Source organism: Prunus avium, chromosome 1 (genome assembly GCF_965620075.1).
Source record: "Prunus avium chromosome 1, drPruAviu1.hap1.1, whole genome shotgun sequence".
Classification (NCBI taxonomy): domain Eukaryota; kingdom Viridiplantae; phylum Streptophyta; class Magnoliopsida; order Rosales; family Rosaceae; genus Prunus; species Prunus avium.
The window spans coordinates 34,262,598-34,334,686 of record NC_142284.1 but is presented as its reverse complement, the minus strand read 5'-3'; the positions used below and the strand labels follow the sequence as shown (position 1 = coordinate 34,334,686).

The following is a 72,089-nucleotide window of genomic DNA, read 5'->3' as shown; positions in this document are numbered from 1 at the left end:
TTAACACGGGGTTTCCTGCTTTTGGGTGCGGTGCGGTTGTGCGCGGGCGTGCCAGCACGGTTTACCGTGCGTTGATGTTTTGGTGAGCATTGGATGGGTGAATGGTGCGCCTATTTGATCTGTCTTCTTGGTCAAACGATTGTAGCCGAGAGAGGAACTGGTCTCGGCTGTTAGGTTCACGGCCTGAACTACAAGGCCGTTGAGTGGTGGTGTTGGTGGTGGGTTTTGGGCGGTGCTCCGGCGCGCTGCTCAGGGAGCGACGGTCGTGTGATATATGGGGTGAGTGAGCGAACAAACAGAGATAGTGCTCCGGCGCCTTGAAATTCAAGGGTCGTATGATATATTGATGAATGGATTCTGCTTACAACCTAACACTACTCCTAGGAAAGCAAGTAAAGATATTGAAAGTGCATTACAGAAGAAAATAAGTTGCTCCGTGGGAGGCTTGTTTTGGTGTTTGAACCCTTTGAAAGTAGCTCGAGTCTTGTATTTATAGGAAGAGTCCCTGGATGAGTAATCGAGGCTGAATTTACGCATAGTGGAGTCTGATTAGCGCAAGTGGGCAATCCAATCGACATTTGGGATCGTGAAGCATGGTGATGAGACCCCAGAAATCCTGGTGAATCTCGGCCGCCGCGCTCAATCGTGGGTTTTGAACCTCTGGCCGTGGAGACGCATTTATTGCCTGGATAGCTGGTGAACCAACATCTCAAGCTGTCAGAATCTTTGTGAGAATGTCCACGTCTAATCACTCTGATCTTCATCACCAAATCCTGACTTCAGTCACTTCCCACCTTCCCTCATGCATTAAATGCTACTTTGTGGCCAATGGGTTTTGCTGTATTAAACAGGCACTACTTCATTAAATGAAGCCTGGGACCCTGCTGTCACGTGATGATTTGCCTTTAATGCCTTGGCCGCAAATTTGTTCGGCCTTGGCCTCGGTCTATGCTTGAGGCCGGGATGATCGTGCCTTAGCATTTCCTTCTTTTATTTTTAAGAAGGCGAAGTACCCTGGCGAAACGCTGCGTTTCAGCCTCTGCAAACAAGTGCCAGGGCCGAGATAAAGGGCTCCCTCGGCCTGCTCATGGCCGTGATTTATTAGGTACAAACAGCGCACATGAAGTACTTAGAAATTATGTTGAGAACTTTAAGGAGAAGACAATTGTATGCAAAGTTTTGCAAGTGTATATTCTGGTTGGACAGAGTGATTTTCTTGGGGCATGTGATTTCTACATAAGGTATTTATGTGGATCCCCAGAAGGTGGAAGTAGTGGTAAACTGGTCGCGACCAACTAATGTCACGGAGGTACGAAGTTTTCTTGGGTTAGCTGATTATTATTGTCGTTTTGTGGAGGGTTTCTCCACCACAGTGACACCTCTCACTCGTTTGACAAGAAAAGGAGTTAAGTTTGAATGGACGGATGAATGTGAAGAAAGCTTCATTGAACTCAAAACCAGGTCGACAACTGCTCCGGTATTGACACTTCCTGATGATCGTGGAAACTTTGTTATTTACTGTGATGCATCACGACAGGGGTTAGGTTGTGTGTTGATGCAACACAGAAAGGTAATCGCTTATGCTTCTAGGCAACTCAAGAAGCATGAGTTGAATTACCCCACTCATGATTTGGAGCTTGCTGTAGTGGTGTTCGCCCTAAAGATTTGGCGACATTATCTATACGGGGAAATGTGTCAAATTTTTACGGATCACAAAAGTTTAAAGTATTTGTTCACCCAAAAGGAACTGAACTTGAGACAGAGAAGGTGGTTAGAATTGATAAAGGACTATGATTGCACCATTGAACATCATCCTGGGAGAGCTAATGTTGTGGCTGATGCTCTTAGTAGGAAGTCATCTGGATCCTTAGCTCATCTCCGAGGGAAGTATTTTCCATTGTTAGTTGAGTTGAGGAAGTTAAGAGTTGGGTTAACTTTGGATAATCAGGGAGCTTTGCTTGCTACTCTCCATGTAAGACCGGTGTTAGTTGAACGAATTATCAAAGCCCAAATGCAGGATCCGTTAATCTACACGTTAAGGTTAGAAGTCGAGAATGGTACAAGAACAGATTATTCAGTGAGGAATGATGGAGCCTTGATGGTAGGAACAAGATTGTATGTACCTGGGGATGAAGCACTAAAGAGGGAAATTCTTGAGGAGGCCCACTGCCCGACCTTCGCCATACCCCGAGGGAGCATTATTGGTGGCCTTTTATGAAGAAGGAAATAGCAGAGTATGTTAGTAAGTGTTTGATTTGTCAGCAAGTCAAGACAGAACGGCAGAAACCATCGTTGCTGCAACCACTTCCGATTCCTGAGTGGAAGTGGGAGCACATTACTATGGACTTTGTGTTCAAGCTTCCTCAGACATGGAACAATCATGATAGAGTTTGGGTCTATGTTGCACCGACACGCCAAACTACTGGAGTGTCGGAGTGTCCGACACGCCGACACGCCGACACGCCTCCGACACGGCTCCGACACGCCTCCGACACGGTCAACGGCTGGGACACGGTCAAGACACGCCGCCGACACGGTCAAGACACGGCTCCGACACGGTCAAGACACGGCAGGGACCATATTGAAATTTTGAAAATAAAAGTTGGGGTCTAAACGTGATTTTTGAAACTTTGGTGGACTGATTTGAAATATTTTTAAAAATATGGGTTAAAAATGGAAAATAATTTTTTTAAACCTAAATGAATCTCATCTCACTCACATTTTCAGCCTTCAGTTCATATACGCAGCAACTCTTTTCCTGCGCAGCTCCTCCTCTTCTCCAGCTTTTGCAAAGGTAAGTATCTTTTTAATTTTTTTTCCCTTTGTTTTCAAATTCTTTTATTTATGTTCTCTATCTCTATTTTCTTTTCTTATATCCCTCTTCACAGTAGTGGAAGAGTTAGATTTGGTGGTGAGGTGAAGATTATTTCTTCTGTTTTTTTTGAAGAGAAACACAACAAGAATGACGATTCTTTCTTGCAAATCGTGACCAAGAAGGACGATTCCTTCTTGCAAACTCAGGTTAGGCTTCACAAATTTTTAATTTTGTTTCTCTGTTTTGATGTGTTTTAATTTTTAATTTAGTTGTTGGAGAATGCGGGTGTGCTTGAAATTGCAAACCTTTCACTTGATGAACCGGAATTAGAGGGCGTGTTGTTTTCTAATAACAACAATGAAGACATAGATGATTGAAGAAGATTGAGAGTTAGATCATTTATGTTTTATTTTGTGGTGTATTAATTATTATGTATGGATGATGAACATGAGTTATTTATTTTGTTTTATGGAATTATGTGATATTGAAATATTGAGAATTAATTATTATTTTAAGATTTTCGATGTCGCCGTGTCGCCGTGTCCTACTTTTTTGAGATTTTCCGTGTCGCCGTATCGCCGTGTCGGGTTCCCGTGTCGCCGTACCCGTGTCCGTGCAACATAGGTTTGGGTAATAGCGGATCGACTCACCAAGTACACCCATTTTCTGCCGGTGAAAGCGACTTATACTTTGAATAAACTTGCCAAAAATTTTATTGCTGAAATTGTGAGATTGCATGGGGTACCAGTATCTATTGTGTTAGACAGAGATCCTCGGTTTACGTCTTGTTTTTGGACAAAGTTACATGAAGCTTTTGGGACTCAATTGCAGTTCAGTACTGCATTTCATCCCCAGACTGATGGACAGTCGGAGAGAACGATTCAAACCTTGGAAGATATGTTAAGAGCTTGTGCGCTACAGTTTCGAGGGGATTGGGATGATAAAATGCCTCTCACGGAGTTTGCATATAATAATAGTGTAGGGGCTTTTTCATTCCGGCAGCTACTGACGGGCCTAGGCTGCTGTAAAGAGCCAAATGTGTGAAATTGCCCCTAGGTCTGAGTTCAAGAATCAGACCCCAAGAATGCTTCGAAAGGGTAACTGAGCCTAAGGAAGCACCTTGGTTACCTTCACCAACGAAACTAACAGTTGCTTACAGATAAATACTTAGCTTGGCATGAGAGGCTTGGTGGCATGGAAGCAAAGCAGTCATGAGTTTAGCATTAAAGAGAGAGATGGCTATGATTTCCTATGAGAAGCAAGGGATTAAAGTAAGGGGAGAAGGAATTTCGAAAGGATTAGTTGATGGGAGAGAGAGAGAGGAGGGAGAATGGGTGTGTTGAGTGATTTTCCGGTAGCCTGACGAAAGCTATGTCAGATTTTCGAATAGCTTGCCAGAAGAGAAAATGGGAAGATATGGAGGAATAGAGCACGAAATTGTAGAGCTTCAGGGATGAGAGATAATGTTTGCTCTCTAGATGCGGGTTGTTTTGATGGGTAGGAGATGACCCTTTTGATGGGCTATTTTTATTAAGATGATGGGCCATTTGTATTAGTATCATGGGCCAATTTTCTAAAGTAGTGGGCTAACATTTTTTCTCCTTTATGCTTACCCACATATTTGGGATCAAGAAATGGTCTCGAGTTTGGGGCTCCCAAGCAGCCTGAAACTTCCATTTCCCAGCTCATCAATGGGCCTTATGAATGCTCGTAACCGTCCATACCACAAGCCACTCAGCAATAAAGGTTTTCTGCTTGGTATTGCGTGTCTATTGGTGTGCTTGAATTTTATCGCCTTTAGCATGGGCTCGTAGAGCCATTGCATTTTATAAGCTCATCTCAATTCTTAGCATGACAGATTATTTATTTGGCATGACATGTGGACTGTGGCTCATGTGAGCCTGTATGACGAACTTTGTGTGTGACGAACTGGGTCTCTTCTTAATAAGGTGTCGCACTGGGCCGGGGATTCATTTGGGCCCAACCCTGGATTTTTTTGGGCCTCAACATTAGCCCCCTTAATTATTAGGGCCATGGATAGGTGCTGGAATGGGCCGAATAATTAAACCCTTCCCAAAAAATAAAAAATTCTTTATTGCAAGGAGACTTCTTCTCTTCCTGCGTGCAGAAAGGCGGCGTGTCATGATAAGCCCCAGAAGTTATTCACGGTTTCCCAAATTCCAACTTCCTCCTGTTTGTGCCTAATAAATCACGGCCATGAACTGGCCGAAGGAGCCCCTTTTCTCGGCCCAAGCACTTCCTCGAGAAGCTAAAGCGCAGCGTTTCGCCAAGATGTTTGGCCCTCCTGAAGACAAAAGGAAAGTTGATAAGGCATGATCATCTCGGCCTCGATAATAAGCCGAGGTCCAGGCCGAGAAAAATCACGGCCAGAGATATCAGAATCAAATCATCACGTGATAGCAGGGTCCCATGCTTCATTTAATGAAGTAATGCCTCTATTTATTGCAGCAAACCCACTGGCCACGAATAAGCATTTAATGCATGAGGGAAGGTGGGAAGTGACTGAAGTCAGGGTTTGACGACAGGAAACAGAGTGATTAGACGTGGACATTCTCACAAGAATTCTTGCAGCTTGAGAGAGTAGGTCACCAGCCATCAGAGCAATAAATGCGTCTCCACAGCCAGAGGCGCAGAACCCACGATCAGGGCGGCGGCCGAGATTTACCAAGATTTATGGAGTCACACCACCATGCTTCACGATCCCAAATGTCGATTGGAGTACCCACTTGATCTAATCAGACTCCACTATGCAGGATTTCAGCCTCGATTACTCCTCCAGGAACTCTTCCTATAAATACAAGGCTCAAGACTACTTTCAAGAGGTTCAAACACCAAACCAAAGCCTCCCACGAAGCAACTTATATTTTCCTGTAATGCACTTTCAATATCTTTACTTGTTTTCCTAGGAGTAGTGTTAGACTGTAAGGAAAATTCATTCATCAATATATCATACGACCCTTGATTTTCAAGGCGCCGGAGCATCATCCTTGTTATTCGCTCATTCACCCCATATATCATACGGCCGTCGCTCCCCGAGCAGCGCATCGGAGCACTGCCCAAAACCCACCAACACCATCACTAAACGGCCTTGTAGCTCAGGCCGTGAACCTAACAGCCGAGATTAGTTCCTCTCTCGGCTACAATCGTTTGATTAGAAGACGAGTCCAAACAGGCGCACCACTTAACCATTTTATCCACATCAACCATCTCGACGCACGGTAGACCGTGCTGGCACGCCCGCGCACAATCGCACCGCACCCAAAAGCTGGAAGCCGCGTGTCAACGCATATCCCCTTGGCCTGGAAACCCAGGCCGTGAGATCTGCGCGGTAGACACTTTTGGCACGCCCGGTGGGACTCTTGTCAAAACTTATGGTGGAAACTAGGGCACAGGCAAAGCTCAAAAACAAAGCAGTCGAAATGACTTCTGAGACTCCTGAGTCCACCTCACCAATCACTATCACCTAGACCGAGCATACGGTCGGGATCTCGGCTAGCGCTCCAGTAATGACGGATCGTACGGCCGAGTCCATGCAGGAACGGGCTGGAGTGGAGGAGCTAATGTCCAAGCAGTCCATCCAGAAATCGACCGGACCCCTCTTCCCCGGAACTATCGATTGCCAGAATTCATGCTATTCTCCGGGGATGGGCAGACCTCCTCCATTGAACACATAGGCCGTTTCACGGCCCAGTGTGGAGAGGCCGATTCGGACGCCCAGAAGCTCCGTTTATTTGTCCATTCTTTGATCGGCGCAGCATTTTCATGTTTCATAAACCTTCCGCCGAACTCAGTAAGGGATTGGTCTGATATGGAAAGGATATTCCACGAACATTTCTATCAGACCAACCGAGAAATAACGGTCGCCGAGCTGGCAAGGATGAGCCAGGCGTTAGACGAATCACCTCGCGACTACCTACAACGATTCAAAATATGTAGGAGCTGGTGCCACACGAACCTAGCCTCAAAAGGGACCTACTACAGGAATCCCATCGTCAGCTACGCCGAAGCAGACGGCTCCGTAGAGGCCAAGTGTGATGAGGTAGAGATGAGTTCGGCCGAAGTTAACATAGACAAACCCTTCGTCTGCAAAGGGCTTGTCAAAACCGACAATAGCCGCACAAAAATGCCGGACGCCAAGTTCGCAATGCGGGAAACAAAGGCCTATACTTTTGACCTAACAAGGGCCGAGGCTATCTTCAATCTGCTACTAGCCGAGAAAAAGGTCAAATTGTCTTTCGGCCATAAAATCCCGAAACCCGACGAGCTCAAAGGGAAGACGTTTTGCAAATACCACAGTTCTTGGTCCCACAACACCAACAACTGCGTTGTCTTGCGAGATGTCATCCAGAAGTTGAAAGACGAAAAGAAGCTCCAGTTTCCGGAGAAGGCGGCCATGCAGGTTGACTCCAAGACGTTCCCTCCACCCGTCGTCAACATGGTCGACGCCCAACTCCCCACTGGGTATAGGGAAATTCGTCGGGCGGCGAAAGGAAAGGGGCCACTGGCCAAATTAGAGCCATTGCTGTGCGAGTGTTGCAAGCATGATATCGGTCAGCCCAGGCCGCAGGAGAACAAGACGAAGGCCGCCGAGCCATCCCAACCAGCCATGAAGAAGTTTAGCGGTCAGTACGACCGTCGGCCTGCCAGCAGGGCGGTTTTCGACCGACTGGGGGCCCAAACCCACGGTACCTCGATGAGCCCCAAGGACGAGGTCGCCCCAAGGCCAGTAAAAACTTTCAAACCACCGGTCATACGAGATGACCGCTGGTTCCATGCACGGCCTGGGGGCAAGGCCGAGCCACTGACAAAAACCCAACTGAGGAGAATGCAGAGACAAGTTTAGTAGGCCAGAATGCAGGCAACCGAGGCCGAAGATTCCAAGCGCCAAAAGAAAATGGCAGCTGCAGACGGGACACCAACCACTCCAATCGTCCCCTCGGCGGCAAAAGCGGCCAGTACCAAGCCTCCAAGGACGTGGCGCCCTAGGCAAGACGAGAGTCCCCGTGGAACGGCGGCCATTTCGTTTCAGCCGAAGGCCGCGGCCCTGGAAAGAACAGACGAGGATATCATCGACATCTACCGTGGAAGGGACCCCCCTTTTTCGGGCAACGGTCTGTCCTTTCTCATGGAATTCCATAAAGACCACTCGGCCACGGACCTATACGGCATGACCCCTGAGAGCGGCGAAATCGTGGAGTTGGCCCTCAAGAACACAAAGGCAGAAGGGCTCCTCATCACCAGCAGTTCTGACTCGGCCATTAAGGCCGTATACCAGGCAAACAGGGAAGCCAGAGCGAGAGGTCTGCCAAGTTACCAATCCGACCTTGGCGGATCAGAGGCTAAAGCCCCCTTCAGCACGGGCGATTTAGAATACCTCCGCCAGTACTTTACTGTGACTCCGGCGGATACTGTTTTTGGCTTGACGACCGAAGAAAAGGCCCGGGTAAGCCGCTTAGACGATTACTTAGCGGCCAGGGACGCACTGGCAAATGATAAACGGGCCCTCAAGGAAGAGGTCGAGGCCTCGGACCCCCCTGAGATCAAAGCATCCACAGCTGGTACCCCGGGGACCGCAAGGCCTATGATCGAGGGTTTCGGTGATCCTCTCTTTGGACATGAGGCCGAAGACGATCCCACCTTAGGAATCTCCGACGAAGAATATGAGGGGATCCTCGGAATGGTTGAGGAAAAAGTTCTCGCCAAAGACGGCTGTGTGGCCGAAGAGGAAGCTGGAAGGGGAAACCCGCAGGAGCCTAAGGAGGTCGACATTAACATGGTCCTGGTACTACCATCCGAGTTTTCAGCCCCAGGAGGACAGACCAACGGCCTGGATGATGACGTGGCCGAGGAGCAGCTTGATCAGAGGCCAAAGACAAAGGAAGAGTTATTGGTCGTGGCATTTAACGAAGTAATACCTAGAGACGAGCCGAACAAATACCGACACCTTAAGCCATTATACATCTCGGCTCATATAGAGGGTGTGCCCGTATCCAAGGTTTTCGTTGACTGCGGGGCAACGGTCAACATCCTCATTCCTTGATGAGGAAGCTGGACAAGTCAAAGGAGGACCTCATCCCCAGCGACGTGGTCATGAGCAGCTTTGTCGGCGATAAGACTAAAACCATCGGCGTGTTGCCGTTAAAGATTACCGTGGCCGACCAGACAAGAGTCGCGGCCTTCTACGTAGTCGAGTCCAGCGTCGACTACAACATATTGCTTGGCCGTGATTGGATCCACCAATCTGGGTGTATACCTTCTTCCCTCTTCCAGCTGTTATTCTTTTGGGACGGCCAGAAGGTGTCTATACACCCGCCCGACGAAAAACCTTTTGAGGCCAACGCCGTACAAGCTCGGATTTACGACGACGACGTTGGATGGGTTGTCCTCATCGGCCACGATGCAAGCGGCCGACCAACCAGAACGACCGCCCATAAGGTACTGGAGTTAGGCGCTGAGAATGTTCGACAGGATTCGGCGCGCGAAGTATTGATCGACCTCACCAGCCTTTAGATGACAGATAAAGCCACTAAAGAAGAAGGGGCAGCGGCCGTGACTGACCTGCTAGAAAGACTGCTGGAGCATTGGGCGGAGGAATCCTTACGGCCGAACTCACCAATCAACCTGATCGAATTCCTCCACGAATCAGAGGAGACGGACGTATTAACTGTTGACGACCTGGAAACGGCGCCCGCCGAAATGGAGGATGACTACCCTGAAGTCCAGGACCCTTTGATAGAAATAAATGTAGGGTCAGAGGCCGAACCACGACCTCTTTTTGTAAGCCATCTTTTGGATCCTAAGTTAGCGGACGAGGTTATCGACTTGCTCCATGAATATAAGGATTGTTTTGCTTGGGATTATCATGAGATGCCTGGGTTGCCAAGAAGTTTGGTCGAGCATGAATTAAGAATCAAGGAGGGGTTCAAGCCTTTCCAGTAGCCGCCAAGGCGTTTCTCGACCGAAGTCCAGCTTAGGGTCAAGGAGGAAATTGAACGGCTCCTTAAAGCCGGCTTCATCCGAACGGCCCGGTACGTTGAGTGGTTGGCCAACATTGTACCAGTTTTAAAGAGGACCGGGGTCTTGAGGGTTTGCACCGATTACCGAAATCTGAACCTCGTAACCCCCAAGGATGAATAACCCATGCCTATGTCAGACCTCCTGGTAGACGGAGCCGCAAAGCACGAACTCCTGTCTTTCATGGATGGCCATGCAGGTTAGAACCAAATTTTCGTGGCTGAAGAGGATGTCCACAAAACGGCGTTTAGGTGTCCAGGAGCAATCGGAACCTATGAATGGGTAGTCATGCCGTTCGGCCTAAAGAATGTCGGTGCAACATACCAACGAGCTATGAACCTAATTTTCCACGACCTTATAGGCCAGACCGTGGAAGTCTACATTGACGACGTTGTTGTAAAGTCCCCGTCCAAAGCCGACCACGTAGGACATCTCCGACAAGCTTTCGACCGAATGAAGCACACGGCCTAAAAATGAACCCCAAGAAATGTGCATTCGGCGTCACCGCCGGGAATTTCCTCGGTTTCTTGGCTCACCAAAGAGGAATCGAGGTAGATAAAAATAAAGCTACGGCCATTATGGCGGCCCCTCAGCCGAGAACCAAGAAGGAGCTCCAATCCTTCCTCGGCAAGGTCAACTTTTTACAGCGGTTCATATCCAACTTGGCAGGAAAAATCTGGCCGTTGACTCCTCTGCTCAAACTAAAGGACACGGAACAGTTCGTATGGGGAGCAGAACATCAAGCCGCCCTCGATGACATCAAGAAGTATCTGTCTCAACCACCAGTCCTTATGCCGCCGAAAAGAGGGATACCTTTGAGGCTTTACATTTCGGCTTCAGAAGGTTCTATCGGCTGCCTGTTGGCTCAAAACAACGAATCTGAACGAGAGCAAGCAGTGCACTATCTAAGCCGCACCCTCAACACGGCCGAACTAAACTATTCGCCGATCGAGAAGTTGCGGCATTATATGCTTCCTTCGGTCGTCTAGATCATCTTCAAGACCGATCTTATCAAATACATGCTCACTCAGCTGATTATACACGGCCGAATTGGGAAGTGGACGATGGCATTGTCGGAATTTACCTTTCAATATGTGGCTCAGAAATCGGTCAAAGGTCAGGCATTGGCCGATTTCCTGGCTCATCACCCGACCCAGGGGCAGGAGGGAGAGTTGGAGGTCGAGATCGGCATGGCCCGCATGGAAAAGAACTACTGGACCATGTACTTCGATGGCTCCAATACCGAGGCCAAGTCAGGGGCCGGAGTAGTGATCGAATCCCCTCAAGGGCAGAGATGGCAGTTCGCTTTCCAACTCGACTTCAAGTGCACCAATAACCAGGCCGAATACGAAGCACTCATCATCGGTCTTGAAATCCTGAAAGAAATGAAGGCAACCCGTGTTCTAGTCTACAGTGACTCTCAGTTGGTAATTAATCAGTTGACCGGGGAATACCAGTGCACGAGCGAGAATCTCACTATGTATTATGTAACGGCCCTCAATACGGCCGACGCATTTTCTAGGATTTCCTTTGTTCACGTACCACGCGCCGAAAACCATGAGGCCAACGAGATGGCCCAGGTGGCGTCAGGCGTGAACATCCCGGACACTGAACACGATCGCGTAATAAGAATCCAGAGGCGTACCCTGCCGACTTTGGCCGAACGGGGAATGGCAACGCAAGTATCTTCGGCCGAGATTACCGACGAGGTCAACACGGCCGAAGCCGACTGGCGCTACCCCATAGTAAAATATCTGCGTGACCCTTCCGGCAGCCATGAGAGGACTACACGTTTCCGGGCTCGGTGTTATTTGATTTATCAGAACGAGCTGTATCGAAAGGGATCGGACGGCTCATTACTCTTATGTCCCAACGCCGAAGACATCAAGGTCATCGTGACCGAATCTCACGAGGGGATTTGCGGTGCCCATCAATCTGGTGTCAAGATGAGATGGCTGGTTCAGAGGCACGGTTATTACTGGCCGACCATTTTAAAGGACTACATAGAATATGCGAAAGGATGTATCAATTGTCAAATCTACGGCCCCATACAAAGAGTACCGGCCGAAGCCCTCCACCCGGTTACCAAACCATGGCCGTTCAGAGGATGGGCTGTGGATATCATTGGCAAAATCCATCCGGCCGCATCCAACCACCATGAATGGATTTTGGTGGTGACCGACTATTTCACTAAATGGGTCGAGGCCGAGTCCTATCGGTCAATTTCCAGCGCACAGGTGGTCAAATTCTTTGAGAATCACATCGTCCACAGGTTCGGTATCCCAAAAACTATCACGGCCGATAACGGCCCAGTTTTCGCGTTGGCCGAGACTCGGGAATACACCGAAAGGTTGGGGATCAAATTGGTCCACTCAACACCTTACTACCCTCAGTCTAATGGACAGGCCGAGGCAAGTAACAAGGTAATCAAGGGCATCCTTGAGAAAATGGTTGAGGAAAAACCTGGGGCGTGGCACGACTTACTCCCCAAAGCTCTTTGGGCTTACCGGATCTCAAAGCGGTCGGCCACGGGCACATCTCCTTACGCCTTAACCTACGGTCACGATGCCATCGTTCCAATGGAATTAAAGGTTCGGTCTCTCCGTGTGGCTGAACAGCCTGGACAAGAAGGGAAGGATTATGCGCAGGCCATGGCTCATGAGTTGGAAGATTTGGAGCAATCCAGACTCGATGCTTATAACCTAATGCAGGCACAGAAGCAGATTGCGGCAAGGGCTTACAACAAAAAGGTCAAGCAAAAAACCTTCGCCGAAGGCAACCTAGTTTGGCAAGCCGTGCTCCCTATCGGGACAAAGGACCCTCGGTTCGGCAAATTTTCGCCCAATTGGGAAGGGCCGTTCATTATCGAACGAATTCTTGGCCGAGGGGCATTTCAGTTAAATGACATGGATGGAGAGTGGCACAACTTACCGATCAACGGCCAGTATTTGAAGAGATACGCCCCGTCATTATGGGAGACGGCCGTGAAAGAGTTATAAAGATTCACAAATGACAAAAGTGGAGTATGCAACACGGCGAAGACGGACCAAAAAATCATACTTCATTTTATTCATTTAGTTTAAAAGGGGGGACACGTTTACAAGGAAACAGCCAAGTCATGGCCGAGTACAAACACACATAAGAAAAATCACATCCTAAATCTACGTACAACGGCTTCATGGTCTTCTTGCTAGACAATCAGACGTTCCTCCCCGAAACAGTACCTTCGCCAACTATAGCATCACCAACTGCAGCCAACCTAAAATCCAAGGCTTCACTCGGGCCAGAGGAAGGGCCGCCCCTCAGGACACAGGTGCGGCCGGGTAAGCCTAAGGCCGTCATTACGACCAGAGGTCGGGCCGACACTTTGGATATGAGTGCAGCCGGGCGTGGCCAGGGCCGTCACTCTGGTCATGTTAAGGGCCGTCACTCCGGCCATGATAAGCGGCCATCACTCTGGCCATGGTAAGCGGCCGTCATTCTGGCCATATTAAGGGTCGTCACTCCGGCCATGATAAGGGCCGTCACTCCTGCCGTAGATACGACCACGGCACTCAGCCGGATGAATACGGCCATATTAGAGTCATGATACCAGGCCTTCCCATCTTCATCAGTCGCTTTGCAGTTTGTCCTCGGCCTCACAGGGAAGGAGGTCATCTTCCTCCAGGGATGAGAAGAAATCTCGGCCGCATCTTGTTTCTGGCCCACGATGACTTTCTAGGATGAAAGACGGTTGGTGGACAGCAGGGGAAGGAGAGCCATTTGGACCAGGCCAAACTGCCAGGTCACGAGGGTCAGCAAATATGGCTCCCCGGTTTTAGAAAGACAGCAATGGGGGTCATTGGAGCGGATTAAAATAAAGAAAAAGGGGAGAGCCAACAAGAGGCTCAAGACTGTTTTGAGGCGAGGATAGAGGTCAATAAGCAATGGGGAAGCTTCAGAACTAAAGAGAGAAGGCTAAGAAAATTGGCAAGGTTAGGGTGAATTTTTTAGAAGCGTGAACTCAAGGATTTTAGAAGTGTGAAGAAGAAGCGAAGGAGTTTGGATTGTTATACTAGCACTAGCATTCAAGACGGAGAGGTGTGGTTCTCGTAAGACGAAACGGCCTGACAACGCATTTAGGGCGCGCAAGGATATGACAGAAGCCTGGGGATGACGTTTCGATTGACGAGGCAAAATAATGACTCACGCGAATTAGAAAGCACGATGACGTGTCGAAAGCCCAGAGACCGTCGTTTTGTTTGACAAGGCAAAGCGACGCTTCGCATAAGCCTGGATAATGATGGCCTAGGCAATGATGGCCTGCACGACGTGCTTAAGCATTAAATGCGTCGATTGATCGGCGCATTTAATACCCCAGTTGTCAATCACTTTGGAAGGAATGCTAAGGGTCCATCCCTTGGAATCCATTCGGCCCCTACCTACGCTGAGACCGAAGGATCCAGGGATGTGGGGGCAATGTTTGTGCCTAATAAATCACGGCCATGAACTGGCCGAAGGAGCCCCTTTTCTCGGCCCAAGCACTTCCTCGAGAAGCTAAAGCGCAGCGTTTTGCCAAGATGTTTGGCCCTCCTAAAGACAAAAGGAAAGTTGCTAAGGCACGATCATCTCGGCCTCGATAATAAGCCGAGGCCGAGGCTGAGCAAAATCACGGCCAGAGATATCAGAATCAAATCATCACGTGATAGCAGGGTCCCATGCTTCATTTAATGAAATAATGCCTCTGTTTATTGCAACAAACCCATTGGCCACGAATAAGCATTTAATGCATGAGGGAAGGTGGGAAGTGACTGAAGTCAGGGTTTGGCGACAGAAAACAGAGTGATTAGACGTGGACATTCTCACAAGAATTCTTGCAGTTTGAGAGAGTAGGTCACCAGCCATCAGAGCAATAAATGCGTCTCCACGGCCAGAGGCGCAGAACCCACGATCAGGGCGGCGGCCGAGATTTACCAAGATTTATGTGGTCACACCACCATGCTTCACGATCCCAAATGTCGATTGGACTACCCACTTGCTCTAATCAGACTCCACTATGCAGGATTTCAGCATCGATTACTCCTCCAGGAACTCTTCCTATAAATACAAGGCTCAAGACTACTTTCAAGAGGTTCAAACACCAAACCAAAGCCTCCCATGGAGCAACTTATATTTTCCTGTAATGCACTTTCAATATCTTTACTTGTTTTCCTAGGAGTAGTGTTAGACTGTAAGGAAAATTCATTCATCAATATATCATACGACCCTTGATTTTCAAGGCGCCGGAGCATCATCCTTGTTATTCGCTCATTCACCCCATATATCATTCGGTCGTCGCTCCCCGAGCAGCGCACTGGAGCACCGCCCAAAACCCACCAACACCATCACTAAACGGCCTTGTAGCTCAGGCCGAGAACCTAACAGCCGAGATTAGTTCCTCTCTCAGCTACAATCGTTTGATTAGAAGACGAGTCCAAACAGGCGCACCACTTAACCATTCTATCCACATCAACCATCTCGACGCACGGTAGACCGTGCTGGCACGCCCGCGCACAACCGCACCGCATCCAAAAGCAGGAAGCCGCGTGTCAACGCATATTCCCTCGGCCCGGAAACCCAGGCCGTGAGATCTACGCGGTAGACACCTCCTTCCTCACTTTTGTTTTATTTCTTTCTTCTTTTCCTCCCTCTTCTTTTACACGCACCAGAGCAAACTTCCCCTCCTCATTTTCTTTTCCTTCTCTTTCCTTCCTCCCATGAACTCAAAGCGAGAGAGTCTCCCCTGTAAATTGCTCATTTCCCAAAAATTTTACCTGTCAAATAAACATATATATATATATATATATATATATATCCCAACTACCAGCATGCATTCAATTTTCATCCAGACAAACCAACTACAATTAAACAGCCTCAGGCGTCTCGTAAACCAATAAAATGTTCTTCCAACAGAAACAGATTCAAAGATAGAACATCAATAAATTCATAGATTTCAAAATAACTTAACTTAACAACTTTTCAATCACTTGGTCTCGTGGCTGCACCTGGTAACTCTAGGTTGCCTACGTACCCTTAACAAGGGATCAAGCCACATGTAGTTCTTTCAGTGTGATAGCAAAAAAATTCTAGTTCCCATGTTAGTGATATGCTCACCATTACTCACAAGCTCTAAAGTATTTTCCTCTTAATGTCAATAACAATTCTAATTCCCGTGCAATCTTAATGTCAATAACAACAACTTAACTGAACCATATATTTTCCTGCTTTACTTATAAAATAACTCATTGCTTAGGAGATTGATTGTGAATTGTTTAAAATCCTTAAAACTTAGAAAACTCTCCACCTGGACGTACCCCCATCCATATTCCGTCAATTCCAATAACTTTCCGTCAATTCCAAGTATCCTATCTGTTACATCCTCGCAGGCCTCGGGAACACCAAGTCAACCTGAGCTGCAATCCTCGCAGGCCTCGGAAACACAAAGTAAACCCGAGCCGCAATCCTCGCAGACCTCGGAAACACAAAGTTAACCCGAGCTGCAAACCTCGCACCACACGGTTTAGGCGTCCCCGAAACTCATGGGGCATTATCAGAAATAACAAAATTGTTTCAAGGCAATTGGGGGGGTACTCCTGAGGTGGGTTTGAAAGTCATATTCTGGAGCTTATCTTGATATTCCTCTTGTTTCACAAGCCTTACTTAAATTCTCTTCTCGACTTTACAAAAACCAGTTCTCAACTACCTTGAAATTTACACTACACATTGCTGAACACTAGTGTCCACAATTCACCATTTACAACTACTGAATATATGTATTAATATAGACATACACTTACATATTTAATTAGTTATTAGTCACGTCGAATTCCAATTAACAAACCATTCTGATACTATGATAATAACCTTAATAACAATAAATAATCAGGTGGATTGATAAGTCCATAAAATGTCATATTTATGTACTCTTTATACTTAGTTTTTGTAAGAGAATTTGGTTTTAAAAGGACTTATTACTTTATTTTCTCAAATTTCAGCTTTCCAGAGCAAGTAATGTGTTTTCAATAGAAATACGACTTTTTGGTGGAGTTTTAGCACAAGACCAATTGGAGATGAAAGCTAAGATCTTAAAGATGATTGTGGAATTTTTCTAGAATTTTCGGAGCAGCCAATGAGAGCAGTCTTTGAAGTTAAGTCAGCATAAGATGCAATTCCGTCAAAACTGTGCCGCTGTGGAAGAATGACCATTTGAAGATTTTCCTGATTTTTCCTCAAGGCGTGCGATATATGGATGGAACGATTAGACAAAAATCTACAATTTACATATTTTTCCCAATTTTTCTTGGAGGAGGAACAACCCCAAACGTGCAAGCAAAGTAACTGACATGTTATCCCAGTCCAAGTAGGAAGAGGAGTCAAGTACTTACCCATTTTGGATTTATGTTTTAATTAGGTTTTTCTTTATTGTTGGGCTGCTGTAAAAGCCCAGCTAGGGTAAGAATAGATGTGGGGGTGTCTTATTTAAGCATGAGAATCAACTCCTTTGGGGGGAGGACGGAAAAGACTAGGAGAAATTGGAGACGCCGGAAGAGTACCGCAATTGGCTAAGTTTTATTGTTTCTTCCTTATGTTTTTGTTTATGTCGAATTCTAAGATTATGTGTAACTAATTTTCTTTGCTAGGGCATGATGTAGCCCTGGTATGATAATCTAGTTTTCTTATTTTACCTATCTATTGATTGCCGTTTGATGTTGGATTCTTAATCACTGTGCTTAATAACTTGGTTGATTATCTTGACGCTTGATCACCATCTAGACTTTTAATTGAGTAATCATATGCAAATTAGAGTAAATACCATACTTAATTTGAGGCTTGCTTCATGTGATTAGGATTTGTAATTCGTCTAGGGTAAATACCATACTCCTAGGGTTTACATCCTTGTTCAAGGTTTTCACTGATCTTAATGAGTTTCTATGTGTTGATATTTGACCTAAATACCATAGGCGAATTGCATGTAGGAATATACGAGTTAGTCTAAATACCATAGGTAATTCATGAAAAAGGAAAACTAAGCGGCGACATCAAATGGTTAGTTAATAGGTAGGTGAATAAGAGGCTAGATCGGATTACTAGTGGTGAATTCATTGTCCTAGTGCTTTAATCAATTTGAATTTCTCATCGTTCTGTTTCGTGACTTTCTACTTATTTTGTCTTTTAATTTTGTTGTTAATTAAATCATTCTTTCAACAAACCCCTTTTGTGTTTACGTGAGTATGTTACGTGTTTAATTTCTTGTTTATATAATTAGAGTAGTTAAAGTATTTTGTTAAGGAAATTAGGTTAGACTAATTGGAAGTTGAACTCAATCCTCGTGGGAATGACCTCGTATTTGCCATACTATATTACGATTGACCTTGTCCACTTGCGAGTATAATTTGTGTTTAGACTAATCTTTATAATCTCCATTTTTCAGGTTGTCTAAAATTCACAACAAGTTTTTGGCGCCGTTGCCGGGTATTAGCTGTAAATATCCTACAATTACTTTTCCATCAGTTATAGAATCTCCATGATCTCAGCTGCTGCATATCCTAATCTATTTTGTAACCATCCCTTGATCACAGCCCCTCTTGATATGTAATAGCTCAATATTTGAATATTTGTAACTGTACAATCATGTGTATAAATAGAGAAGAAAACCTTGTTGGTTTTAAAACATTTTTAAGAAGTTCATTTGAATATTAAACATGCATTTAATCAAATTAATCGCAGCGGAAGAATATGGTGGTTGTTTAAATTCAAAAACAAAACTTCTTCCAAGTATCTTAAGCCATGAACATTGATATGTTTTTCATAAATGAAAATTCAAGAGAAAGGATAAGATCTAATTACCCTTGAAGCAATTATATGAACCAAGTTGTGTTTTGGTCTTCTCTTGATGATTTTCCTTTGTTGATCTCCTCTTGATCTTTCTCCTCCTTGTGAGCCACAAAAGTATATGGCCTCTAAGTCTCCACACCAATGAAACCTTGAGATGAGAAGAGGTATCTTGAGAATACAAGGATGCTAGTACAAGATTCTCAAGATTGGTTTCAATCTAAACCCCTTTGAAAGAAGATTGTGTTTCACTCTTGAAAAACTCACAACTATCTCTCTTTGATCTCCCAAACCTCTTTGGTTGATGTTGGATTGTGTTTGTGTGTCAAATGAGCTTATGGAAACAATTCCCATACACATGCACTTAACCATTTTCGGCCAAACCCCATTGGGCTTCCAAAATTGGGCCTTATGACACTTAAACCATAATATTTAGGTGTCTTAAGCCCTTGGGCTTGATACCCAACCATTTGGGCTTCCCTCTAACTATTATCGAGGCCCAAATATATTTTTACACGTAGTAAATCATCCACATCAAATCAATCAAATTGATTTCCTCATTCTCATTTGTATTACTCAAAGTTAACCATTTAAGGTGTGCGATCCATTAGGTTCTAATTTAGCAAGGCAGTGGGAAAACATTAGAACTCTTTCTAACCAACTGGAATTAAAACCCCTTTTTAATTCTTCCTTTATTTTGGATTGATCACAATCAGTCCTAGGACTTCCACAAGCCAAGAGTGACATCTAGCAATATATCATGGCTACCCAAGCTAATTAGAATAGATGAAGAACCTATTCAGTTGGAATTGCAATGCAATACGGTCCTTCTCTTATACAATGTTTCCAATCATATTGTTAGGGTACTGATTGATAATGTCAAACCCCTAATATGATTAAACTCATATGATTCAATAGAACACAATTAAAAACCACTTTCTAAATCATGTTCAAGTACTTCGGCCGAAGATTCACTGAATCATATCTTGAAACATTCTCCTTTCTTTATCAAGGTAGAGATTCCTTATTGTACATTCACATGCCTCTATGATGAATTAAGAGATCCCAATAACACATAAGGAAAATCTTTTACGACTTGCCTTTGTGAGCTATCAAAGATCAATAACGCATCACAAGACAACCATGATGCCTCAGGTCTAAGGACTAATTTGCATTATTGCAACTATGAGTTCTCGTTTGACATATAGATAAATACTCCATACGAGAACTCCGGTTGATCGCGTTCAGTGTACTCATTCACTAATGAGCACCCACATACTTGTATTAGTGTCAACTACACAAATGGTTTGAGACCAACCATCCTCATCATTGAGCATACATAGTATGTGCCAATCTTGACGGTTTATCAATGCCCATATGATAACCTTATGATTAGGAACATTTTGGGATACTACAGTTAGAGATTAAAGGTCTCCCGAATCTAAACTTCTTTAGATTACTTTATCTCTTATTTAGTACACCCTGGACTTTTGTTTCTTTACACGACATAAAAGATAACAAAATAATATTGCCCTTTATTTATCATATACGAAATGTATTCTAAGGAGATTACATCAAATGTATTGGCTCTTAGGGCACATTTCTAACAAACCTCAACACAGTTGTGTGAGGAAACCTGAATCTTATTGTCTGCCGCGCAAATCTCACGGCCTGGGGTTCCGGGCCGAGGGGACGTGCGTTAACACGGGGTTTCCTGCTTTTGGGTGCGGTGCGGTTGTACGCGGGCGTGCCAGCACGGTTTACCGTGCGTTGATGTTTTGGTGAGCGTTGGATGGGTGAATGGTGCGCCTGTTTGATCTGCCTTCTTGGTCAAACGATTGTAGCCGAGAGAGGAACTGGTCTCGGCTGTTAGGTTCACGGCCTGAACTACAAGGCCATTGAGTGATGGTGTTGGTGGTGGGTTTTGGGCGGTGCTCCGGCGCGCTGCTCAGGGAGCGACGGTCGTGTGATATATGGGGTGAGTGAGCGAACAAACAGAGATGGTGCTCCGGCGCCTTGAAAATCAAGGGTCGTATGATATATTGATGAATGGATTCTGCTTACAACCTAACACTACTCCTAGGAAAGCAAGTAAAGATATTGAAAGTGCATTACAGAAGAAAATAAATTGCTCCGTGGGAGGCTTGTTTTGGTGTTTGAACCCTTTGAATGTAGCTTGAGTCTTGTATTTATAGGAAGAGTCCCTGGATGAGTAATCGAGGCTGAATTTACGCATAGTGGAGTCTGATTAGCGCAAGTGGGCAATCCAATCGACATTTGGGATCGTGAAGTATGGTGATGAGACCCCAGAAATCCTGGTGAATCTCGGCCGCCGCGTTTAATCGTGGGTTCTGAACCTCTAGCCGTGGAGACGCATTTATTGCCTGGATAGCTGGTGAACCAACATCTCAAGCTGTCAGAATCTTCGTGAGAATGTCCACGTCTAATCACTCTGATCTTCATCACCAAATCCTGACTTCAGTCACTTCCCACCTTCCCTCATGCATTAAATGCTACTTTGTGGCCAATGGGTTTGATGCATTAAACAGGCACTACTTCATTAAATGAAGCCTGGGACCCTGCTGTCACATGATGATTTGCCTTTAATGCCTTGGCCGCAAATTTGTTCGGCCTCGGCCTCGGCCTCGGCCTATGCTTGAGGCCGAGATGATCATGCCTTAGCATTTCCTTCTTTTATTTTTAAGAAGGCGAAGTACCCTGGCAAAACGCTGCGTTTTAGCCTCTGCAAACAAGTGTCAGGGCCGAGATAAAGGGTTCCCTCGGCCAGCTCGTGGCCGTGATTTATCAGGCACAAACATTGCCCCCACATCCCTGGATTCTTCGGCCTCGGAATGGGTAGGGGCCGAATGGATTCCAAAGGATGGACCCTTTGCATTCCTTTCTGAAGTGATTGACAACTGGGGTATTAAATGCGCAGGCCAGACGGCGCATTCCGCGCATTTAAAGCCTCAAGCACGTCGCGCAGACCCTCATTGCCCAGGGCGTCGCTTCGCTTTGTCAGAGGAAGCGACGGCCTCTGAGCTTTCGACACGTCGTTGCGCCTGTTGAGCGTGCTGACAGAACGTTACGTCTCTCGAGAGAGAGACGGCCTTTCGTTTCGAATTCCAACGCCAATATAAAAACCCAGACTTCCTTGCTTTCTCTTTACGCTTTCAAAATCTTCAGATGCCCAAGCTTTCTCAAAGACCCATCTTTCCAAACTCCAAAAACCCATCAAAACCTCGCACCTTCAAGTTTGCCAGAGAACCTCCTGTGAGCTCGCGATTCTCTCAGAAACTACAGACCCTATTCCCCCTTTCAAAATACTCACTTTAAAACTTTTCCAATGGCCTCCAATACCCCTACCACTGTTGAAGTTAGGTCCCAAACCTTCCAGACTGAATTCGAGGCTATTTGCCGAGATATTCAGGGTTCGATTCTTCCTGACATTATCGCGCCCTGGACCGATGATGATGGCATCCCCACTGATTCCTGCATTCTCGGCCCCTCCATTAACGGCGGAATGCCAGAAAGGCTTGTGGCTCATCTGAGGAACAACCTGGTGGATCACTCGGCCTTTGACGGGGGAGATTTCCAGGACTGGAACGTCCTCAGGCCGCAGCAACAGTGGCCAACTGTTAAGCTCATAATTTCATACATATACATGCCCTATTTACTTACTTCTTTTGCTTAGTTTCTTAGATTTCTAAGTTATTTGCCTCCCTTTGTGTGTTTTGTAGGCAAATAGAGCAAGAGAGCATAATTCATGCAATTCAAGCATGTTAAGGCCTAATTTGGATGAAGGGAAGAAGAGCTTAAAGACAAACTCAATTTTGGCTACAGCCCCCTGCCAGTCCAGTTTCGTAGGTCATATTGCAAGCTTTGTTTCAGCAACCTACATAGCTCGGATGAGGCAACATTCTTCATGAAAGTTGTTCCAATGGGTGTGTACTATAACATATCTAACATTTAGCCCCATTGGATAAATATGGAGTCTGTTACCTAGCAAACACAGAGCCATGCTCAGGATGGATTTTATCAGCGCGCAAAATGAGTTAGCAATTTGTTTTGGCCTTAACTTCCTCCTCCGACCTTGGATTGGCCCAAATGATATATGGCTGGAAAGACGACATTCTGAACTTCAAGTTTGAGTGCTTAAAGTCTTAATTTGCTTAAGTGAAGCCCAATTTGTAAGCCCTTGAAGTTGCTGGTCATGCTGACCTCAGGATGAGCTATTGTTTCTGGTTGGAAGCTTGGTCATGGTGAGCTAGGCATGAGCTATTGTAGCTGGTTGGAAGCTTGGTCATGGTGACATGAAGATGAGCTAGGGCTGCTGGTGGGATTTATTGGTCAAGTGCATCAACCAATTCAAATTTTCTAATACAAGTGCATCAACCAATTCAAGATTTTATAATACAAGTGTTGTATGCATTAGCCATATTGAATTCAGATTTTCACTTCCCCTAGGCCTATAAATAGGGAAGTTCTCTAAGCTTGTAAACACACCCCAAGGGGGGGAGCTCTCAAACACTTCTCTAGAGCTCCCTTCCCTTCTCTCCCTCAAATTCTCTTAGTTTTCCTTTCTAGTTCTCAATTCTAGCTTTCTTTAATGTTTTCTTAGTTGTAATTTATTTTTCTTGTAATGTACATTCTTTCTTAAGTATTCAAGTTTAATTAGTTTCCAAGTTTCAATTATGGTTTTTGTTCTTATTCATTATGCTTATAAGTTAATTTGCTAGTTTGAATGATTGATCACAATTTAGGCTTGCATGTTAGCTATCTTGGTTTGAATTAAGAGTATACACCATGCTTTAATTCGAATTGAACTATGAATAGGAAGACTATGTATGGACATTCGACAACAGGGATTAGATACATGCTTGGTTGTTTAAAATGTTCTTCTATGCTTAATGGGTTCCTAATGCTTAATTTTAGGTTAGACAACAAATGATCAAATTAGGGAATTAGGAACACAAGGTTATGACCAAACACCATGGCTTAATCATACATTAGCTAGAATCAATCCGTTAATCTAATTGAACTTGGGAACTTATCTACTTGAGTTAGTTATTATCTTTCTTCCTTGTTTTATTTATTTATTTCTTTTTCATTTCTGTTTTGTGTAGGGAAAATGAATTGGATCATTCAATCACCAATCCTCGTGGGATCGACCTCGCACTTACATATGCTATACTACCAAACGGCTCGTGCACTTGCGAGTATCACAAGTTGAGGATGCAACTGAATCCATTTTGGTGCGGCTGTATCTACGCAACAAGTTTTTGGCGCCGTTGCCGGGGATCGGTAACATTGTTTGATTCTATTTGGCTTTCCTACTTTATTTTTTTTTTCTTAACTGGACAATTTCAAGTTTTAAAGTTAATGACGTTAATGGACAAGTTGTGTTTGTAGTCCAACAGAAAAGGACAATTGCCCAACAAGCAAGAGAACTGGGTTTAAGTCCCAGCTTACACAACCCATTGGTGCTTGTTGCTTTGAAGCATGGAATTGGACTTGTGTTGATTTTTCCTTTTCATTTTTAGTTTTTTTTATTTTATTTTATATTTCATAATCCTTTAATTCCGTTTCAAGTTTTTGTGTGCGTTTGTTTTAGCAATGTAAATAGCTCAATAAAAATGGAGAGAGATGGCAACTTCAAAGATAGGAAGTGTGGAGTAGTGGGAGAAGTCGCGACCTCCAAATGCATCACGCTCGACCTAATCGCTTCAAGGGGGAGCATTTCAATCCTTTCTCTTTACTTGTTTTGTTTTTATTTTAGTAATTTTAAGTTTATGTTTCTTTTATATATAAAAAAAAATTAAAAAGATTTTTTATATGAGCTGACTCGTGGTAACTCCAGTGAGCGTCTCCGTCAATACAGTGTCTAGGAGTTCTTTAGGCGACACCTTCGGTGTCTAAGAAGTTTGGGTTTTAAGCGGGACCATTGTGACCCCTCCAACCTTCCCGGATCCCCTGGCTGTGTTTTCTGAGGCCCTTAACTGGTCATCCTTGAGTTACTTGTATATTTGTGTGTTTTAATAAATTAAAAAAAAAAATATTCAATTTGCAATTTGAAACCTCTCGTTTTTCTTTTCTGTTTCTTTTCTTTGAGTCATTTTCAGTTTTCCTTCCCACACCAATGATAAATCTTGAGTCTAACTTCTAATATGGCTCTTAGGAATTTGATAAGCATTGTGTTAGGTCTGAATCTTATTCTTTTGCTAGCTAAGTCTCACATAATTATTTTTGAGCTTTCTATGCACCTAAGCCATGACTATACACCTCTTGCATGTCTTACCCAATTGTATGCATTTTTGCTTGTGTGATTCACTGGAATGTCAAGTTTATAACTAAGATATGATTTAGGCCATCTTTGTTAAGCCTCTTTCTTTTTCCTCCATCAACCCATACAATACATATTCCATTGTAAACCCTTTTGTGCCCAAACACTTAGCCATTTCTTTCTATCACCTTATCATCCATTAAACATCCTACCATCTAGGGAACATGTAGAGTATGATTGTATTTGAGATTGTAATGTATTCAAGGCAATAAATGAGCTATAAAAAAATTGAAAATAAAAAGAGAAAAGAAGTGTGGCCAATGTAGTCACGACCCTAGGGTGATATAAGGAGAAATCAAGGTGATCTAGGGTAAAGAGCCGCAAAATTGGGCCAAATATTATACAAAGTGTGTAAATGTCAAAATCAAATTGTGAAGTGATTCAATTGCAAAATCTGGTATTGTGAGCTTTTCAATTTATGTGCCTTACATTTCAAATGTCAATGATCTTGTTTACATGATATGCTCTACTTTGTTCCTTAGACTTTGTGTTCCAATATCCATTCCTTTTCTAACCATTACATTACATCCATGAGTAAAGTCCTATTGATTTTGGTTTAGCTTGGCAAACTTGTGTTCATTCTTGCAGGAATTCATATCGTTGTTTGAGAAGCATGAGTTGTATCTTCATGGCTATTTCACACACACACCTTGAGCATGATTTTTGTGAGATTGTGGTAGCACTTGAATAATGTTTAGAACTTCCTTAGTGCTTGTTTTGTTCCTTGTTGAGCCATGTCTATGAAGTTTAACATTTTTGTCCGGTTGGAAGGTTAACGTTTTTGTTTTTTTTGTTTTTTTTGTTTTTTTTTGTTTTTTTTGTTTTGCTTAAGGACTAACAAATCTTTTAAGTTTTCTAATTATTTTGTTTTGTAGAGTCAGTAAAACGTTTGTGGGTATCGTATCTGTTAAACCCTCAGGAGACACAACTCCTCCTACTAGGGATGCCTAGAGGTTTAAAGGCTTGTTGCATACGCTCAATGCAATCGAGTTACCTACGGAAGTGGTCTAGTTAACTTCTTGTTTTGTTTTTATTTTTTTGTTTTTATTTTTATTTTTATTTTTTTCTTTTGTTTTGCTCGAGGACTAGCAAAATCTAAGTTTGGGGGTGTGTTAAGTGTTGCATTCCTAAGAGGACACAAATTAATGTGCAAACAACCAATTAAAAATACCCGCAAGTGCACGAGTCTATTGAAGTATAGATTATACAAGTACAGGGTCGATCCCACGAAGAACTTGTCGGCTCCCTATAAGTTCTAATTTGAGTACGTAAAGAACACTTAATTGACACACCACAAATACGCAAATGCAAAATGGAAACTAAAAATAAGTAAAGAAGTGCAAAAGAATTGAAACAACACAAGAAAACTAAAGAAAAACACAAACAGCATTTTCTATCGCCATTTTATCACCTGTTTATCACCTGTGAACAGTGCCGTGAACAGTGAACAGTGACATGAACAGTGCCGTGAACAGTGAACAGTGACGACCGGTCGCGTGAACAGTGACGACCGGTCGTTTTTCGGCAGAGTCGAAATTTCAATAAACGTGTGATGAGCGACCGGTCGTGAACAGTAACGACCGGTCGTTTTTGGGCAGATTCGTTTCTCTGTTTTTCAGTTTCGACCTCTGTCCAGTGTTTTGCCTATAACTTTCCAACCGTACGTCGAAAATTCACGTTCTTTATACGGTTGGATTCAGAACAGAAAATTCAAGAACACAGCGAGGACCAAAAGTCCAAAACAATTACGGAAACAAATAAAATTCAGTATCAAATACACACCACGTGTCGAACTCACAACTCACACACACATTGGGGGGGGGGGTTTTGATTTGTTTCAAGTGATCTATTTCTATTGCATGAAAGTAAATGGACTTTGAATTTAAATGAGAAAGGCAGAGATGAATTATCGAATTGTGAAATTAAAATGTAACAAACACTAGGGTTTCGGAATCCACCCTAAACAATTCTACCCAAGTTCATGAATACTCAAGTAATGAACTCTAAACGTGTTGATGAAGATGTTCGCAATCAAGACCATGGGTCGTGGCTCAAGACGCATTGATTCTCTCTAATATACGTAAAGTGCATGGTTCGTGCTACAATACTTGTGCCCTCCTCATAACCGAACCTAGGTATGGTTCGTACTTCGATTCAATTACAAGGAGAACCCATTAAGTTCAAAGAGAATATGAACATCACAAGAATCCTAATAGCATGGTGTTTACATTAGGTATTCAAGAAACCAATTCACATGGATGATTCTTACTTCATCCATTTATTGCTTAGGATAACATGAGGATACACATAATCCCAACAATCTCAAGAAGCATGCTTTCAAAGGTGATCAATCAAAGAAGAACATACATCAAGGATAGATTAATTTGGTGAATTGGAATTCATCAACAATATCTAGAAATTCATACACTCAAGCATCAAAACAAAAAGGTAATCATGTTTAGGGCTTCAACCTAAGCCCTAGCTATGGAGTTTAGTTGCTCATAATCATTTCAAACACAAATTCAAAATGAAATTAGAAAGAGTTTACAGATTTGGAAATGATGAAAGCTTGAAGTCTTCAATGGTGGAAGTCTTCTCCTTTCTTCCTTGGCTGCACCTCCTTCTCCTTCCTTGCTCTTAGCTCCCCAAAAGCTGCTCTCAAGTTGTGTAGCATGTGGAATGAATTGGCTACCCACGTTCAAAACCTCTCCCACTTCAGATTGCAATTAACTTTCCATTGCCCATCAATTTCCAGCTCACAAATATAATATAAAACTCATACTTTAGTTAAAGCCTTTGCCCTTGTCCCCTTTGCCATGATGAAGCCTTGACTTCACAAAGATGCCAAAAGCTTCAGAAAATATCTCATTTGCAAAGGTAATTCCTTGTTACCAAGAGTTATGGTAACAAGAAATTAAGATGACACAAAGGAGGTAAAAGCTGGCCAAATCCGGATTTCCAGAGCTGTGGTAACATGCTGGATTGGTTGGATAGGCAATACTTGTCCAATGGAGCTCAAATTTGGATATGTTGTAGTTAACATCCATTGGAACAAGTCTTATGAAGATCATCACCTCATCCAAGGACCGGAACATGCTGATCCAAGGCCACGAAGTTGACCTACGAAAATGAACAAAAACAGAATTTATATCAAATAATGCACTTTTAGCTCATTTTCATACAAACCAAGGTAAAACCTATTAAAACACAAAAAAGAAGTAAAAAGCTATAAAATGTCAAGAACTAACTCAAAATAGTGGGTGAATAACATGAAAAATCATGTGTAAAAATGAACCGAACAAACTTCCCAAACTTATCTTTTGCTAGTCCTCGAGCAAAACAGAAATTAAAACAAGACTCGAAACAAAACTTTCCGAACACTTTCTAAGGAGAGAGCAACTCATGCAAACGACTCAAAAGTTTTCACAAGAAAAACTCAGTTTACACATTATTCACAAGGCGGCAAAATTCATAACACAACATGCTCAAGTGTAGTAGTGTGATGGCCAAATGGAACTCATTCTCCAATTTCAGTTTTCACACAACTTCAAAAATCATACCAAGCACAAATGTAACTTCAAATCTCACCAAAGTTGTCCTCTCACAAATGAATCACTCGGAAGAGGGTTACAATGCATCACTCAATAATAAATATGAGAATAGAGTTAAACCATACGGGACTTAACTCAAAATTAGCAAGATGAAAAACATGCATGAGTATGATCTCAAGAAGGATGCTAAACACTTAAAAGCTGAAAAATGTGTGCAAATCAACCACATGACATTTAGGATCAATTTAGGTCTTTATTATAGGTTGTAATGGGGCTAAGGGTGTAAGGTGAGTAAGAAATGAAGGATATGGATACAACAAAGTCCAAGGAACTCACAATGTAAGAGCATATAATCGTTGACTAAAAGACTTTGAAACATCACGCTTGAGATTTTCACTCATTTTTTTTTTTTGGTGATCAAATAGACCACAAAGCCTTATACCTCCACTAATTACGATTCACACTCCTTCCTTCCATTTGAACAACCATCAATTTATTTATTTTGAGGCCAACCAAGAGACATGGAATTTAAATTTGAATCCATTGCCAAATAACCACAACTTTTCTCTCTTCTTTCACCCTTTGAGTGAAGTACTCTTTTTTTTTTTTTTTTTATTTTTTTAGATTAGGTGTAATAACCCTTCCCAAACTTAGCATGAAAAACACATCTAAATTAAAGCTCACGAGTTCCTTAGAAAGGTAAATTCTTGTTTTTCAGGCTAAGGCTAGAAGTAATAATTGGTTACTTGAAAGAAAAGGCATACATCTAGGCTCAAAGTGGTTACAATGGAAAATCATGCTTAAGCATGCATAAGGTTAGCTTGAAAGGCACAAACGGTCCAAAGAGGGCCTTAATATCATTTCTCAAATGTCATGTAATCAAATTGCACAAGAATGAGTAACTTTTAAGTGCTCAACCAAATCAATGAATAATGAGATCAGACAACAACTCAGATGACAAGAAAAGTAAGAATATGTGTATAACACTCATGAATTGAAGCACAAGGCTCAAAGCTCACATTATATGGTTATACAAGTCTAATTCATGCTTGATACAATTCTTTGGATCATGCAAGTCCCTCAACTAGAGAATTATGAAACAAATGGCAAGTGCGTATAGGGTTTCAAACATATCATGCTAGAACGATGCCATTTAGTGAATAACAAATTATTATTATTATTTTTTTTTTTAGCATTTTCAATCAAGTCATTTAAACATTCATCACAATCTCATCATATATGTCCGGAAAGTGACTTGAAAACAAAAAAAAAAAAAACTCAAAACTGAAAAGAAAACAGAACAAATTAAAGCAAGAATTTAAGCGAAACGAAAAAGACTTGCTATCCCTTCCCAAACTTAGAAATAAACATTGTCCTCAATGTTAAAGAATTCAGGCATTAACAACGTTATAACAAGAAATAAAGGGAAAGAGCAAGTAAATACAAAAACAAAAAAAAGAAAAACAACTACAACACGGTTGCAAAACAAAACAAAACAAAACAACACCAAACAAAACCAAACAGTAAGCCCTAACAACAATCTTACACATGCAGAAATCCAGCCCAATGAAATGCACAAACCAAATGAAAGCCCAACCCAAACGAAAGCCCAAAAGCGAAGAAAGTAAATAAAAAAAAAAATAAAAAAATAAAAAACAGAGAAACCAAGTCAGAAGCACAAAGAGCGAGGACTCAGTAAAATAGAAAAAAGTGGGCCCTGAAGTCTCGGCACCTGTGAGTCACGGGAAACAAAGTGAGAGACGTGTCGACAAGCAGCGGTCTCTCTCTCGGTCCCAAGCCAGAATTATTGGCTTCATAGGAAGGTGTGACGACTTTTGTTTCTCAAAAGCGCTGAAAGGCGGAACTGTAATTAAAGGGGTTGGGGACCAAGTGAGGTGACCTAAGGGGATAGGCCGTAAGGGCCGTGCAAAACGCAGAAGCGCAGTGGTTAGGGTTACGTAAAAACTAACTCTATAAAAGAAGAAGAGAAAGAGTTGGGGAAGAACACACAAACTCAGAAACACACAAAAGAGAAAAGAAAGACAAAAGAAAGTAAGAGTTGAAATGGCGTCTTCCTACCCATTCTCGTTGGATCTCAACCTAGCTCCACCGACTCAGACTCGGGGCCAAGCAGTGGCACCAGTGTGGATGCCCTACTTTGCCTCTGCACGGGGGCACGTGACAGTGAATGACTCGATACTGCTGGACAACGATGTTGCCCTTGGAGTTGCTAGAAATCTAGTAACTCCCAAGGATATACGGGTGCTGGGATCAAGGGATGACAACCGGGTCGTGAGCGATGCTCTGGCACTAAGCGTGCAAAGCACCGCAACAGTCGCAAGTGTGGGTCATCGCCTACTTGCGAAGTCCCATGAAGTGGAGGTGCTAAGAGGTCAGTTGGCGGCGGAGCGAAGTATGGTGGAAGAGTGCCAGAGTATTATTAAAAGTTTAAAAAGGGAAAGGGCAAGGATAGTGGAGGTGAATCGACACCAGCTAGAGGCGTTGCGGGAAGAGAACCAAAATCTCTCAAAGATGGTAAGTGTTTACGCCCATGACATGAGAAGGCAGCTGGAGGACCTGGACCAACCGGGAAAACGCAAGAAAACCGATCGCGAGAGTAGGTATGCTCAAGCTAAGAGTGCGATCTTTGGGAGCTCGAGTGATGAGCCCCAAGAGGCTGTGCGTGAAGCCCCGGAAGAGGATAGCCATAGGGCTAAACTCAAAGGTCCAATGGCCGAGACACCGAGCACTGTGAAAGAATAATTTCTAATGTATTAGTGGTGTGCCTGGTTGTCTTTGCCCTTTCCGTGTATTTGTTTGTTGTTTTTTTTTTTATTGTCAGAAATAAAAGAAATGAAGTTGGAAAAGAAAAAGAAGCACACTTCCCAAACAAAACAAAGACGACAGCCGAAAGGGAAAACACACTTCCCTAACTAAAATAAGACAAAGGTGATAGCCGAAAGGGAAAGGCAAAAACACAAAACACTAGAAAAACACGGAAAAAAGAAAAGTAAAGTGAAAGTTAATGTGCTCCCCCTTGAAGCGATTAGGTCGAGCATGCCCGGGAAATCCGAAATGGCGTTGGCTCTCCCTCTCATCTGCATATGTCTATTTAAGCCACGCCTCTGCAAGCGGAAGAGTACCCTGCAATTCTTTCTGCAAACTCAAGGAAAAACATCAAAAACATCCAAAGACAAAACAATGGCATCCACATGTACTCACCTTGATGATCTCAACCTTGAGCTGTCACTAGCACCACCAAATTCCCAGATAAGGGCTCCTCCAAACCCTATCTTCCCAAACTCCTCATACCATCATGGCTCGGCCTCAAACTTCTCTGAGGTGGTGCCGCGAAGGGCAGTAATGCCGGAGGGCATGACTGTCAGCAGACTGACAGTTGCAGATCACCTGCATGTGGCGCAGAGGTCTGACCAGATGGCAGTGGACGAGTCCCACAATCTAACCGTGCTCAACGCGGTCTCGGCCACAAATTTGGGCATGCGCCTACTGGCGAGAACACGAGAGTGCGGGGCACTGAGTGAGGAGGTGGCGGTCCTGAAAGCTCTGGTGGCGGACCTGCAGAAGCGGCTCTACAGCGCCAACCAGCATGTAGAGATGCTGCAGAAAAGGAACGAAGATCATGTAGAGCTGCTGCAGATTCTACAAGCAAGAACAGACAGAGGCAATTAGCAGAAGCCTCAGCTAGCTCAAAATGCAAGAGAAACAAGTGATTCAAAAATTTATTGTTTTTTTTTTTTTTTTTTTTTTTTTTTTATAGAAATTTGTGTGTAGAATCACATGTTTTGGAATGAAATAAGCATTTGAGCCAAAATTCTGAGTGCATAAACATAAACAACCTACTTCCCAAACTTATATGAAACAATGTTTATAAATGATGGAGATTTAATACTAAACAATGCCATATAGAAAAATTGGGATGGATAATCACAAAATAAAAGAAATAGTAAACAATTAAAAGTTGAACTAACAGTAAAAGTTGAAACAAACAAACTAATAACCGTCTCAAAATAAAACCCAAAAACAAAATAAATTAAAAGTTCAAAAGGGTACAAAGCTCAAAGTACTACTGATCATCATCAGTCTCATCATCATCATCACCATCAACATCATCACCATCAACATGTGCAGAGGTCCCGGGATGACCTGGCATCTGGAGGTGCGTCCAAATGGCGTCAATGGAAGTGCTCATATGTTGCATCTGCTGATACTGGAGCATCTGCAAGTCCCAAATGGCTTGGAGAGAGGGCTCCCAAGCAGAAGTGTCGACAGTGGGAGCAGGCGGGAATGGCTGGAATGAGGCCGGCCCGTGTGGTGGTGGTGGCATATGAGGCGGCACTGGAGCAGGTGCGGGTGCAGGTGCATGTGCATGGCGCCTCTGAGAGATACTCTTGGACACAGAAGTGTCCGAAATGGGACCCATGGGCTCAACATATATATCAGTGGGGCGAGCCCGAACACCTGAGCGGTCACAAATCATGCTAACAAGGCAAGGATAATAAATTATGCTTTTCTTACGTGCACAAGCCTTCAGGCGTTCAAAAATGATGTCAACAACTGGTAGGATAAAAGTTCCCTCATGCAAAATTTGCAGGAGCTTGACCCCTACTGATGGAATTTCCGACCGTTGGCCGGATGGATAAATGTTGTGGCGCACAAAGCTCCACAGGATGGCAAAGTAGGGTGTCAACTTACCCTGAATGAGGACAGTCTTTTTAGTTTGAGGTGCAAAGGCAGCAGGGTCAGCATAAAAAAGTGTTTCAGCTGCCCTTTGCATGTCAAAATCCTCACCCAAAAATTGTCTCCAATTAACAGTATTCTCTCTGTCACTTATTTGAAGAACCTCAGAGATAATGGAGGTGGATAGTACAATATTTTTGCCCCGAACCTTAAGGGGTACCTCTGCATTACGTCTAAGTTCTTCCCTAGGGAAAGCGGCATAAAACTCACGCACAATTGATTCATTATATTTTGCATAGATGTGAGCTAAGGGTAGGAGGTTTCGGTCCCTAATAAGGTGCCGAACTTGAATAAGTCCAGCGGTTTGGATGGAGGGACTAAGATCTAAGTTACGCTCAGTAACCACAGTGGCAGTGAGCATTGCCTCTTCCGGTTGAGGTGCACTTCGTGAAGAAGATGCACCCCCTCTGGTACCCTGTCTAGCTCTAGACATCTAAGGAGAAAAAAAAAAAAAAAAAAAAAAAAAATATGCACAAAACAAATCAACAACAAAATTCATGCCACAATTCCCAAACATGCAATACGCCACAATTATACCAATATCAAAACCAAAATGCATGCACAAAGCCAAAATTTGCCACAATACAAATATACACCAATTCGAACGAGTCAACAATTTAATCACAATGTAAAAATACCACAATGCCACAATATTAATCATAATGCACAATTAAGCCAAAATTCCAAAATGTAAACAACATTCCCAACATTCAACCAAAATGACAAAATTCCAATAATAAACACAAATAACAACAACAATAATCAAATAAGAGATTGAGAGTGAGAAAAACATACCCAATTGAGGAAAATCACACCAAATGATAAACACAAGCCAAACCCAAAACAAAAACAAGAGAAACAACAAATTAGAAACAAAACAACTATAGGAATGCATTAGAGTAAGAAAATCAAAGAGAAAACACCAAGAAAAATTCGAAAATTACCTTGGTGCTACAGTAACCCTAACTGAAAATCACCTCAAATTGAAGAAAACACTTGAAATTTCAAGGAATAGATGCCAAAAACGGATTCTACTCGAAAAATTAAGTGAGAAAAGTGTGATTTGGGTTAGGATTAGGGTGGGTTGTGAGGGAGGTAGAGGGAGGGAGAAGAGAGAAGTCGAAGGGGGGGGGTGGGTCTGTCGCTGGGAAGAAGAGGAAGTGAGGAGAGAGAAGAGAGGAAGGAAAGAAAAAGACGGTTTTTAAAAAAAATTGCGACGAGCGACCGGTCGCGAGTGAAGAGCGACCGGTCGCTTTGAAGCAGATTCAATTTTAAGAAAAAAAACAACGAGCGACCGGTCGCCAGTGAAAAGCGACCGGTCGTTTCGAAGCAGAGTCAATTTTAAGAAAAACAACGAGCGACCGGTCGCGAGTGAAAAGCGACCGGTCGTTTCGAAGCAGAGTCAATTTTAAGAAAAACAACGAGCGACCGGTCGCGAGTGAAAAGCGACCGGTCGTTTCGAAGCAGATTCAATTTTTTCTGAAACTTCAAACGAGCGACCGGTCGCGAGGCATGTACGACCGGTCGTTCTCTCTCTCTCTTCTTTTTTTTTTTTTTTTTTTTTTTTTTTTTTTTTTTTTTGGTTGAAAACTTTATTAAGGACTTACCTTCCCAACTCAGTTTTGCATCCCCGAATGTATATCAATGAAGTGAAGCACTTCATCTTCTTGATGCAAAGTATTTTCGTGGTAGATTTTCAACCTATGCCCATTAACTTTGAATTCCTTTCCTATGCCTATTGGTCGGATTTCAACTGCACCATAGGAAAAGACATTAGTAACAACAAATGGGCCAGTCCAGTGGGAACGAAGCTTACCTGGAAAGAGTTTGAACCTAGAGTTAAAGAGTAATACTCTTTGCCCTACTTCAAACGACCTTCTAATGATATGCTTATCATGAAACGCCTTTGTTTTTTCTTTGTAAATTTTTGCGTTCTCATAAGCATCATTGCGAAGCTCATCCAGTTCGCTCAGTTGTAACCTTCTGATATCTCCTGCTTCCTTCATGTCGAAGTTGTACTTCTTAATTGCCCAAAGGGCCCTGTGTTCAAGCTCAACAGGTAGATGACAAGGTTTACCAAAGATTAAGCGAAATGGAGACATACCGATTGGAGTTTTGTAAGCAGTTCGGTAGGCCCAGAGAGCATCGTTAAGGCGCAAAGACCAATCCTTTCGAGTAGGACCAACAGTCTTCTCTAATATATGCTTCACCTCTCTGTTAGAAATCTCCACTTGTCCACTAGTCTGAGGGTGATAGGGGGTGGACACCTTGTGAGTTATGCCATACTTCTTGAGTAGGGTCTCAAATGATCGGTTGCAAAAATGGGATCCCCCATCACTAATGATGGCCCTCGGTGTTCCAAACCTACAAAAGATATTGGCTCGAAGAAAGCTAAGAACAACTTTCGCATCATTAGTCTTGGTTGGAATTGCTTCCACCCATTTTGAAACATAATCAACCGCAAGTAGAATAAATAGATTTCCAAAAGATGAAGGAAATGGACCCATGAAATCTATTCCCCAAACATCAAATATTTCAACAATTAGAATTGGGTTTAAAGGCATTTGATTTCGAGATGAAATGTTACCCATTCGTTGACACCTATCACAAGATAGACAGAATTGTGATGCATCTTTGAACAAGCTTGGCCAATAGAATCCACTTTGCAAAACTTTTAAAGCTGTCTTCTTGGCTCCAAAGTGGCCACCACATGCGTTCGAATGACAGAATGTGAGTATGGACTGAGATTCGGTCTCGGGAACACATCGCCTAATCACGGAGTCCGAACAATACTTCCACAAATATGGGTCATCCCACACATAGGACTTGGTGGTTTTCAGCAATTTGTCCTTTTGACCTCTTGACAAATCCCTTGGTATATTTCCTGTAGCGAGAAAGTTGATAATGTCAGCATACCATGGGTCAGAAATTTGTAATGCAAAAAGTTGCTCATCAGGAAAGGATTCACGAAGAGGAAGAGTGTCTTCTTCGGTATTGGAGTTAGTGATCAATCGGCTAAGGTGGTCAGCTACCACATTCTCCGATCCCTTCTTATCTCTGATTTCAATATCAAACTCTTGGAGCAACAAAACCCATCGTATCAATCTTGGTTTTGCTTCCTTCTTTGCCAAGAGATATTTCAAAGCTGCATGATCAGTGAAAACAATTACTTTAGAGCCTATCAAGTACGAACGAAATTTCTCTAAAGCAAAAATTACAGCTAACAGCTCTTTCTCAGTAGTTGAATAGTTCAACTGAGCATCATTAAGGGTACGGCTTGCATAATATATTGCATGCAATCTCTTCTCAACTCTTTGTCCTAATACAGCTCCAACTGCAAAATCAGATGCATCACACATTAATTCAAAAGGTAAATTCCAATTTGGAGGCATAATGATAGGTGCAGTTGTGAGAAGAGTTTTGAGCCTTTGAAAAGCTGCCAAACATTCATCATTAAGATCAAAATTTGCATCTTTGGCAAGCAAGCTACACAATGGTCGAGAGATCTTAGAAAAATCTTTTATGAATCTTCTATAGAACCCGGCATGTCCTAAGAAGGATCGGATCTCTTTCACTGATGTGGGAGGTGACAACCCGCTTATCACATCTACTTTGGCTCTGTCAACCTCAATGCCTTGACTGGAAATCACATGACCTAAAACGATTCCCTGTTGTACCATGAAATGACACTTTTCCCAATTGAGAATTAAGTTGCATTCCCGGCATCTTTGCAAAACTAAAGACAAGTTGTTAAGGCATGAATCAAATGAATGACCAAACACACTAAAATCATCCATGAATACTTCAATAAATTTTTCTACCATATCGGAGAAAATACTCATCATGCATCGTTGGAAGGTGGCCGGGGCATTACACAATCCAAATGGCATACGCCGGTAGGCGAAGGTACCATAAGGACATGTGAATGTCGTCTTGTGTTGGTCTTCAGGAGCGATGGCAATTTGATTGTATCCTGAATAGCCATCCAAGAAGCAGTAGTAACTGTGACCTGCAAGACGTTCAAGCATTTGGTCAATAAATGGTAATGGAAAATGATCTTTTCGGGTGGCGGTATTTAATTTTCTATAATCAATACAAACACGCCATCCCGTTTTGACACGAGAAGGAATAAGTTCATTTCCCTCATTTCTTACAACAGTTATTCCTGACTTTTTAGGAACCACTTGGACCGGGCTTACCCACTTGCTATCGGAAATAGGATAAATTATACCCACATCCAATAGCTTCAGAATTTCTTTTCGGACTACCTCTGTCATGATTGGGTTTAACCTGCGTTGAGCATCCTTTGTGGGTTTGGAATCAATTTCCAGTAAAATTCTATGCATGCATCTTGTTGGGCTTATTCCCTTGATGTCCGCAATACTCCAACCAATTGCTCCCTTGTGTTCTCTTAACACTTGCATCAACTTCTGTTCATTTTCCACATTGAGATTGCTAGCAATAATCACGGGCAATGTCTCTGTTTTACCTAAATAAACATACTTCAAGTGGGATGGCAATGGTTTGAGCTCTAACTCGGGTGCCCTGTCAAGAGAAGGAACAAGCTTTTCAGTATTGACTGGCAAAGGTATAACATTTGGAGTGTACTTACGTGGTATGGCTGGACATGCATCAAGGAATTTCACAGCCTCAAGTAACTCATTATCAACAATTTCAGCAACTTGAGGATTTTGTGTCAACACCTTTTCTAATGAATCTGTACCATGAGTACTATTAAATGTATTTTGCACAATATGACACAATGTATCAATACGAAAACATTCATGTTCATCATTGGGGAGTTTGAAGGCATCATAAACTTTGAACTTTATTGTTTCCCCTTGAACTGTCATTGTCAATGTTCCTTGTCGAACATTGATCACAGTATCTGCAGTGGCCATGAAAGGGCGGCCAAGAATCAATGGAAGATCCGCACCCGGAATAGGAGCTTCTTCCATCTCTAGCACCAAAAAGTCAGCTGGTAAGATGAGATCATTTACTTTCACAAGTACATCTTCCAAAATTCCTCTTGGATATCTCACTGATCGGTCCGCCAATTGAATGCTAACAGAAGTTGGTTTAAGATCACCTAAGTTAAGGGCTTCAAAAACAGAATAAGGCATCAGATTAATTGAAGCACCTAAATCAAGTAAAGCTTTGTCAAACAATTTATCTCCAATTATGCAAGGAATTGTAAAACTTCCTGGATCTTTCAATTTGGGAGGGAGCTTCCTTTGCAAAACAGCAGAAGCTTTTTCCGTTAGTGCAACCGTTTCATGATCTTGGAATCTCCTCTTGGTGGTACAAAGGTCCTTCAAAAACTTTGCATAACTCGGAATTTGCTTGATTGCATCCAAGAGAGGAATATTGACTTGCACTTTTCTGAAGGTTTCCAATATTTCCTTGGCTTGTTGAATTTTTTTGGAACTCATAAGCCTGTGAGGAAAAGGAGCACGTAAGATTTCTTCGTCAGTAGGTTCACGACTTACCTTCTCCTTTCTTGCCCTTCTTGCAAGTTCATGCTTTGGGATCCACTCGGATGAAGAAGCTGCTTGCTTATCTCTCTCTTTGTTGCTTTCATCCTTTTCTTTAGGCTCAGCCACTTGTTCAACCTGCATGTCATCAACATTGTGAATTAAATCTTTAGAACCATCAATTTCACCAATTACCTTACCAGTTCTCAAGGTAACTGCTTGAACATGCTCACGCCCAGTTGGATTAATCTCTGGTTGGCTAGGCATCATACCAGGTTCCCTTTGACTCAAAGCTTGAGCAATTTGCCCCACTTGATTTTCTAGATTGGAAATGGCCTTATCCGTTTTCTGCATGTGGGTGTCATTCCTCTGCATGTAGCTTTTTGTCTCAGTGATGAAACTATCTGTGTTTCTAGCCATGGAAGCAACAAGTTCTTCCAAAGATTTTCCTGTAGATTGTGGTTGAGGTGGTGGTTGTGGTGGATTGTAGTAGTGCATTTGACCATGAGGTGGGCGAGTATGTTGTTGACCTTGAGGTGGGTGAGTTGGCCCTTGAGGTGGTTGAGTTGGCCCTTGTTGAACATTAGAATTGTCACTCCACCTGAAATTTGGATGATTTCTCCACCCCGGATTGTATGTTTGTGAGAAAGGATCATTCTTAGGCCACTGATTTCTTTGAAATGAGCCCACTGCATTTGCTTCCTCATGTGCCAAGGGACAATCCTCAGTGTCATGACCAATTGTGGAGCAAAATGCACAAACCTTGGATGATCCCGGTGCCAATTTCTTCACCATGTTGGTTAGGTTTGCAATCTGAGCTTCCATACTAGAAAGGGTACTTACATCATAGGATTCCCCTTTTCTGACTGGTCTTTGCCTTGAATTATATTGGCGAGCATTTGCAGCAACAAGATCAAATATTGCTCGCACTTCTGTTGGAGTCTTGGTCATTATAGTCCCTCCTGCAGCTGCATTCACATTATTTTGGTCCGCTTCAAAAAGTCCTTCATAGAAGTGTTGCATTAGAAGCCAAGCTTGTATGTTATGATGCGGACAAGTGATTAGAAGCTTCTTGAAACGGTCCCAATAATCCTGGAAGCTTTCTCCCGGCCTTTGCAGAATTCCTGTAATCTGACTTCGGAGTTCATTTGTCCTTTGTGCTGGGAAAAAATGTTGCAAGAACTTTGAAGCAAGATCCGTCCATGTTGTGATGGAATTTGGAGGTAGATAGTGAAGCCATTCCTTTGCTGTATCCTTTAAACTAAATGAGAAAAGTCTCATTCTTATCTCATCACTACTCATGCCTTCGATCTTTATTGTGGAACACACTTCCTCGAAGTCTAGGATATGTGCATTAGGATTTTCTCCAGGATTTCCCAAGAACTTAGGCAATATGTGTATCATGCCCGATCTCAACTCAAAGTTTTCCAAAGTGCTTGCGGGATATACTATGCAAGATGGTTGTCCAGTTGTTGGCGGTGAAGAGTATTCTTGCATAGTAAGTTCCGCATTTGCAGCTGCTGCCGCCATTGGTGAAGGTGGAGGTGACTCGACTTTTGGTGAGCTTGGTGATGATGAAAATGGCGAGAGTGAAAAAGGCAATGGAGTAGACACAGCTAGTTGGATGTTCCTTTCTCTCAAAGCTTGAGCTTGGATATCTTCTACAGTGCAATCTAATGAAATATCCAAATTCAGAAGGGACATAAGCAAAATGTTCCTGCAATAAGAAGAAAACAAAAACAAACTCAAATAAAATGAAATGACAAACAAAGAAAAAAAATGAAAATAAAATTAAGTACTCTAAATATACTCAAACAAAACATATAAGCAACCGTGCCAGTTCCCCGGCAACGGCGCCAAAAATTGTTGCATTCCTAAGAGGACACAAATTAATGTGCAAACAACCAATTAAAAATACCCGCAAGTGCACGAGTCTATTGAAGTATAGATTATACAAGTACAGGGTCGATCCCACGAAGAACTTGTCGGCTCCCTATAAGTTCTAATTTGAGTACGTAAAGAACACTTAATTGACACACCACAAATACGCAAATGCAAAATGGAAACTAAAAATAAGTAAAGAAGTGCAAAAGAATTGAAACAACACAAGAAAACTAAAGAAAAACACAAACAGCATTTTCTATCGCCATTTTATCACCTGTTTATCACCTGTGAACAGTGACATGAACAGTGCCGTGAACAGTGAACAGTGACATGAACAGTGCCGTGAACAGTGAACAGTGACGACCGGTCGCGTGAACAGTGACGACCGGTCGTTTTTCGGCAGAGTCGAAATTTCAATAAACGTGTGATGAGCGACCGGTCGTGAACAGTAACGACCGGTCGTTTTTGGGCAGATTCGTTTCTCTGTTTTTCAGTTTCGACCTCTGTCCAGTGTTTTGCCTATAACTTTCCAACCGTACGTCGAAAATTCACGTTCTTTATACGGTTGGATTCAGAACAGAAAATTCAAGAACACAACGCGGACCAAAAGTCCAAAACAATTACGGAAACAAATAAAATTCAGTATCAAATACACACCACGTGTCGAACTCACAACTCACACACACATTGGGGGGGGGGGTTTTGATTTGTTTCAAGTGATCTATTTCTATTGCATGAAAGTAAATGGACTTTGAATTTAAATGAGAAAGGCAGAGATGAATTATCGAATTGTGAAATTAAAATGTAACAAACACTAGGGTTTCGGAATCCACCCTAAACAATTCTACCCAAGTTCATGAATACTCAAGTAATGAACTCTAAACGTGTTGATGAAGATGTTCGCAATCAAGACCATGGGTCGTGGCTCAAGACGCATTGATTCTCTCTAATATACGTAAAGTGCATGGTTCGTGCTACAATACTTGTGCCCTCCTCATAACCGAACCTAGGTATGGTTCGTACTTCGATTCAATTACAAGGAGAACCCATTAAGTTCAAAGAGAATATGAACATCACAAGAATCCTAATAGCATGGTGTTTACATTAGGTATTCAAGAAACCAATTCACATGGATGATTCTTACTTCATCCATTTATTGCTTAGGATAACATGAGGATACACATAATCCCAACAATCTCAAGAAGCATGCTTTCAAAGGTGATCAATCAAAGAAGAACATACATCAAGGATAGATTAATTTGGTGAATTGGAATTCATCAACAATATCTAGAAATTCATACACTCAAGCATCAAAACAAAAAGGTAATCATGTTTAGGGCTTCAACCTAAGCCCTAGCTATGGAGTTTAGTTGCTCATAATCATTTCAAACACAAATTCAAAATGAAATTAGAAAGAGTTTACAGATTTGGAAATGATGAAAGCTTGAAGTCTTCAATGGTGGAAGTCTTCTCCTTTCTTCCTTGGCTGCACCTCCTTCTCCTTCCTTGCTCTTAGCTCCCCAAAAGCTGCTCTCAAGTTGTGTAGCATGTGGAATGAATTGGCTACCCACGTTCAAAACCTCTCCCACTTCAGATTGCAATTAACTTTCCATTGCCCATCAATTTCCAGCTCACAAATATAATATAAAACTCATACTTTAGTTAAAGCCTTTGCCCTTGTCCCCTTTGCCATGATGAAGCCTTGACTTCACAAAGATGCCAAAAGCTTCAGAAAATATCTCATTTGCAAAGGTAATTCCTTGTTACCAAGAGTTATGGTAACAAGAAATTAAGATGACACAAAGGAGGTAAAAGCTGGCCAAATCCGGATTTCCAGAGCTGTGGTAACATGCTGGATTGGTTGGATAGGCAATACTTGTCCAATGGAGCTCAAATTTGGATATGTTGTAGTTAACATCCATTGGAACAAGTCTTATGAAGATCATCACCTCATCCAAGGACCGGAACATGCTGATCCAAGGCCACGAAGTTGACCTACGAAAATGAACAAAAACAGAATTTATATCAAATAATGCACTTTTAGCTCATTTTCATACAAACCAAGGTAAAACCTATTAAAACACAAAAAAGAAGTAAAAAGCTATAAAATTTCAAGAACTAACTCAAAATAGTGGGTGAATAACATGAAAAATCATGTGTAAAAATGAACCGAACATTAAGCTCATAATTTCATACATATACATGCCCTATTTACTTACTTCTTTTGCTTAGTTTCTTAGATTTCTAAGTTATTTGCCTCCCTTTGTGTGTTTTGTAGGCAAATAGAGCAAGAGAGCATAATTCATGCAATTCAAGCATGTTAAGGCCTAATTTGGATGAAGGGAAGAAGAGCTTAAAGACAAACTCAATTTTGGCTACAGCCCTCTGCCAGTCCAGTTTCGTAGGTCATATTGCAAGCTTTGTTTCAGCAACCTACATAGCTCGGATGAGGCAACATTCTTCATGAACGTTGTTCCAATGGGTGTGTACTATAACATATCCAAAATGTAGCCCCATTGGATAAATATGGAGTCTGTTACCTAGCAAACACAGAGCCATGCTCAGGATGGATTTTATCAGCGCGCAAAATGAGTTAGCAATTTGTTTTGGCCTTAACTTCCTCCTCCGACCTTGGATTGGCCCAAATGATATATGGCTAGAAAGAGGACATTCTGAAATTCAAGTTTGAGTGCTTAAAGTCTTAATTTGCTTAAGTGAAGCCCAATTTGTAAGCCCTTGAAGTTGCTGGTCATGCTGACCTCAGGATGAGCTATTGTTTCTGGTTGGAAGCTTGGTCATGATGAGCTAGGCATGAGCTATTGTAGCTGGTTGGAAGCTTGGTCATGGTGACATGAAGATGAGCTAGGGCTGCTGGTGGGATTTACTGGTCAAGTGCATCAACCAATTCAAATTTTCTAATACAAGTGCATCAACCAATTCAAGATTTTATAATACAAGTGTTGTATGCATTAGCCATATTGAATTCAGATTTTCACTTCCCCTAGGCCTATAAATAGGGAAGTTCTCTAAGCTTGTAAACACACCCCAAGGGGGGGAGCTCTCAAACACTTCTCTAGAGCTCCCTTCCCTTCTCTCCCTCAAATTCTCTTAGTTTTCCTTTCTAGTTCTCAATTCTAGCTTTCTTATTCATTATGCTTATAAGTTAATATGCTAGTTTGAATGATTGATCACAATTTAGGCTTGCATGTTAGCTATCTTGGTTTGAATTAAGAGTATACACCATGCTTTAATTCGAATTGAACTATGAATAGGAAGAGTTTGTATGGACATTCGACAACAGGGATTAGATACATGCTTGGTTGTTTAAAATGTTCTTCTATGCTTAATGGGTTCCTAATGCTTAATTTTAGGTTAGACAACAAATGATCAAATTAGGGAATTAGGAACACAAGGTTATGACCAAACACCATGGCTTAATCATACATTAGCTAGAATCAATCCGTTAATCTAATTGAACTTGGGAACTTATCTACTTGAGTTAGTTATTATCTTTCTTCCTTGTTTTATTTATTTATTTCTTTTTCATTTCTGTTTTGTGTAGGGAAAATGAATTGGATCATTCAATCACCAATCCTCGTGGGATCGACCTCGCACTTACATATGCTATACTACCAAACGGCTCGTGCACTTGCGAGTATCACAAGTTGAGGATGCAACTGAATCCATTTTGGTGCAGCTGTATCTACGCAACACCAACCGCGACCCCAGACTGGGAGAAATGGCTGCCGAGGATGGAGCATTTCTTCGGTCAATAATGGAAGGATCAAGGCATCTACCACCTGATCAAGCTATTTGATCGGCCGCTCGTCATGGATCGGTCACTCTTGCCCGCGGCCCTGTGCTTCTGGTCGTCAGCCACCAACACCATGAACTTTCGGTTCGGCATGATGACGCCGACTGTTCTAGACATGGTCGCCCTGTTCGGCCTGTCCCCCCTTGGCGTGGAAGTGAACGCCGCCCTCGTCGCCCCTGAGGTGGAAGGGAGTTTCAAGGCCACGTGGCCTACTCTTGCGAGAATCGCTGGGAGCAAGGCGAAGAACATGCTCAACTACTCCAGCTTCTACAGTAATTTCGCGCGTGGAAGATAGTGATGGAGACGACGCCGTTGCCCCTCTCGGCGAGGTTGAACACGCCGCGTTCTTGCTATACTGGTTGTGCAAGTTCGTGTTTTGCACCCAGGCGAACAAGGTCACCCTGGAGTTCGCCCACCTGGCCGATTACCTAGCGCAGGGCGGTAGGTTAGCGCTCGGCCCGTTCCTACTCGGCCATATATACCGAACGCTTCATGACATCGTCACCGATGGGATGAAGCCGAAGCACGGTGGTCCGCTATGGGCCTTCCTGTTCTGGTTGCAGGCCTACTTCCCAGAGCTGAGGGGGGTGGCCGCCCCTCAAGACAATGAGCCGCTGGCCAACGCATTCGCCCGCGCCTCCAAGAAGCATAACGCCACGGCCTTCTGCTACAAATTCTTCTACAGCTTGGCCGAGAGAACTGGTACGCAGTTCCGAGTCTGCCTTGCTCGGCCGTTCCCTCTGTTCCTGACCCACGACCTCTCCGTCGTTCCTGATGTTGAGACGGAGAACGATCTGAAGGAGATCTGGGGCTCCTTTTTGGTCACACGCGACCTCCACTGCGGCCTGTCCAAAGACGGGGCCGAGGTGTATCTGCCGAACCTCGTGGCTCGGCAGTTCGGCCTAATTCAGACGGCCCAACTCCTTCCTCTGTCAACGAACCGGCTATCGTCCTGGAGGGCCGACGTCTCCCAGCAGCACGGCGTGGCTGCGATCACCTTCCAGCTTCAAAAGGGAATGACCTTCCTGACTCTGACGCCTTGGTCACGCCGCAACGCGTATGACGAGGATGGAAGGGTCTGGTACGAAGAGTGCATCTCGGCCAGATTTCTTCGGCCTGTTGAAGAAGCCGTGAGGGCGGCCCTGACGAATGCAGATTGGGACCCTCTTACCCCCAAAGGCAGCAAAATGAAGAAGGTATCAGCTGGGCCGCCTCGGCCAAGTGCCCCGGCCGTGGTCGCCCCTAGGGTACCGGCCCCTCCCTTGGCCAGATCAGCGGTCGTGGCCTCTACCGCGGCCCCATCATTGACCGTGGCCCCAGCTCCCAGGGCGACGCCTGTGGTGGGGGGTCGCAAGACTCTGGCGCATAGGACCGTGCCGGCCTCCCCAACATCTCGACCATCCACTGCTGCTGGTAGGCTTTGCTTCTTTTCCTTTTCATTATTTACTTTTCATTGGCCTCTCTAAACCACTTCTGTCTCTGGTCATCTCACTCTTGTCCTGTTCCTTTTGTATACGCAGCCTCGGGTCGCAAAAGGAGCCGAGAGACGTCGGGTGCTGAGGTCGCACCGGCCCAGAGTGCCGCGGCCGAGATGGCGGCCGTGCAACGGCCGAGGAAGAGGACCCTCTTTACCGCCTCGGAGGGCGGAAGTGAAGAGGAGGCTCCCTCCGTGACTGTGAGTGAGGCCCCTCCTGCGATCGTAAGTATCACTCCCTGGCACCCCCTTTTTCAGTACTTTTCTTATTTTTGCGCACTCTGGTAATCTGGTTCCTTCCTCAGGACGTGGTAATAGTCGAGGAGGAGGCCACGGTCGAGGTACCGTCCACGACGGAAACGGCTGTTGCCCATCTGGTGGTCGAAGAAGTGGGAGGGGCAACGGTTGAGGAGGCGGCCGCTGCCGACGAAGGGGTCGAGGCGCAAGATGCTGAGATGGCGCCCGCCGAGGTGCCGCCCGCCGAGGAGGCTGCAGAGGGGGCGACCGAAGAGATCGCCGAGGAAGTCACCGACGAGGCCGCTGAGGAAGCTGCCGAAGAGGCTGCCGACGAGGGCGGCGAGGAGACCAATGAAGAGGCCGATGAGGAAGTAACCGGCGAGGCCGCCGAAGAAACTGCTGTGGACGTGCCAAGTGGGTCATTGACGCCCACCCCTCGTCGTCCAAGCGGCATCTCCTTTCGCTCGGTAAGAAACCACTTTCGACATACTTGGCTTTATTGTCTTCTTTTGATCTGTTCCACACTTCTGACCGAACCGTTTGTCTTTAGCCTCCCCAATCGTCGCCGCCGCTGGCAATGGTTGCCGCGACCATGCCGCCTGTGCCGTCGTTCCAGGACTCGACGGTCGTGGCCGAGCCGGTGGTGACGGAAGCCGCGGTCGTGAGTGTGCCGAGTCTCCTGCGGACTACCTCGGCGGTGATGACCGACCTTTCGCTCCCCGTGAGTATCCGACCTCCTTTTTGTTTGTTCTTTTACATCTTAGTTAACTATGTCTTACCCTTGCTCCCTCCTATGTTCAGGAAGCCACCTCCTCTGATGATCTCGAGGAGCTATATGCCAGCCTCCATGAGGAAGGGGGAAGCTCGGCCTCGGCTCCGTTGGACGAGGATTCCAAGACCGTTATTGAACGGCTCCGGGAGTTTCTTCTCCTTGATGTCCGGCAGATGACCAACACCGGGGCGATCACGGGGTTTAGGTCCTGCCTGGATACGGCCATGGCGCTCGGTCTGCTTGACTCGGCACAACTGGACGAACTGCAAGCTCGTCTGACCGAAGGCGAAGAGATGCTCGGCCGGTATACCGAAGCTGTCATGCGGATGACCGAGGGGAGCTCGCTCGAGCAGGATCTGGAGGTGATCAAAGAAAAAGTTCACCCTGCAATGGCCCGGCTGAAAGAAAACGACCTCGTCGTCCAACGAGAAAATGAAGAGCTTGCGCAGGTTGAGGCCCAGATTACCGAGCTCCAGGCTCGCCGAGATCTTATCCTCCAACGTCGAGATGGCGCGGTCGTGGCCGGGAGCGAGCTGAAATCCTCGGCCAAGCGAATCCTCAAAGCAGCTTCTGAGATGAAGAAGGCCCTGGCCGAGCGAAAACTGATTCGAGCGAGATGGCAGGCGGACATCAATGGTGGGGACATCGCTTGGAGAAGGATCACCTGCCTGATCTGGGGGATGTTCAGCGAAGGAGTCTGAGTGGGCGAAAAAGCGGCCTCCTTACCTATTTTTCTTTTCTCTTTTTGGGATGTAAATAAATAACTACATACAAACGCTATTTTATTTGTATATATATATATAGTTTATTTTCTGTTCTATGACTTCACACAGATAAATACGTATAATATTTCGGCCGTGACTGGCCGTTCTTTTGCGTAAATAATGCCCTTTCTAACTAAGTGTAAGGCAAGGGCCTCCCTTTTCTTTTCTCTGAAAAGCGAAACGTACACTTTCCCCTTTTTTTATATGACGGCCGCGCCCGTTGTTCGGCCCGTCTGCCTACTTTCCCCTTTTTTTCTTTTTCTTGACTTTTTTGTCGTAGGTTCTTGGCGCCATTTTCTTTTGAACTTGCGCCGAGTCGTAGGCGTCGAGTTCCAACTGTTCTGAACTCCCTGAACTCTCGAGCATCCTTCGTGGGCACTTCTCTTTCCTTTTGCGGTGTTGTCTGATACCTCGAGGAAACCGAACCATCAGCCTTAGTATCTTACTAGTGTTTTGGCTCCTGGTCGAGACGTAAGTAAATGTGCCTACGGCCGAGTTTTTCGAAACGCGGTGTGCCCAAAGAACTTCAGGAGATAAATCACGCGTATTGCTAAGTTCCTTTGACAGGCGCGGCCTTGGGTAATCTGGTGCCCCCAGTTCCCCCTTTATTAAACCGTCCTTCAGGATAGGCCGGATGTCTTCAAACTGAAACCCTTGACACGGCCTGCCTTGCCGTGCCTTATTTCGCGGCCAATCCTGCCGGGCTGTCTGAGCAACGGTCTCGGCCGTTATGGCCGAACCGGGTAGTTTTAGTGGAACGCCGTAGTTTTGGCCGAAATAATCTTGGTCGGCTGGCCATCGAGGTATGGTCACCTGGTTCTGCTGATCTATACCATGGAGGGAACCTGGGCGCGTTTGTATCGTCGTCTGACTGGCCGAATCGTGCATTTGTAATGATAGTGCAACGGTCATGCCTTTTTGCTCACTTTGTTGTGGTGACGCTTCGGTCATACTGCTCTAGCCGGACCGTGCCTGATCGGCCAAAGTATGGGTTGGGCCGAATTGCTCGGCCGTAGACACCGTAGGACTCCCCCTCAAAGCCTTGGCTAGAGCGTGGAGTGGGCTACATGCCTTCTTTGCCGGTTGGTTTGGCCCGGGGTTCGCCCTTGTAGGCTGGGCCTGCCCCCAGCTGTCGACCGGTCGTAGAGAGTGCTGGCCGTAACCTAATACCTCGGCATGGTCAGAGACGCCGAGACTGCTGTTTTTGTCACCAGGTTCGGCCCTTTCGTGCTCTCGGCCTCTTTGTCCAGCTCCAGGCGACAACGCGGGCGAGGCCGTCGGCATCTCCTCTTGGAAAAGTGTCTGCAACTCGGAGGAGAATCTGTCCATTGCGACCGCGAAGGATGTTTCTATCCTGTAGGCCTGCTTGGACATCAGGTCTTCCATCACTGCTGGTCTCTGTATGGACCTGGGCATGCGGTCCGTCGTGATTGGAACGCTAGTTTCCATCATAAGTTTTTGACAAGTATCCCACCGGGCGTGCCAAAGGTGTCTGCCATGCAAATCTCACGGCCTGGGGTTCCGGGCCGAGGGGACGTGCGTTAACACGGGGTTTCCTGCTTTTGGGTGCGGTGCGGTTGTGCGCGGGCGTGCCAGCACGGTTTTCCGTGCGTTGATGTTTTGGTGAGCGTTGGATGGGTGAATGGTGCGCCTGTTTGATCTGTCTTCTTGGTCAAACGATTGTAGCCGAGAGAGGAACTGGTGTCGGCTGTTAGGTTCACGGCATGAACTACAAGGCCGTTGAGTGATGGTGTTGGTGGTGGGTTTTGGGCGGTGCTCCGGCGCGCTGCTCAGGGAGCGACGGTCGTGTGATATATGGGGTGAGTGAGCGAACAAACAGAGATGGTGCTCCGGCGCCTTGAAAATCAAGGGTCGTATGATATATTGATGAATGGATTCTGCTTACAACCTAACACTACTCCTAGGAAAGCAAGTAAAGATATTGAAAGTGCATTACAGAAGAAAATAAGTTGCTCCGTGGGAGGCTTGTTTTGGTGTTTGAACCCTTTGAATGTAGCTTGAGTCTTGTATTTATAGGAAGAGTCCCTGGATGAGTAATCGAGGCTGAATTTACGCATAGTGGAGTCTTATTAGCGCAAGTGGGCAATCCAATCGACATTTGGGATCGTGAAGTATGGTGATGAGACCCCAGAAATCCTGGTGAATCTCGGCCGCCGCGTTTAATCGTGGGTTCTGAACCTCTGGCCGTGGAGACGCATTTATTGCTTGGATAGCTGGTGAACTAATATCTCAAGCTGTCAGAATCTTCGTGAGAATGTCCACGTCTAATCACTCTGATCTTCATCACCAAATCCTGACTTCAGTCACTTCCCACCGTCCCTCATGCATTAAATGCTACTTTGTGGCCAATGGGTTTGCTGCATTAAACAGGCACTACTTCATTAAATGAAGCCTGGGACCCTGCTGTCACGTGATGATTTGCCTTTAATGCCTTGGCCGCAAATTTGTTCGGCCTCGGCCTCGGCCTATGCTTGCGGCCGAGATGATCATGCCTTAACATTTCCTTCTTTTATTTTTAAGAAGGCGAAGTACCCTGGCGAAACGCTGCGTTTCAGCCTCTGCAAACAAGTGCCAGGGCCGAGATAAAGGGTTCCCTCGGCCAGCTCGTGGCCGTGATTTATCAGGCACAAACACTTATATGGTATCAGATTGCCTTTGATCCTCAAGTGTCTTCCCATCTCACATCCTTATTCCGTTGTGGCTTCTTCTGATGCTACCTCTGTACCCATTCCAAACACAACAACCAACTCCATTCCTATTCCTAATCAAACAATTCCAAACACAACAACCCACTCCATTCCTATTCCCAATCAAACAATTCCAATGCCCAACCCGTCTCACTTCCTTTCTCTAAAACTCACTCCCACCAATTATCTTCTTTGGACAATACAATTTGAACCTATCCTAATTTCTCATGATCTAGAAGGTCTCATAGATGGATCTGATGTTGCACCACCATCAAAAATCATTGTGGACAATAGTACTTCTCAACCCAATCCTGAATATCTCACTTGGCGCAAGCGTGACCAAATGCTTCGCAGCTGGATCATTGCCTCATTATCTAAAGATGTTCTTCCACATATAGTCAGTACTTCGACATCCTCTGAAGCTTGGACTTGTCTCAAGCAAGCTTTTGGATCCCCTACCAACACTCGTCTTCTTCAATTACATACTCAACTCCAAAACCTTCCCAAGGGTGACCTTACTGTTGCCACTTACCTTCAAAAGGCCAAGCTTCTAGCTGACCAACTTGCTGCTGCAGGAAAACCACTTGATGCTAATGAATTCAATGCTATAATCTTCCGCAATCTAGGGAGTGACTATAGTGATATGGTCACTGCCATGTCTACCAGATTGAGTCCTATCTCATATTCAGAACTTCATAGTCTTCTTGTCAGTCATGAAATTCGTCTCCAAGAACATGCCACTCACTCCACAATTCTTCCTTCTGCTAATATGGCGTACACGGGATCAAATTCCAATTCGAACAGAGGCTCCTCAAATCAGCACAACCGAAATCCCTTCAATTCAAACAATCAAGGTTCATCCAACTTCAACAACAATCGCGGCTCATCAACTTACAATAACAGGTCCACCCATCAGTTCAACCAACGATCCTTTTCTAACCCAAATAATCGTGGTTTGCTGCCAACCCCACAAAATTTCCCAAGTTTCAGTCATTCTCCTCAAAAAGCAAGATGTCAAATTTGCAATCGCACAAATCACTTGGCTGCTAATTGTCGATACAGATATGACAAGCCCAATGACGCTTCTGCTCACATTGCATCCTTTCCCACTTCAAACAGTGATTTTAATTCCGCTCACATTGCATCCTTTCCCACTTCAAACAGTGATTTTAATGCTTGGTTCCCGGATACTGGCGCCACTCACCATGTCACTCCAGATATTTCCAATCTCTCTATTGCTAATAGCTACACTGGTCCAGATCAATTGAAAGTTGGTAATGGTAATGGGTTAAGTATTTCTCATGTTGGCTCCTCTTCTTTCTCAAGTTCTACAGGCTCTTTTCACTTATCTAACATTTTACATGTCCCAGATATCACCAAACAGCTTCTTTCCGTCCATCAATTCTCAAAAGATAATAATTGTTATTTTGAATTTCACCCTTCTTTTTTTGTTGTGAAGGACCAAATAACGGGGAAACCTCTACTTCACGGGCTGAATGAAGGTGGTCTCTATAAGCTTTCCAACATTGCCATACCAAATAAAAATGACGGACCAATGGTTTTCTTAAGTGAGCGCGCCAGTCTCTCTTGTTGGCATGCACGCTTAGGTCATCCACATCCACGTGTTCTTCGTCAAGTAATAAATGGCAACAGTCTTCCTTCCCTCCCTCCCAAGAACTTGCAACCATGCACTGCTTGTTGTTTAGGAAAATTGTCCAAGTTTTCTCTTCCCCCCACTTCCTCTGTTAGCTCTAGTCCATTGGAGCTTATTTTCAGTGATGTTTGGGGCCCTTCTCCCACTCCATCCATAGATGGCCATCGCTACTTTGTTTTATTTCTTGATGATTATTCCAAATATGTATGGTTTTTCCCTCTAGTACGAAAATCTGATGTGTGTGATGTATTTTTCAAATTTCAAGCCCAAGCAGAACGTCTATTCAATACTAAAATTCGTAGTTTCCAATCAGATTGGGGAGGAGAATTTCGTAAGCTTTCTTCTCATTTTGACAAATGTGGCATTAATCATAGGATTGCTTGCCCACACACTCATGAACAAAACGGATCTGCCGAACGAAAAATTCGTCATATCACTGAAACAGGTCTCACTCTTCTTGCTCATGGATCTGTCCCTAAAAAGTATTGGCATTTTGCTTTTGATACATCAGTTTATTTGATAAATCGAATGCCTACTTCAGTTCTTCGTGGCCAATCTCCTTTCCAAATTTTGTTTAATAAGTCTCCTGATTATCGCTTTCTAAAAGTGTTTGGTTGCTTAGTTTTTCCATACCTTCGTCCTTATAATAAAAATAAATTTGATTTTCATTCTCTTCCATGTGTCTTCTTAGGATATAGTCCAAATCATCATGGTTATCGTTGCTTGAATCAACAAACTGACAGGATTTATATCTCAAGACATGCACGATTTCATGAGCATACTTTTCCATTCTCTGTCTCTCGTATGGTGCAGGTTCCAATTAATTCAAAGTCTAATTCATTTTTATTGCCTATAGAGCTACCCAGTTCAGCACGTGATATAAGGGCCTCCACACTTGGTAATCTTTCTTCTCCTATTGGTTCCCCTCCATTAAATTCTAATAATTCTCTTCCTTTAAGTGATGCTCCTATTTACTCACCGAATCTTCCCTCAAACTCAAATTCCATTTCAAATTTAAATTCTCACTCCATTGTTAATTCCCCTCCTAATAATGACAATTCAATTCTTCCCCAACATGATAATATTGCTCATAACGTTACTAATTCTAGTGGTCTAGAATCAGTTGTGCATTTGGCAGGTAATCAAAGAGGCAATCCCAGTCATGGCCGTAATGACACAAGATACAATCTTCGCCCAAAACCCCCACCAAATCCCAAGTATACTATTCCTCATGCACTTTTGACAGAAGCTACCTCTCAACATGAGCCCACATGTTTCTCTGAAGCCAATAAGCACAAGCATTGGCGAGCAGCAATGAATGATGAGCTCAATGCACTGATACATAATGGCACATGGTCTCTTGTTCCATATAATCCTTCTATGAATGTTGTTGGTTGCAAGTGGGTCTTTCGTGTCAAACGCAAGGTGGATGGTACTATAGATCGCTACAAAGCAAGGTTGGTTGCTAAGGGTTTTCATCAACAAGAGGGCGTTGATTACACTGAGACATTCAGTCCTGTTGTAAAAGCCACCACCATTCGCAGGTCTTGTCAATTGCTGTCAGCCACGGTTGGGAAACTCGTCAATTAGATGTAACTAATGCCTTTCTCCATGGCCATTTAAATGAAGAAGTGTACATGATTCAACCACCAGGTTTCGTTGATGACACCAAACCTCATAATGTTTGCAAGCTTCATCGCTCTTTATATGGCTTGAAACAAGCTCCCCGTGCTTGGTTTCAATGCCTCAGTTCATGTCTTCTTCAGCTTCAATTTGTTGGCTCAAAGGTGGATAGTTCATTATTCATTTTTAATGACAGGAGTATTATTATTTATGTTCTCATATACGTTGATGATATCATCATCACTGGAAATAACGGTGCTGCCATTAACAATGTCATCTCCACTATAAGCTTGCAATTCGCTTTGAAGGACCTAGGCAAGTTGCATTACTTTTTGGGTATTGAGGTGATCCCACAATCTGGAGGTCTTCTTCTCTCTCAACGAAAATACATCCTTGATCTTCTCAAACGATCTGATTTGGCAGACATGAAGCCCACTCATACTCCTATGGCCTCATCCACCAAGCTTAGTAAAATTGGTGGCGAACCACTTGCTAATCCACAACAATACCGAAGCATTGCAGGTGCCCTTCAATATGTAACTTTAACCCGCCCGGAACTTGCCTTCTCTGTCAACAAGGTGTGTCAATTCATGCACAACCCCACCACTGAGCATTGGACAGCAGTTAAAAGAATCCTTCGATACCTCAAGCACACTCTTTCCCATGGTCTTTTCCTAAGCAAATCTCCCTCTAATGGCATTCAAGCCTTTTGTGATGCAGATTGGGCTGGATGTCCAGATGATCGCCGATCAACTGGTGGCTATGTACTTTATCTTGGTTGTAATCTAGTATCGTGGTCTGCCAAAAAGCAACCGACTGTTGCTAGATCTTCCACCGAGGCCGAATATCGCTCCCTTGCCAATACTTCTAGTGAAATTACTTGGCTGGTTTCTTTGCTGAAAGAACTTGGCCTTACTTTATCAACACCACCTGTCTTATGGTGTGACAACTTGGGAGCAACTTACCTTTCCGCCAATCCAATTTTCCATGCTCGCACTAAACATGTCGAGATCGATTATCACTTTGTTCGTGATCAAGTCTCTGCAGGACGCCTTCATGTCAAATTCATCTCCACCAAGGATCAGCTTGCTGATATAATGACAAAGCCTTTGAGCTCTACCCGTTTCAAATTCATTCGAGACAAGTTGAGAGTTCAAGAACGCTCAACTTGAGGGGGCGTATTAGCTGTAAATATCCTACAATTACTTTTCCATCAGTTATAGAATCTCCATGATCTCAGCTGCTCCATATCCTAATCTATTTTGTAACCATCCCTTGATCACAGCCCCTCTTGATATGTAACAGCTCAATATTTGAATATTTGAAACTGTACAATCATGTGTATAAATAGAGAAGAAAACCTCAACACAGTTGTGTGAGGAAACCTGAATCTTATACCGGGGATTGGCTTCGTCAACTACAATTTAGTTCAATCTTAATTTTGCTTTTCAGTTTTTATTTTATTTCATTTTTTTTTATAATTATATACATTAATAGTTAATTTTCGTTTAAAAATAATAATAAAAAAAATATTTATTTCGTTTTTTTTAATTTATTGGAAAATTTCAGATTATTGGAATTGACTTGTGTTTCTTGTTTGTCTTGTTTATTAGGTTTGACTAAGTGTATGACTGGAAGACGCTCACAAAGTGAAGACCTCATACCGTTTGATCCTGAGATTGAGAGAACAGTTAGGAAACAAAAAGACAAATTCACTCACTCACTGGAACATCAAGAAGACGGAGGTTCTGTCGAAAATATAAACGAGAAGAGTGACAAGAACGTTGGGGAACAACAATTAGCGCAAGAGGAAGCAATGGAACGAGTACAACCTGCTCGAGCTATGAAGGAGTACTCCATCCCAACTCTTTCCAACACTCCATCGTGTATTGTAGTACCAGCAGTTGAAGCAAATTCATTTGAACTCAAGTCTGGAATGATTCACTTGTTACCATCTTTCTATGGAAAGTCGAACGAAGATCCTAACATGCATATTCGGGAATTTTTCGACATTTGTGGCACGATCAAGATCCTAAATGTCTCTGATGAAGTGGTTAGGCTGAAATTGTTCCCGTTTTCATTAAAGGATAGAGCCAAAGCTGGGCTTCACTCACTACCAACTGAATCCATTAATTCATGGGAGGGATTAGCTCAAAAATTTCTCCAGAAATTCTTCCCTTCGCAGAAAACGAATCAGCTTAGAAGAGATATCATGCATTTTAGTCAAGGAGAGCATGAGCCATTCTATGAAGCTTGGGAGAGATTTAGAGAGTTGCTGCAAAAATGCCCTCATCATGGCATTATTGATTGGATGCAGATGCACCTCTTTAATGAAGGACTTACGACTGCAAACAAACAAATGGTTGACTCTGCGTGTGGAGGTGCATTGATGGAGAAAGACACCTCAAGAAGCGTTTGATCAATTTGATTTGCTTGCTAATAATAATCAACAATGTGGTAGTGAGCGGACAAGGAAGGTAGGAGTTTATAAAGTTGACACCAACACTGCGGTTGCTGCTCAAATTTCAAGCCTTGAGAAAAAACTTGAAACTCTTATGCGTGCTGTTATTCCACCTTCCCCACATCAAGTTTGTGCCATTTGTTCTGACCCAACTCATCCAATGGAGCTTTGTCCATCTACTATGCAAGGTTCTGAGCAAGTTCGCCAAGTTAATTCGTTTCAACGACCTTGGAATGATCCATATTCGAACACCTATAATCCAGGGTGGCGTAACCACCCAAATTTTTCATGGAGCAACCAGCAACAACAAGCTAGTTCTAGGCATCCCTTCCAGCAACAAATGCAACCTTCGAGTGAACCTAAGAAACCAGCGTTGGAGGATATAATCGCTCGATTTGTGTAGACTTCTCAACAAAATCAGAATACCATGCAAGCATCCATCACTAAGTTAGAAACTCAAGTTGGTCAGCTGGCTACTATTGTGCATGAGAGGGTGCAAGGTACATTCCCAAGCCAACCTGATATTAATCCTCAAAATTCTGAGCATGCCAAGGCTATTAGAACGCTGCGGAGTGGAAAATCGTATGGTCCACAAGAGAATGATGCACCGAATGCTGGCCACACTGAAGATCATGTCAAGAAGAGTGGTGAGGAGGTGGATATTACTTCTAACAAGCCAAAAATAGTCCCACCTACATCATCTATTATAGCTGTAGCCGAGAAGCCAAAGGAAGAGAGTTACACGCCATCCTTGCCTTTCCCACAGCGTGTTCACAAGCAAAGGAAGGACCAACACATGTTTGATATTTTGGAAATTTTTAAGAAAGTGCAGATCAACATTCCCTTGCTTCAAGCAATTCAACAACTTCCCTCTTATGTAAAATTTTTGAAGGATGCATGTACAAACAAGAGGAAATTCGCAGCTCATGAAAAAGTGATGTTAACTGAAGAGTGCAGTGCGGTGTTGCTCAAGAAATTGCCTCCAAAACTAAAGGACCCAGGGAGTTTTACAATTCCTTGTATTATTGGTGATGTTCAATTTGATAAAGCATTTTTAGATTTAGGCTCAAGCATTAACCTTATGCCTTTGTCTATTTTTCAGCGATTAGGTATTGGAGAGCTCAAAAGTACTATCGTTTCTCTTCAACTTGCCGATAGATCAGTCACATATCCTAAAGGAATCATTGAAGATGTGTTGATTAGAGTGAAGCAATTTATGTTTCCAGCTGATTTCTTTGTTCTTGACATGGAGGAAGACCACGACATCCCACTCTTGCTAGGCCGGCCCTTCCTTGCTACTGCCGGTACATTGATTGATGTGCAACAAGGAACTTTAACTTTGAGAGTTCAAGGTGAATCAATTGAGTTTAAGGTGTTTAAAGATGCTAAAAAATCGGGGGACTTGGAAGAGTGCAGCCGCATAGATCTCCTTGACCCAATTGGAAATGTCAACTACTTGGAAAACACCTCTACGGATGTCTCGAAAGCCAAGTCGCCACCCCCTCCATGCATGAAATGCATGCCCACTTCTCTTGGACGTGCTGGAATTTATCAATGTTTTATCAAAAGCTTTTCCAAGATGAGCCAGCTCTTGTGGCATCTCCTTGCCAAGGATCACACCAAGACATTGCATGACAAGGCTATTGTTCACAAGGAGTTTGGACAACAGCCCAAGCACTACATGGAAGAAGTAGCATTCTTTGCTACTTCCGCACCACCATAGACATTCGAAAAGTCTAGCTCATGACTATAAAGAAGTGCTTCTTGGGAGGCAACCCAAGCATTCTCACCTTTGTTTTCATTTGTTTTTGTCTTTAGTTTCTCTGTGATTTCTCTTGCATTTTTCATGTTTTTGTTTTTGTTGTTTTTGTTAAGTTTTGCATCATCAAACATAGGATTTTGTGTTCCAAAGAAAAAATTTCGCATTTTTCTAGCCCTAGGATGTGTGCAGCACGTTTCAGATGTGTTACAGTAGTTTTTTTGGTCAATGGTTGAAGTTAAATGCCAGAAAATAGCAAAATAGCTTAGTCGGTTCTTATTTTGGTCAAAATCAAAATTTCAGCCTAATGTCATTTTTGTTGTTTTTCAAGTCAATCTGAAGCCACCGACGTGTTTAGAATGGTTATTATGATGTTTTGGATCAGGTTTGGGGGTCTTCGGTGGCCTACATTATGTTTTCGGACGATTTGAAGCTCAAAAAAGGACCTAAAATACACAAAAAAAAAAGGCAGCTGCTGTTTTGCCCAGAATTTGAAGATTTTTCGTCACTAAAGGGGTTTTAGCGACGGTGTTCATCGGATTTTTCGTCACCAAAGATGTTTTAGCAGCGGTGTTCATCGGATTTTTCGTCACCAAAGTCGGATTTCCAGATTTTTATGATTACATATCCAGCTCAAATTCGTTCCAATTTCATTCCATTCCGAGACTTTTAGGAGATATTACAGGTCTATGACATTCCAAGAAGCAAGTTGTGGGTGTTTAAGTTTGTCGCATTGTCTATTCTCTCTCACTTCGACATATTCTACGCTTTGCTCATCCATACACCTACGCAAACCCGGGAAGTTCTCACCCTCTCTCTCTCTTTAATTGATTTTGCATGACTTAGTTTTCTTTGTTTTAAACATTGAGGACAATGTTTGTTTTAAGTTGTGGGTGATTGAGTTCATTGGTTTCATAATGCATGCAGCAGTCCTCTGTCTTTGTTTTCAATTCTGTTCTTTTCTGCTGCTGTTTTTGTATTTTGGCCCGCATTATATTCTTTGTTTTTTCGTTCTGAATCCAACCGTATAAAGAACGTAAACTTTGGCCAAGTATTTTGTGAGATACGTGTAATTCTTTGCGCCTGGGTCAGAACTGCAGTTTTGTTTATTGATTTTCAATTCCTTTCAACTTTTAGTTTTTATTTTGTTGTTTGTTTTGTTTTCGTTTTGTTTTTCTCAACCAAAAAATCAAATCAAATCAAAAAATAAAAAAATTCTGAAAAATGTCATAAAACCCAAAAATATTTTCTTTTTCTTTGAGTCTTGTTTTTTTTTTAGTAGTCACTTCTCAATTCTATGATGAGATTGAATTTTATTTGCAATTAACTTTCAAGAAATGTTGAGCATGACAATAATTCTTTACATTATCTTTGTGTTAGCCTTATTTTTGTGATTAGACTTGGGAAATCCTTATGCACATAGCCACATTAATATGAGTTTCGATTGGGGATTTCACATGTTTTAAATGGCTAAATAAGAGCTAGTGTAAACTTATATAACCCTTATGTGAATTTTTGAGCCTATGCTTCTTTTCTTGAGTGTTATATGATATTCTATAATCTTCTTGTCTACAAGTCGTTGTGATCTCATTATTCTTTGTTTTGGTCAAGTACTTGAGGATGTTTAAATTGTTTGCTAGAACTACTTTCATTATCTTTTTGAGGCATACTTCGTGAACCACATAGGATTCTTGGAAGTGATATAGGCCTTGTTTCTTTCCTTTGAGCCCTTCTAGCTAACCCGTATCACTTTTATCCCTAGTTAACCCCCTTGTGCCTTTTTCGTTCTTTACCCAATTCTCCTCACCTTAATCTATCATATGTTTATCCTACACCCTTCTAAGGAGTTTTGTAGAGTATTTTCGTTGTTAAGGGAGAATTGCACAAATTATTCAATCATGTGGAAAGTAAAGGATACTATTTCAACCAAAAAACAAAAAAAAACTAATTTCGAAGCCTTTTCAACTCGAGTTATTAAGCCCTAGGAGTGTTTTACATTTAATTCCCTAAAGCTATCTAGCTTGGGAGTCATTGGCCTAACACTCGCTACATGGGTTGATTAAAAAGCTAATGGAGTTAGAAAAAAAAAAATTGTGAAAAAAAAAAGAAGAAAAATAAAATAAAATTCAAGACAGTATCAATATGAAGTTCCGTGCTCAAAGTGCAAGATTTTATAATTTTCATGGATCGCTCTATGAATTCCTTAGAATTTGTTCATCCATCTCTTTTCTTGTTTCACCCATCACCCTAAGCCCCATTACAACCTTAGTGAAAGTCCTACTTGATCCAAGGAGAAGTGTGGTTCCTCATGTGGAGAATAGGTGTGGAAGTACTATGGTCGGATGGTTTAAATATTTTCAAGTATGCGATATCTTTCCATGAGATCTTTTATCTACGTCATGTGCCTTTATTTCAATTATGTGAGTACATCCTATTGCTTTGATTCCTCTCACATATTTATGAGTGCTTTTATTGGAGTGAATATCCTTGATGAGATTTGAAGTTGAAGCTTGTTCTTATTTGGTTATTTGACTTGTGTGAAGCTTAAGTCGTGGGTTGTATTAATGTTGGCTATTTCACACACTACATCCAAGTTGTTCAATTAAAGTTTGGTTAACCCCTTTGATAATGTCTTGAGTTATTGTTGCTTATTTCTTGGAAGTTAGCTAACGGTTGGTGATTATCTCTGAGATCAATATTGGGAGTTAGTCGATCGCTTGTTTACGTTGAGTCTTTGTTCTTTTGTTTTTAGTTTTCGGTTTGTTTTGCTCGAGGACTAGCAAAATCTAAGTTGTGGGTATTTGATAAGTCCATAAAATTACATATTTATGTACTCTATATACTTAGTTTTTGTAAGAGAATTTGGTTTTAAAAGGACTTATTACTTTATTTTCTCAAATTTCAGCTTTCCAGAGCAAATAATGTGTTTTCAACAGAAATACGACTTTTTGGTGGAGTTTTAGCACAAGACCAATTGGAGATGAAAGCTAAGATCTTGAAGATGATTTTGGAATTTTTCTAGAATTTTCGGAGCAGCCAATGAGAGCAGTCTTTGAAGTTAAGTCAGCATAAGAAAAATCCCGTCAAAACTGTGCTGCTGTGGAAGAATGACCATTTGAAGACTTTCCTGATTTTTCCTCAAGGCGTGCGATATATGGATGGAAAGATAAGACAAAAATCTACAATTTACATATTTTTCCCGATTTTTCTTGGAGGAGGAACAACCCCAAACGTGCAAGCAAAGTAACTGACATGTTATCCCAGTCCAAGTAGGAAGAGGAGTCAAGTACTTACCCATTTTGGATTTATGTTTTAATTAGGTTTTTCTTTATTGTTGGGCTGCTGTAAAAGCCCAGCTAGGGTAAGAATATATGTGGGGGTGTCTTATTTAAGCATGAGAATCAACTCCTTTGGGGGGAGGACGAAAAAGACTAGGAGAAATTGGAGACGCCGGAAGAGTACCGCAATTGGCTAAGTTTTATTGTTTCTTCCTTATGTTTTTGTTTATGTCGAATTCTAAGATTATGTGTAACTAATTTTCTTTGCTAGGGCATGATGTAGCCCTAGTATGATAATCTAGTTTTCTTATTTTACCTATCTATTGATTGCCGTTTGATGTTGGATTCTTAATCACTGTGCTTAATAACTTGGTTGATTATCTTGATGCTTGATCACCATCTAGACTTTTAATTGAGTAATCATATGCAAATTAGAGTAAATACCATACTTAATTTGAGGCTTGCTTCATGTGATTAGGATTTGTAATTCGTCTAGGGTAAATACCGTACTCCTAGGGTTTACATGCTTGTTCAAGGTTTTCACTGATCTTAATGAGTTTCTATGTGTTGATATTTGACCTAAATACCATAGGCGAATTGCATGTAGGAATATAAGAGTTAGCCTAAATACCATAGGTAATTCATGAAAAAGGAAAACTAAGCGGCGACGTCAAATGGTTAGTTAATAGGTAGGTGAATAAGAGGCTAGATCGGATTACTAGTGGTGAATTCATTGTCCTAGTGCTTTAATCAATTTGAATTTCTCATCGTTCTGTTTCGTGACTTTCTACTTATTTTGTCTTTTAATTTCGTTGTTAATTAAATCATTCTTTCAACAAACCCCTTTTGTGTTTACGTGAGTATGTTACGTGATTAATTTCTTGTTTATATAATTAGAGTAGTTAAAGTATTTTGTTAAGGAAATTAGGTTAGACTAATTGGAAGTTGAACTCAATCCTCGTGGGAATGACCTCGTATTTGCCATACTATATTACGATTGACCTTGTCCACTTGCGAGTATAATTTGTGTTTAGACTAATCTTTATAATCTCCATTTTTCAGGTTGTCTAAAATTCACAACATGGATAAATAAATAAATAACCACTACCCAATCCATATACTATATTTATAATCATAACAATATCGTTTAGTGAAAAGTAATAAACTTTAAAGGAAATTCCATAACTTCAATTATCAACATGATATCCAAGAATTTCCACAAAATACTATAAACGAAATTTCCTAATCTCAACATAAACAGAATAACTCTACTACCGGTCAAGGCTCAAATATAGGATTGTCCTAGTACTTCTCGAAGGGTAAAACTACCTCGGAGGACGCACGGTCAACCTAGGGTCAAACTACCCAAACTTGGTCAACCGGTCTCGCGGGGCCCACGATCTCCAAGTCCAGATCTGAGATTTCCTATAGGTTCCTATTTGCATTCGCGAATCTCACGGCTTGGTGCTCCGGGCTGAGTGGGTCTACGTCAACACAGGTCGTCCTTCTTGGGTTTTGTGCAATTGGATGCGCGGGCGAGCCAGCACGGTTCGCCGTGCATTTGAGAGTGACGTGTTTTGGATAAATGGTCAAGTGATGCGCCTGTTTGAGTTTTAACTTCTAATCAAGTGATTGTGGCCGAGAGAGGAACTGATCTCGGCCGGTAGGTTCACGGCCTGAACTACAAGGCCGTTGATGGTGGTGCTGATGGTGGTTTTAGGTGGTGCTCCAGCGCGTCGCTGGGTGGCGACGGTCGTATGATATATGGGGTGGATGAAAGAGTAACAAGGATGGTGCTCTGACGCCTTGAAAATCAAGGGTCGTATGATATATTGATGAATGGATTTTTCTAAAAACTGCCACTACTCCTAAGAAAACAAGTAAATGTATTGAAATGGCATTACAGGAATGTAAATGACAAGATGTAAATGACAGAAAAATATAATCTGCTCTATGGGAGGCTTGTGTTTGGTGTTGAACGTTTTGAATGTAGTTCGAGCTTGGTATTTATAGGAGGAGCTCTGGAGAGACAATCGAGGCTGAAACTCTGCATGATGGGCCTGATCAGAGCAAGTGGGTAGTCAAATCGGCATTTGGGATCGTGAAGCATGGTGGTGTGACCCCATAAATCCCGGCCATGGGGACGCATTTAATGCTTTGGTCTGATGGTTGGTGGGTTAACCTTACAAAATTGTGGGATTTTCACACCTAATCCCTGATTTTACTCACCACATCTAACTTCAATCACGTCCCCCCTTTTTTGGCTCATTAATGCTCTTACGTGGATCATGGGCTTTCTGCTGTGATCAGAGGCACTACTTCATTAAATGAAGCGTGGGGCCAAGATGCCACATGGCGATACCACTTGATTTTCCCACTTTGGCCGTGTATCTGAGGAGTTTATTTTCGGCCAATATATACCGAGGCCGTGATGACGTTGACTTATAAGCTCACTTATCTTCTGAATAAAGGGAGCGAACGATGACTTGGCCGTGGATAGGTGCTAGGGCCGAGTTGTTGTTCCTTCGGCTAGCCTCCTTCGGTCAGCTTCCTTGGCCGAGATTTATTAGGCACAAACAGTTCCACATACTTTACTGACCATGTCCCGCAAGTTTGGTCCTGTTTGTGCCTGATAAATCACGGCCATGAGTAGGCCGAGGGAGCCCTTTATCTCGGCCCTGGCACTTGTTTGCAGAGGCTGAAACGCAGCGTTTCGCCAGGGTACTTCGCCTACTTAAAAATAAAAGAAGGAAATGCTAAGGCACGATCATCTCGGCCTCAAGCATAGACCGAGGCCGAGGTCGAACAAATTTGCGGCCAAGGCATTAAAGGCAAATCATCACGTGACAGCAGGGTCCCAGGCTTCATTTAATGAAGTAGTGCCTGTTTAAATGCAGCGAAACCCATTGGCCACAAAGTAGCATTTAATGCATGAGGGAAGGTGGGAAGTGACTGAAGTCAGGATTTGGTGATGAAGATCAGAGTGATTAGACGTGGACATTCTCACAAAGATTCTGACAGCTTGAGATGTTGGTTCACCAGCTATCCAGGCAATAAATGCGTCTCCACGGCCAAAGGTTCAAAACCCACGATTGAGCGCGGCGGCCGAGATTCACCAGGATTTCTGGGGTCTCATCACCATACTTCACGATCCCAAATGTCGATTGGATTGCCCACTTGCGCTAATCAGACTCCACTATGCGTAAATTCAGCCTCGATTACTCATCCAGGGACTCTTCCTATAAATACAAGACTCGAGCTACTTTCAAAGGGTTCAAACACCAAAACAAGCCTCCCACGGAGCAACTTATTTTCTTCTGTAATGCACTTTCAATATCTTTACTTGCTTTCCTAGGAGTAGTGTTAGGTTGTAAGCAGAATCCATTCATCAATATATCATACAACCCTTGAATTTCAAGGCGCCGGAGCACCATCTCTGTTTGTTCGCTCACTCACCCCATATATCACACGACCGTCGCTCCCTGAGCAGCGCGCCGGAGCACCGCCCAAAACCCACCACCAACACCACCACTCAACGGCCTTGTAGTTCAGGCCGTGAACCTAGCAGCCGAGACCAGTTCCTCTCTCGGCTACAATCGTTTGACCAAGAAGACAGATCAAACAGGCGCACCATTCACCCATCCAACGCTCACCAAAACATCAACGCACGGAAAACCGTGCTGGCACGCCTGCGCACAACCGCACCGCACCCAAAAGCAGGAAACCCCGTGTTAACGCACGTCCCCTCGGCTCGGAACTCCAGGCCGTGAGATTTGCGCGGCAGACACTTTTGGCACGCCCAGTGGGACTCTTGTCAAAAACTTATGATGGAAGCCAGCATTCCAATCACGACGGACCGCATGGCCAGGTCCATACAGAGACCAGCAGTGATGGAAGAACTGATGTCCAAGCAGGCCTACAGGATAGAAACATCCTTCACGGTCGCAATGGACAGATTCTCCTCCGAGTTGCGGACACTTTTCCAAGAGGAGATGCCGACGGCCTCGCCCGCATTGTCTCCTGGGGCTGGACAAAGAGGCCGAGAGCACGAAAGGGCCGAACCTGGTGACAAAAACAGCAGTCTCGACATCTCTGACCATGCCGAGGTATTAGGTTACGGCCAGCACTCTCTACGACTGGCCAACAGCTGGGGGCAGGCCCAGCCTACAAGGGCGAACCCCGGGCCAAACCAACCGGCAAAGAAGGCATGTAGCCCACTCCACGCTCTAGCCAAGGCTTTGAGGGGGAGTCCTACGGTGTCTACGGCCGAGCAATTCGGCCCAACCCATACTTTGGCCGATCAGGCACGGTCCGGCCAGAGCAGTATGACCGAAGCGTCACCACAACAATGTGAGCAAAAAGGCATGACCGTTGCACTATCATTACAAATGCACGATTCGGCCAGTCAGACGACAATACAAACGCGCCCAGGTTCCCTCCATGGTATAGATCAGCAGAACCAGGTGACTATACCTCGATGGCCAGCCGACCAAGATTATTTCGGCCAAAACTACGGCGTCTCTATAAAACAACTCGGCCCGGTTATGACGGCCGAGCTTTACGTTCAAATGGCCCAGCATGTAAGGCCGCAAAACGGCGTGCAACAGGACAGACCGCTTCAAAGGCTTTAATCCGAGCACATCCGGCCTGTCACCAAAGACGGTGTGATACAGGGGGAACCGGGGGCACCCGGTTACCCAAGACCGTGCCTACCAGGGGGACCTAGCGAGCGGCACAACTTGTTCCCCAAAGTTTTTTGGGCCAGCCGCGCCTCAGAGAATCCGGTCGTGGTCATGCCTCTCTATATCTTGGCTGACGGCCATGACCCTAATAAACTATTAGAGAGAAGGGTTTGAGTCCTTCGGGCTGCCGGGCAACGTGGCCGAAAGGGGAAGGCTCACTCATAGATGATGCTCAGGAGATCGAAGAAATCAGGGCGGTCGAAGCTCGACGACTACCACTCGGCGCAAGTTCAAAAGAAGATGGCACCGAGGACCTATGATAAAAAAGTTAAGAAAAAGAAAAGAGGGAGGTAGGTGAGCGATTCAAATAAACGGTGCGGTCAATATAAAGCGAAAAGACATGCATTCGGTCATTCAGAAAAGGGGGGATCCACCCTATATTCATGTTTTGAGAGATCATTTGTACAGAGGGTTAGAACGGCCAGTCGAGGCCGAAACGGTACACAGATGTGTTAGCCTAAAAACCAGGGTTTTACTCCGGCCTTCATAAATGTAAGGGCCGTCACTCAGGATACAGGTGCGGCAGGGTAAACCCAAGGCCGTCATTACGACCAGTGGCCGGGCCGTATTTCTGGATATAGGCGCAGCCAGGCGTGGCCCGGACCGGCACTTCGGCCACGTTAAGGGCCGTCACCCCGGCCATGGTAACCGGCCATCCCTCTGCCCACGGTAAGCGGCCGTCATTCTGGCCGAATTAAGGGTCCTCACTCCGGCCATATTGAGGGCCGTCGCTTCTGCCGTAGACGCAACCACGGTACTTAGCCGGACGAATACAGCCGTTTTGAAGTCATCATGCCAGGTCGTTCCATCTCCGTCAATCACTTTGCAGTTCCTCCTCGGCTTCGCACGAAGAAATGTCGTCTTCTTCCACGAGCGAGAAGGAATCTCGGCCGTTTTTTGCCCCTGGCCCACAACGACTTTCCAGAATAAAAGACGATTAGTGGACGGCAGAGAGGGAGAAGCCATCTAGGCCAGGCCAAACTGCCGAGTCATGAGGATCAGCAGAGGGGATTTTTTGGTTTTTTGGAAGGGCTGCAGCAGAGGCTATTAGGGCAAAAATTAAAAGAGAGGCTCGGAGTAGCTTTTTGAAAGGGATAAACTCGGGGATTTTTGGAGTATGAAGAAAGGGCGAAGGAGTTAGGTTTTTATACTCATACTGGAGTTCGAGATGAGGGGGTGTGATTCTCGTAAAATGGAATGGCCCAACAGCATATTCAGAGCACGTGAAATTATGGCAGGAGCATGGCGGCCGGCGATTCGATTCGCAAGAGAAATAATGGCTCGTGCGAATAAAGGGGGCAATGGCGCGTTAAAGGTCCCGCGACCGTCATTTCACTTGACAAAGTGAAGCGACGCCTTGGGCAATAATGACCTGCACGACGTGCCCCAAAGCGTTAAAAGCGCCGACAGACTGACGCATTTAATGCCCCAGTTGTCAGTCACTTCAGAAAGGAATGCAAAGGGTCCATCCCTTGGAATCCATTCGGCCCCTACCCATGCCGAGGCCGAAGAATCCAGGGATGTGGGGGCAATGTTTGTGCCTGATAAATCACGGCCATGAGTAGGCCGAGGGAGCCCTTTATCTCGACCCTGGCACTTGTTTGCAGAGGCTGAAACGCAGCGTTTCGCCAGGGTACTTCGCCTTCTTAAAAATCAAAGAAGGAAATGCTAAGGCACGATCATCTCGGCCTCAAGCATAGACCGAGGCCGAGGCCGAACAAATTTGCGGCCAAGGCATTAAAGGCAAATCATCACGTGACAGCAGGGTCCCAGGCTTCATTTAATGAAGTAGTGCCTGTTTAAATGCAACGAAACCCATTGGCCACAAAGTAGCATTTAATGCATGAGGGAAGGTGGGAAGTGACTGAAGTCAGGATTTGGTGATGAAGATCAGAGTGATTAGACGTGGACATTCTCACAAAGGTTCTGACAGCTTGAGATGTTGGTTCACCAGCTATCCAGGCAATAAATGCGTCTCCACGGCCAGAGGTTCAAAACCCACGATTGAGCGCGGCGGCCGAGATTCACCAGGATTTCTGGGGTCTCATCACCATACTTCACAATCTCAAATGTCAATTGGATTGCCCACTTGCGCTAATCAGACTCCACTATGCGTAAATTCAGCCTCGATTACTCATCCAGGGACTCTTCCTATAAATACAAGACTCGAGCTACTTTCAAAGGGTTCAAACACCAAAACAAGCCTCCCACGGAGCAACTTATTTTCTTCTGTAATGCACTTTCAATATCTTTACTTGCTTTCCTAGGAGTAGTGTTAGGTTGTAAGCAGAATCCATTCATCAATATATCATACGACCCTTGAATTTCAAGGCGCTGGAGCACCATCTCTGTTTGTTCGCTCACTCACCCCATATATCACACGACCGTCGCTCCCTGAGCAGCCCGCTGGAGCACCGCCCAAAACCCACCACCAACACCACCACTCAACGGCCTTGTAGTTCAGGCCGTGAACCTAACAGCCGAGACCAGTTCCTCTCTCGGCTACAATCGTTTGACCAAGAAGACAGATCAAACAGGCGCACCATTCACCTATCCAACGCTCACCAAAACATCAACGCACGGAAAACCGTGCTGGCACGCCTGCGCACAACCGCACCGCACCCAAAAGCAGGAAACCCCGTGTTAACGCACGTCCCCTCGGCCCGGAACTCCAGGCCGTGAGATTTGCGCGGCAGACAGGTCCAAATCGAATGGTCGGATCACTCATGATCGTATGATCGGACAGGTATCGGTTATTCAAACTTTAAATCATTGAATCGGAACATCCGGAACTCTAATTCACGATCCGCGAGGAGTGCCTAGATTAACATATATTAAATTGAAGATGATCCAACGGTTCGAATGTATCGAACCCGGATAACGCACAAAAGGCTTGATCCGTTCCATAGTCAAACGACATCCGAATTGGAATTCGAGCACACCTACCCGCTCGTGACAACACAAGGATAATTTTAGGATAGAATGTGACCCCACCACATTGCCCTCTCGCTGGCAGTGCGTGGGTGGCTTGATTAATTTCTGGTGCCCGAAAAACTTCAAAATCAAGAGCCAAGCTTCCTACCACAGGTTCAGGACATCGATTGGAGCCACTTTTGTTCTTGGACCTACCCCATAAAATGACCAGAAGTGGCCGGAATTTCAACCCAAAATCCGACCAAACTTTGAGTCAAGATTTGATCTATCTAGGCTAGAAATCGTTCCAATCCTATCCAACCATCAACTAGAGCTCAAAAAATAGGTGAGAAACCAAACCGCACTCGTCGAAATTGGTGGCCGGAGGAGGGAGAACGACAGCTGAAAATTTATGTAAAAAATCAGCCAATTTTTCGACTTTCCTGGCAGCTGGCGGCGGGAATAGCTAGGGTGAGATGGCGGGGGTGGGCTGGTCCAGATGGTACCAATTTCGTGGGCTCTTGTGGTCGGACGTGGTGGTCATGGAGGATGGAGGGTGCGGCTGGGAAGAGACGAAGGGGAGGGGGGGAGAGAAAGAGAGAGAGTTTTAAAAAAAAAACATCTATTTTTGAAAATTAAAATTTTGCCCCCGTATTACTTTCGATCACCATTCCTTCGTTACAACTCCGATTCGAGCCCACTACATGTATATGGACTCGTCTCGACGTGCCCTACGCAACGGTTCAATTAAAATTTCCAAATTCCTTCCCGAACAAAAAGTCAACTTTTAAACCTATTAAAATATTCCAGGGATAAATTTGTCTTTTACTTGAATAAATTAATAACTAAAAATTTATTTAGGTTTGGGTTATTACAGTTTTGGCAACCAAGCACCCAACCCCCTTCGACCCATTTCATCATTGCTGCCACGAGGGTACTCACGGCGTGGGTGATAGCAGGGAAGGGCTCGCGTAAGCTTTCGAGGTGTCTGCTGCGCAAATCTCACGGCCTGGAGTTCCGGGCTGAGGGGATGTGCGTTAACATGGGGTTTCCTGCTTTTGGGTGCGGTGCGGTTGTGTGCGGGCGTGCCAGCACGGTTTACCGTGCGTTTGATGTTTTGATGAGTGTTGGATGGATGAATGGTGCGCCTCTTTGATCTGTCTTCCTAGTCAAACGATTGTAGCCGAGAGAGGAACTGGTCTCGGCTGTTAGGTTCACGGCCTGAACTACAAGGCCGTCGAGTGATGGTGTTGGTGGTGGATTTTGGGCGGTGCTCCGGCGCGCTGCTCAGGCAGCGACGGTCGTGTGATATATGGGGTGAGTGAGCGAACAACAAGGATGGTGCTCCGGCGCCTTGAAAATCAAGGGTCGTATGATATATTGATGAATGGATTCTGCTTACAACCTAACACTACTCCTAGGAAAGCAAGTAAAGATATTGAAAGTGCATTACAGGAAAAAATAAGTTGCTCCGTGGGAGGCTTGTTTTGGTGTTTGAACCCTTTGAATGTAGCTCGAGTCTTGTATTTATAGGAAGAGTTCCTGGATGAGTAATCGAGGCTGAATTTACGCATAGTGGAGTCTGATTGGCGCAAGTGGGCAGTCCAATCGACATTTGGGATCGTGAAGTATGGTGGTGAGACTTCAGAAATCCCGGTGAATCTCGGCCGCCGCTCTCGATCGTGGGTTCTGAACCTCTGGCCGTGGAGACGCATTTATGGCCTGGATAGCTGGTGAACCAACATCTCAAGCTGTCAGAATCCCTGTGAGAATGTCCACGTCTAATCACTCTGATCTTCATCACCAAATCCTGACTTCAGTCACTTCCCACCTTCCCTCATGCATTAAATGTTACTTTGTGGCCAATGGGCTCGCTGCATTAAACAGGCACTACTTCATTAAATGAAGCCTGGGACCCTGCTGTCACGTGATGATTTGCCTTTAATGCCTTGGCCGCAAATTTGTTCGGCCTCGGCCTCGGCCTATGCTTGAGGCCGAGATGATCATGCCTTAGCACTTCCTCTTTTATTTTTAAGGAAGGCGGAATGCCCTGGCGAAACGCTGCGTTTCAGCCTCTGCGAAAGAGCTCCTTCGGCCAGTTCATGGCCGTGATTTATCAGGCACAAACATTGCCCCCACATCCCTGGATTCTTCGGCCTCGGCATGGGTAGGGGCCGAATGGATTCCAAGGGATGGACCCTTTGCATTCCTTTCTGAAGTGATTGACAACTGGGGCATTAAATGCGCAGGCCAGTCGGCGCATTCCGCGCATTTAATGCCTCAAGCACGTCGCGCAGGCCATCATTGCCCAGGGCATCGCGTCGCCTCGTCAAATGAAACGACGGTCACTGTCATAACTTCGCGTGCTCTGAGTGTGCTGTCAGGCCGTTTCATCTTTCGAGACCAAACCTCCATTTTGAACTCCAATGCTAGTATAAAAACCCAAACTCCTTCGCATTTTCCTTCACACTCCCAGGCTTCCTGAGTTCATTTTTTCTTCGAAGGTTCATACTGTCCTTCCCCAGTTTCTTCACCCTCGTTCCCCAAACTTAAAATTATTATCCAGCGAGCCTCTTTCTTGCTTCAATCGCTCTGGAACCCTTTTTTGACTCCTGGGCTTCGCCCTCCCTTATTTCCAACTGTCCTAATGATCCTTATTGCAGCTTCCTCCAAACCAGGGAGCCAAACATGCTGAGTCGCATGACTGGGCAATTTGGCCTGGTCCAGATGACTTGGCAGTTTGATGAGGGCGAGCAGATCTGGGATGATGACCTCGACGTGGCCGACTCTGTGCGGCCGAATACTTGGATCACACCCATGGCCGGAGCGACGGCCTTTACCAAGGCTGAAGTGATGGTTTCTACCATAACCGGAATGACGACCGCTTACCGTGTCCGGAGTGATGGCCGTTATCACGGTCTGAACGACGGCCGCTGCCACTGCAGGAATGGCGACTGCTTACCACGGCTAGAATGGCAGTGGTCATCCGTGTCCGGAGTGACGGCCCATGCGCTTTCCACGGCCTGGAGTGAGGCCGTGGGTGTAGGCTGGCCGTGGCTGATGACGACATAGGTGGCGAAGGTCCTGCCTCGGGGGGAAACGTCTAATCGTCTTGCAGAAAGGACCGAGGAGCCGAAGCGCGTAGATTTAGGGTGTGATTTTTCTTATGTGTTTGTACTC

At 44.0% G+C, this 72,089-nt stretch overlaps 1 protein-coding gene and 2 non-coding genes across 3 annotated transcripts; 2 read left to right on the top strand and 1 right to left on the bottom strand.

Annotated features, from left to right (window-relative positions):
- Positions 1 to 39,865: 39,865 nt before the first annotated feature.
- Positions 39,866 to 39,972, top strand: LOC148297713 (small nucleolar RNA R71). Its single transcript, XR_015833317.1, has one exon. It is a non-coding gene; the product is annotated as a small nucleolar RNA R71 (small nucleolar RNA).
- Positions 39,973 to 55,950: 15,978 nt separating this feature from the next.
- On the bottom strand, positions 55,951 to 56,057 carry LOC148297712 (small nucleolar RNA R71). Its single transcript, XR_015833257.1, has one exon. It is a non-coding gene; the product is annotated as a small nucleolar RNA R71 (small nucleolar RNA).
- A 587-nt stretch (positions 56,058 to 56,644) lies between these two features.
- LOC110763843 (uncharacterized) lies at positions 56,645 to 57,940 on the top strand. Its single transcript, XM_021966726.2, has one exon. It carries the CDS (start codon positions 56,645 to 56,647, stop codon positions 57,938 to 57,940), a length of 1,296 nt encoding a protein of 431 aa, XP_021822418.2.
- The last annotated feature ends 14,149 nt before the right edge of the window (positions 57,941 to 72,089 follow it).

Bases quoted from the DNA above. Each gene is read 5' to 3' on its own strand.
- LOC110763843 (XM_021966726.2), top strand. From the start codon at position 56,645: ATGCAAGCATCCATCACTAAGTTAGAAACTCAAGTTGGTCAGCTGGCT.